The 72,089-nt window shown below is 36.6% G+C and overlaps 2 protein-coding genes across 2 annotated transcripts; both read right to left on the bottom strand.

Annotated features, from left to right (window-relative positions):
* Window positions 1–43,740: 43,740 nt before the first annotated feature.
* On the bottom strand, window positions 43,741–45,426 carry LOC127812478 (expansin-like B1). Its single transcript, XM_052352876.1, has 4 exons — window positions 45,198–45,426; window positions 44,966–45,072; window positions 44,304–44,615; window positions 43,741–44,162 (listed from the first exon to the last, which is right to left on the bottom strand). The coding sequence occupies exons 1-4, from the start codon at window positions 45,331–45,333 to the stop codon at window positions 43,965–43,967; spliced, it is 753 nt and encodes a 250-aa protein (XP_052208836.1). The 5' UTR covers window positions 45,334–45,426; the 3' UTR covers window positions 43,741–43,964.
* A 5,076-nt stretch (window positions 45,427–50,502) lies between these two features.
* Window positions 50,503–67,559, bottom strand: LOC127813559 (ATP-dependent Clp protease proteolytic subunit-related protein 4, chloroplastic). The gene is made up of 7 exons (XM_052354579.1): window positions 67,177–67,559; window positions 61,703–61,906; window positions 53,851–53,906; window positions 52,954–53,080; window positions 52,706–52,783; window positions 50,743–50,856; window positions 50,503–50,659 (listed from the first exon to the last, which is right to left on the bottom strand). The coding sequence occupies exons 1-7, from the start codon at window positions 67,426–67,428 to the stop codon at window positions 50,588–50,590; spliced, it is 903 nt and encodes a 300-aa protein (XP_052210539.1). The 5' UTR covers window positions 67,429–67,559; the 3' UTR covers window positions 50,503–50,587.
* Between the last annotated feature and the right edge of the window lie 4,530 nt (window positions 67,560–72,089).

The following is a 72,089-nucleotide window of genomic DNA, read 5'->3' as shown; positions in this document are numbered from 1 at the left end:
CAAGCATATATATAACGTATGGAGAGATGGGATCAAGGGCATGGATAACCAAAATAGAGTAAAGAATGACTCCATAAAAATGTATAAGTAGGACACAACTCATAAGTTTCCATTCACAACCCTTTCCATGCTGTGATCATCATACATGCCATGTTCATTTCCATCCTCATGCACATTAATTAATAGTAATGAATTCCACATTCTCCACATGGCTCCCAAGGCCACCACATCCATGCACGTATACATACATCATGTAAATAAATCAACAAGAAACTGTAATTTGAGCCTCGCCTACCGAGCTTATGGCCACCTCAATCGGCGTCAGGCGCTTATAGGATATCATTTTTCTCACCTGCGGACATAGCCGCCACGCAAAATAATAGGTGCGCAAAGATAATAATCATATTATGCTTTACACATGAAATCCCATGATCATGCCAACCATGTACGTATCATGACAATTTCCTAACATGATTATCATGCATACTTACTTGACTCAAGTGCATGCTATCTCATGAATTCCATATTCTAGGCAAAGATTGGCAGGGCAGCTATGACCTCAAAACATAACCAAATGATCCAAATTTTATATCAAAATGAAGCTTCTTGAGTCTAGTTTACAAAAAAAAAAAAAAAGAACGGATCTCGAATCGGATATAACCACATAAAGTTATACCTAAAAGAGTACAATATGTGCAGTCTGAAATGGAAAGTCGACTCTCGACATGAAAAGTCAACTCTTGGAGTTGGAAAGTCAACTTTTGGAGGAAAAAATTGACTTCTACATCAACTTAATCGATCCAGCCAAGAGCTTGACATACAGAGTCTAATGTCACTCAAAATAGTCGACTCTTGAGACCCAGAAATGAAAATTGATGAATAGAATGTAATGCAAATCAACAATGTTTGCATCGTTCTAATCTAACCAATAAAAATGCCATTTCTTGAAGGATTTTTGGAGTGAATCAAGCCCCAAATGAACAACTCAACAAGACCCATTAATATTCAAGAAATTTTACAAAATGTTTACAATAAAAAAGAAAGACACATTTTATCAAAAGAAATGATATTATAGCAATGGAGGAGAGCAAAGTGTGCTCAAAATGAAGAGAAATAATCAAGAAGAACTTGCACATAAATAGAGAAGAGAAAAGAACTTTCCTTTTTGATGGTGAGAGACCAAAAAGAAGAGAGAATAAACTTTCTCTCAAATTTGAAAATCCACCATTAAAGCTCTAAGCCAAGAGATGAAGAAGAATATGATGGAGAAGAAGAGGAAGGAGAGACCCTCGGGAGCAAGAAATTGAAAAGAAGAAAAAGAATTAAGCAAGAAGAAAAGAGAAGCATGGGAGAGGAGTGGGCTGCACGTCCAACTCCAACCACCCCCTTACTATTTGACCATCTTGCCCCTCTACACATGTAAGGCCCCCATCCAAGTCCCCAAAGAACCAGAGCGGGTGCCCTACTAAAATAAAGACAATCTGATCAAGAAGAACCTATCATGCATGTCACAGATAAATACCAAGAGAAAATCGATAAAGGAAACTTGCCATACTAGCATGTATATCAAAACCTCAAACCGCTATACATCAACTAATCTCCAGGCTTACATAGCCCAGGTATGCATAACATGAATCTCTGGCACACCGGCCACAAATAAACATAAACCATATAGACCCAAATAAACTAAAGAAAATACAGTCCGGAAGAGACAAAATGCACAAAAAGAAACCTCCAGATTGACAACTGCTAGGTCTGCATAGCCCTGTACACCACCTAACCAAGTAGTCGAGAACTACCAGACTCACCCACAACTGGGTCCTTGCCTTTACTTGGAATGAAGAGAAAACAAGGTGAGTCCAAATGACTCAGCAAGCTCATAAATAAAGGAAAGACGGATAGAGTAGGTATTAAGAGTAAACATGCATCTCAAGTGCATAACAAACCGAAACTCATGCATAATATGCCATGCAATCTCATAAAATGACACAGGTACCAACTGCATAAGTAACAATGCACATATACAGGATCTTGGGGCCCAAATAAGGAATGCACTAGCACCCAAATCCTTATCACAAACCTACTACTGCCTTGAAGGTATATTGTACCTGTACTACGAGCCGAAGCTCGCTCGGGTGGGAGCTACCACACCCGCTAGCACGCATAAGCGTCCAAGATAAAACTGGGCACGCCGAGGCGTCCCTTAATAACTCGGTTCGGAAAACCCGACACCATACAACTGTATCTCAAAACTGGCGCCATGACTCGTACAGATGCAACAAATAAGAGGTGACATAGTAGACTAAACAGGATATAAAACCCCCATAAGCCAAGTATCCTGCTAAGCCTCGCTCAACTAGTAAAACACACGTCAAATGCAAATGCTCGTGTCTACCAGCTACAGATAAATATATCATGATTGTGTAACAAGCACTCAAGTGTAAATGAACCACACAAAATGCATAAACCCGACTTGAGTGTACGTTTAGCACTTGGACAGGTCGTATGAGTTTAACTGGTTGGAATAGGGAAAGTAGTGTTATAAACCTATGCCCACTCCCTAAGGACATTGGCTAGCATCTAACCCGAATATACCTATCTTCATTCCAATTAGGAGAGAGAGAGTGAACAAGCTCTCTAGAAACTCAACCAAAATATGCTGAATACACTTACCGTAACCCCTATTATCTTATGAAATTATACTTTTATATTATAATAACTCATTAACTTAACACCTATAATACATATCTATAAATAAAGCATTATTCATAATTAAATATAAATTTAACAAATTCTAATATATAATACCAGTATTATTTACTAGTATTATAACATATAATAATAACTATGAATTAACAAATATATAGATATAGTTACTAGTATTAATTACTAGAATTGCTTACTTACTTTTACACAATATTATATATATATATATATATTTATGTAACCCCTTTAAGCATCCAATGAAGCCTGCCACTTCCGTCTTCCCACAACCATTACAATGATATGTATAAATATATATATATATATAGATCAAGTCCCTTCTCCAACGAGTAGTAACCAGGATTCTAGACTCGAGTAAACTATTATATACTATTAAAGAACACCAATAGGCATCATATATACATATAAAAGCTGTCCATTTGCAATATACATATAAACATGAGCGTGCAACACATTTTACAGCGTATATATATACACATAGCCGAGTGTTTATATAATAAGTATATATATATATATCAATCCAATCTCTCCCCTAGTGATCACACCCAGTGAACACACCCATTAATTATCTTAAACATTCCCCAGTGAACACACACATAGCGAGCTCACTTAGCTCACAGCGAACTCACCCATGGACTGCACACACACAGCGAGCTACACTCTCATAGCCACTTACACACACAGCGAGCTCACACCGCCATCACGTTGCTGCTCCAACACATACATACTTATATATATATATATGTTAGATATAAATATCACATTATATATATTAAATCCACATATCATATAAAACATTGATATCTACAAGAAGAAGAATACCTCTCAGCTCCATAACAGCGATGAAGAATCTTGTTTGCAATGGCCAACACAAATGCACTGCACCAAACTAGATCTTCCTCTTCTTCTCTACTATTATGCCTTAGCCTTTTCTCAATGGGAAGAAAATGGTGTAATAGATTGATTAGAGAGAAGAGGGGACCTAGCCATATATATATAGAGCCAATAGGGTTTTACCCATCACAAAACCCTATTAGGCCTACACTTATTTTACAAATCACATATATATACAAATAGGCCTAAGCCCATTAAGGTGCACCAAGCCTAATGTTCAATTATGATCACATATAATCTATTTGGGCCTCCAGGCATTGTTAAGCTATAGCCCAACTGGCTTTTTCTCTTAAAACAAGATCCAATTAATATTGCACACATAATGAAAAAATTCTAACATTCTCCCACTTGTGCAATACTAGTTGATGGCAATATTATTTATTTTTTTTTTTAAATTGACTCTCCAGTTGGACAACAAGTATTTGAAAACTTGAGTGGCCACTATTTTGAAAGCATAGCTTAACAGATAATCACCTTTAAACATGTTCCGTTCAACCTAATTACCAAAATTAGATCATAGCCATCAAAATGTATTTATTTCCATAAATTCGCACTATGGTCATAACTTTGGCAATTAAATTAACATGAACACAATATGATTTGAAAGTGTAGTACAGACAACAACATATACCTTATATGATCTTCATGCCAAGTCTATATTAGTCCTTTAACTATCATTATCCATGAAAGCTGAATTTGAATGCCTTCAATAGTAATAAAAGAAACAAGCATAATAGCTCCAAAACATACAGTGATATCACCAATCTAATATCATGAAAAGATACATCAGCATGCATATGACTTTAAAATTTAACATGGATCCATGGAACAAAATAATCGAGCTCATTACATAACAGTGATTGGGAGTAACAATTCAATAAAATAACAACTCCCACTAATCAAGCACATCAAAAGACTCTAAAATCCCCATATTAACAACTTGCCTTTTAAAATCAATAGATCGAAGCCCTTTGGTTAATGGATCAGCAACCATAACCTGAGTATTTATGTGTTCCACAATAATATCACCTCTCTTGATCATGTCTCTAACTGAAAGATACTTGATCTCTATGTGTTTGGAACCACTAGAACTTTTATTGTTTTTAGTGAAGAAAACTGCAGCACTATTGTCACAATAAATTTTGATTGGCCTTGAGATGGAATCAACAATCAAAAGCCCAGAAATGAAGTTCTTCAACCACATAGCCTGTGATCCCCCTCCATAACATGCTACAAACTCTGCTTGCATAGTAGATGAAGCTACAAGTGTTTGTTTTGCACTTTTCCATGAAATTGCCCCACTAGCTAACATGAAAACATATCCAGAAGTGGATTTTCTTTCATCAGGACACCCTGCAAAATCTGCATCTGTGTACCCAACCACCTCAAGGTGATCAACTTTTCTATACCCTAGCATAAAATCCTTTGTTCTTCGCAAGGATCTCATAACTTTCTTTGCCAACACCCAATGCTCAGGCCTAGGATTAGAAGAAAATCTCCCCAACACACTAACTGCAAAAGCAATATCGGGCCTAGTACAAACTTGAGCATACATCAAGCTTCCAACAGCACTAGCATAAGGCACATTTTCCATCTGTTGTTGTTTTATTATATTTTTGGGATAATTTTTCTTACTAGGAAATTCTCCCTTAGCTATAGGCACTTCCCCAGCTCTACAGTTTTGCATATTAAAGCGATTGAGAACACGATCTATATATGATCTCTGAGAGAGTCCCAACAAGCCTCGAGTCCTGTCCCTGTTAATTTCAATACCAAGAACAAATGATGCTTCACCTAGATCTTTCATGTTAAAAGTCTTGGAAAGCATTTGCTTAGTATCATGAAGCAGGCTTAAATCATTACTCGCAAGGAGAATATCATCAACATATAGCACAAGAAGAACAAATCTGCTCCCACTGATCTTGAGATATATACATTGGTCTATCTTATTTTCAGTAAATCCAAATGAAGTAATTACCTCATCAAACTTCAAATACCATTGCCGAGAGGCTTGTTTTAAACCATAAATGGATTTCTTTAACCTGCATACCAAATGTTCTTTGCCATTTTCTTTGAAGCCTTCAGGTTATTGCATATATACTTCTTCATGCAAGTGTCCATTTAAGAATGTTGTTTTAACATCCATCTGATGAAGTTCAAGATCAAAGTGTGCCACTAGTGCCATAATGATTCTGAAAGTATCTTTTGAGGAAACAAGGGAAAATGTTTCATTATAATCAACTCCTTCTTTCTGAGTAAAGCCCTTAGCCACTAATCTCGCCTTGTACCTTTCAATATTACCTTTTGAGTCTTTCTTAGGTTTGAACACCCATTTGCAACTTGTAGGCTTAACTCGTTTAGGCTGTTCAACTAGTTCCCACACATCGTTGTGTGCCATAGATTTCATTTCATCCTCCATTTCTTCCAACCATTTATCAGAACAAGTACTTGAAACAGCTTGGTTATATGAGATCGGATCTATAACATGACTAACATCGTAGTCATTTTCACTAAGGTATACCACATAATCATCTGATATAGCAGATCTTCTTTCTCTCTGAGGGCGCCTATCAGGAATTTTAGGATGTGAAATGTGTACTGGAACATCTTCCTGTTGGGATACTTCTTCTGTTTGATCTGGTTCAAACACCATCCTTTCATGTACAACTGGTACTGGCATTATCATAATTTTCTCTTCCACATCAACATCCCTTACACGAGAACAAGAGCATTCACTTGAATCATTCTCCAAAAATTTTGTAGTGATAGAATCCACAATCTTTGTGCCTCGACTAGGGCAATAAAATCTGTATCCCTTAGAATGGTCAGGATAGCTAACAAAGAAACAACGTGTAGTCTTAGGATCCAATTTACTCTTAGAAGGATTGTAGATTCTTACCTCAGCAGGACAACCCCAAACTCAAAAATGATGTAGGCTCGGCTTACGACCAACCCAAAGTTCAAAAGGAGTCAGAGGCACAAATTTACTGGGAACTCTATTTAAGATATACATTGCAGTCTTTATGGCTTCACCCCAAAGAGACATGGGTAGATTACACCTACTCATCATCGTCCTCATCATATCTTTTAGTGTGCGATTTCTCCTTTCAACTACTCTATTTTGATCTGGTGTGCCAGGCATGGTATATTGAGCAACTATCCCACAATCTTGTAGATACATGGCAAACGGACCCATACATTGTCCGCTAGGTCCATGTCTGCCATAGTATTCTCCACTTTTATCAGATCTCACAACCTTTATACTTTTCTCTTGCTGCTTCTCAACCTCAGTTTTGAAAATCTTAAACTTTTCGAGTGCTTGAGATTTATCTACAATAAGATATACATATCCATAGCGAGAAAAGTCATCAATAAAGGTGAGAAAATATTTGTTCCCACGTAATGTAGAGACATAAGGTCCACTTATATCAGTGTGGATAATTTCCAGAAGCTCATTACTACGAGTTGCACCTCTTTTCTTGGTTTTGGTGAGCTTTCCCTTAATACAATCAACACAAGTCCCAAAATCATTGAAGTCAACAGTAGGCAAAATACCACTTTTAACAAGTCTCTCCATCCTTTCTTTGGAAATATGACCCAACCGTTTATGCCATAAGGTTGAAGAGTTTTCTTTAATCAACGTTCTTTTAACACCAACATTCTCAACATTCAAAGAAGTAGCCATGGAAGAAAAATTTAACTTATATAACCCATCACATAAGAGTGCAGTGCCAACAATAACTGAATTAAAAATCAAATTTAAAATTCCATTACCAATACCAAAATGATATCCCTCACAATCCATCTTAGAAATGGAGATCAAATTTCGCCTAAAAGACGGTACAAAAGCGACATCATTCAAAACAAGGGTATATCCAGTTTCTAATCTAAACTCTACTGCTCCCATATCTTCAACTTGTACTCGAATGCCATTTCCAACCACCAGTGTTCTCTCATGATCATTTGGCTTTCGCTTGCTCTTGAACCCCTACAAGGTATTGGCCACATGAATGGTTGCCCCAGAATCAAACCACCAAGTATTCAATGGAACATCTATTAAATTGGATTCAAAACAAACAAAAGCAAGTGGTTTACCTCCACTTTTGTTCTTTGCCAACTAGTTCTTATACTTGTGACAGTCAAATTTCTTATGACCCTTTTTCTTACAGAACCAGCAATTGATCTCTTTCTTGATAGTAGGTTTGGGGCCATTGCTCTTCTGGTTTTTGATCTTGTTGCCACCTTTGTTATTTTTGCGATAATTGTGGCTTGAGGAATGCCCTTTCATGTTTGGCTGACTCACAAAATTCACACTACCACCAGAACCCCTAAGGATCCTCTTTTCTTCTTGGTCACAAATATAGATTAGCTCATTGGTATTCCACTTATCCTTCTGAGTGTTATAAGAAGTCTTCAATTGGTTAAATTGTGAAGGCAAGGAATTAAGAGCATGATGAACAAGGAATGACTCAGTAATGGGGATCTCAAGCTCGGTCAGTCTAGTAGTTATATCAAAAATCTTCATAATATATTCTCTAACACCACCCACCCCATCATACTTCATTCCTGTCAACTTATCCATAAGTTCTCTAGCATCTGCTTTTTCAGACGATTTGTATTTTTTAGCTATATCATCAAAGAATTTCTTAGCATTTTCTGTCTTAGATATGGCACCAATGAGAGTATGGGAAATAGACCTTTTCATTATCATCAAACTTAAACGATTCGCCCTTCCCCATTTTTCATACCTAGCTTTCTCTTCAATGGAACTCCTCACAGTTGGCTTAGGAGGCTCATTCTCATGTAAGGCTATGTCGAGATCCATTAAATCCAATTGAATTTCAATATCTTCTTTTCATCTCTTAAAATTGGTTCCAGTTAGAGTCTCAACGGTCAAAGTCTGATTACCGACATTGAAAGCGCAAGGGGCTGTATATAAAAAAAAATATCGCAAGTGAATATAGGCAAAAGATAAACAAGAATAAGCCTGAAACTTTTATGGCATTATTCTCACAAGAACTTAAGATGCATATTATAAAATCACCTTTGGGCAGAAAATATAATATACAAGTTAAATTCTCAAGTAAGTAAATCAAGGGCAAAGGATAAACAAGAATAAGCCTTAAACATTTATGGCATTATTCTCACAAGAATTTAAAATGCATGTTATAAAATCACCTTTGGGCATAAAATATAATACACAAGTTAAATTCCCAAATATGAAAAGCAAGTAACTCAGAAACAATCTCCTTTGGGATAAAAGTTTCAAGTCACAATGCATTTTCACATTTACATCGTGTCATCTAAATTAAAATACACAATTAACACCTTTGGGCAGAAAATTATGCACCTCAATTCAAACAACAAATATCCCAAAATAATTAAGTGAAATCAATCAACTTAAATTTCCCTTCTTTTTTTTTTTTTTTGAGTAATGGATTTATCATTTAATTATTAATTTTTAGGCTCAAAATAAAATTTTAATTTCTGACCCAAAAATATAGTTTAAATAATTAAATGAATAAAGCCCATAACAAATATATATATATATATATATCCCAATAAACATATGGGCTAAGTTAATAAAAACAGGCCCAAATAATCAAATTAAAACCCATAACAAAATAGACCCATGAATTGAAATTAGCCCACTTGATAAAAGGATTGCCCAAGCCCAATAAAAACAAACTTTGGATCTGCTGGAACAGATCTACTTATAGATCTCAACAAATCGGGTCAGACGGCCCAAATTCGACCCAAAATTTGGCCCAGCTCCTTATAAACCCCATCTTCTTCCTTCTAGGGTTTCTTCTCAAACCCACCGCCGCCTCCACAGTCTCTCCCTTCATCTCTGTGCGTCGCCGCCGCCATCGCTTCTTTCTCTTTGCTTCGCCGGCTGCCTCGCCTTCTTCTTCTCCATTCAAGGCCGCGACCGGCGATGCGGGCCATCGGCGACGACTAACGACGCCATGGCCGACGCTACTACAGCCCCTTTTCTTCTTCTTTCACTAGCGACTTCATCGTTGCTCACCGCCAGCTGCGCTTCATCCTTAATCGACCCACAGAAAAAACCAACGCCATGGCCGAGAAAAGCAGCTCAACTGATCAGCCATGGCATGAATCGACCGACGGCGAGAGGGCGAGCAAGGCAGGCAGAAACAGTGGGTGCTTCCATGGCTGCCCTCAACATGTGCCAATGATCCGACGGCTGCATCTCTCTCTCAGATCGGTAAATCAGTTTGTGAAAATATATATGTATGTATATGTTTTTGTTTAGTCACAGAGAGCTTAGAGAAGAAAGGGAATGGCAGATATATAATATATATCTTGTATGTATATATGTATTTAGTTGTAGAGAGATTGGAGAAATAGGGCAATGGAAGATATATATATATATGTGTGTATATTATATATATATATAAGTAAATGTTCATGGCAGAGGTGGAGCAGTTTGTAATACATGGAGATTGCACAGTAAAAATTCACAATATGTGTATTGAAACTCACAGTACGTATAACCAGGTCCTATATGAATATGTGTTTTCTCTGATACCACATGTTAGATATAAATATCACAGTATATATATTAAATCCACATATTATATAAAACACTGATATCTACAAGAAGAAGAATACCTCTCAGCTCCATAACAGCGATGAAGAATCTTGTTTGCAATGGCCAGCACAAATGCACTGCACCAAACTAGATCTTCCTCTTCTTCTCTACTATTATGCCTTAGCCTTTTCTCAATGGGAAGAAAATGGTGTAATAGATTGATTAGAGAGAAGAGGGGACCTAGCCATATATATATAGAGCCAATAGGGTTTTACCCATCACAAAACCCTATTGGGCCTACACTTATTTTACAAATCACATATATATACAAATAGGCCTAAGCCCATTAAGGTGCACCAAACCCAATGTCCAATTATGATCACATATAATCCATTTGGGCCTCCAGGCATTGTTAAGCTATAGCCCAACTGGCTTTTTTTCTTAAAACAAGATCCAATTAATATTGCACACATAATGAAAAAATTCTAACAATATATACTTCATGCTTCCATCTTCTTCTTCTAGAAACTAAACTCACGCACCCGCATGTATATATACGTACAGTAACAATGATAGAAAATCACCGTTCACCCACTCGCCAATAATTAACAAGGACTTGAGAGGGGAAATGGAAAAGATGAGCTTGCAAATACTCGGCCGACCCTGCTCACATACATTTATACATATATATCTATCTGCAGCGAACTACACAGTTGCACAGGGACACCCACACACTGCTAGATTGATTACGATAAATCAAGGAGAAGAGAACAGGGAAGGGAGGCTTGCCTGTGACGCCTAAAGACAACAAAACCCAAAAGCTTCACTGTTCACCTTCTTCTTCCTCTCGTCCCTTGCAACTTCCTTTGTTTTCTTTCATTGCTTCTAAAACTTCTTTGCTTTCCTCTTCTTCCACACACTTAGCGAAGCACTCAAACCTCACTCTCCTTCCACTCAAATCCTTAGCCGAACACGTGGCCACACTCCCTTAAAATCCACTACAACCCAACCGCCTCAATCGGTTGCATAAAATGTCTTAGGAACTTGGAGCAAATGGAGATGGGCAACGAAAGCTGCTGGGAACACCTTTCAACTACTACTACTACTAATAATAATATTATCAATATTAACAATAATAGTAATAAATAAATTTGGGTCATTACCACACAACACACACCCCACTTTAAAACATACCCTTTTTGGACATTTCTCCCATTCCCTTTTTTTTCTTTTTTTTTTTCATTAAATTTAATACAATATTTGCTCATGGGCTCAAGCCTACTCAATAAACTAACCCGTACTATTTAGGCCAAGTGGATTTACTTTTCAAGTTGTCCCAATCCATTTTATTTAATTTTCAACCTCTACTTTTATTGTGCCTTTCAATACTTGGCTCAATCCATTTATTTCCATTTCTCAACATTAGAAACTTCAACATTTGAACTCTAATTTACACACACATATACTTTAAATATTCAACCCACAATATCTCATAAATTTACTTTAGGAATTACACCTAAATCAATTTCTAATCACCTAGACTTTTAAACATAATATTCCTTTTCATTACTTTTGACTCATGGGCCACATAAATTATTTCCACCCATTAATTTTTAAATAATGCCCAAATATATAATACACTAAAATAAAATAAAATATTAATAAACACATAGACCCAATAACGGGGTCGTTACATATTATGTGGATCTAAGATATTTTTAAGCTTTCCAAAGGGTTGTGCAAAATTGATGATTGTCATACGTACTAACCCTTAAGGACCCAAGAAAATGGGTATCCACGAGTCCTTGTATGCTTTCAAGTGCAGAATCAAAGAAGGACTAGGTTCAAGGATAATTCTCTTGAAAATCCTCCAGCCTCAGTTAATCTAAAGACTGCTGATCAAAACTAGAGAATGCTCAAATGAAAGATTCTTGTCATCTAGCAAAATGTTTTGCTGAAGTGTCCTACAAAGGTGGAGTATGCCTAAGGTATATCTCTTACTCAAAAGTCTTTGGCATTGTTTATTTGGAATGTTAATTGACTGTGCAAAATTCTATAATCTCATCATTTATGTCATTAACATATTTTTCAAATCTATTTTCTCAAGATCTTCGATAATATCTTCAAGTGATAAATGAGAAATCAAATAGTTATAGCCCCAAGCTATATAGTTGATGTCATTCTTTAAAGGGCAATTCTGCTTGTATAGTATCTACTTTTCCTAATTATAGATTATAATTCTATTTATAATTAGGTTAAGTTTTAGAATTATAATTCTAGCACTTAAATTTGTAAGTTTAATTTTTGCCTGCTTTCTGCTTTACATTCTAAATTTAGGCTCATTTAAATTTACTGTTATTTATCCATTTTTTATTGATCTTGCATTTAAATTCTGCATTTAATATATAGGTGTTGAATTAGCACTTAAATTAATATATGATTATCTAAATTATTGTTAATGTCTATTTTAAATTTCTTCTGTATTTATGCTTGTTTTTAAGGTATTAGCTTCTTAAAGGAATGTATACTTGCTAGTCTTAAATTCAGATTCCAGAAAATTATGAAGAGTAATATTTATTACTCAAAAGTGTTTCGAATGAGTGTTTGTTGAATGATATCTATAAGCATCCATAAATCACTCAACTATAGTTAAAGTTGAGTAGATAATAGGTTCTCTTTCAAAATAAATGACTTGATTATTCAAATATATTCATCATATCCTATAAATAATTAGACCATTATAGGAGATTCTATATCTCACTCATATGGATTTTTAGACCTTAGAAGATCAAGATGAGTACACGCTAGGTTCTGTAAATCAGTTTAGAATAATTGTTCTAGAAGTCAATATCTTTTAGGGATTAATTTTAGGTTAATATTAAAACCCCCTAACCTCTTAGGAAATCAGTGTAATCAAGTTGTTTAGTAAAATCTACTTCAACCCAAAAATACCTAGGTTAGAAACTCATAGGGCATTGTCAATATTTAGGAATTATGTAGTAAGAATTCTAGAGTAGATCGAACACAAGTAAAGGGTAACAAAATTTGTAAAAGAGGAAATAATTAATCTTTGCAACATAGCTAATCTTGTGGGGACCCTCTCTCGAAGGAATGTGAGAGAAAATTCCAAAAAGATTGGTATAGATTGTAATACCCCATATTTGTATAAAGTTGCCACGTAATTTTAATGAGTTTAGAATACTGAAAAATTGGCTTGATAGCAATTATAAGTACCGAATCAACTACAGGGAATGTCTCGGAGTGAAATTGTCTAAAGAAAATAATATGGTTTCGATAAGCATTCCGAGATAGGATTTATGGTATCGAAAGAAATCGAATCGAGAACAGTTTTCGGTACAGCTAAAATATAGCTGTCATTTAGGCTGAAAAACTGAATCATTGTAAGAGCCTCCTGAAAAATCAACGGAACCCTAAGGGGGCTCTGGTTTTGCGTAATGAGCAACCCTTCAGTGGTTTCGGGATGAAACGACAGCTCAGTAAGGACACTGGGGCGAAATCGTCCTTTTTAACTAGGCTTCAAGTTATTAATTTTGTGTTTTCAGTATCGTAATGTCAATTAATTCAATGTTTGAGGATATTATTGTAATTAGATAATTATTCTAATGAATTTAAGATAAAAATTGGGATTTAATGCATAATTTTATCAATGAAATATATGATATATAAGTATATATATAGGCATGTGGGAGTTAAGCTTCTGTGAAGCATTAAATGGCAGGATTTGGTGAAATTGTCAGCAAGCAATCGCCAGCGAGATTTGAGGAAATGGCAGCCTCTGTGAGATCTTCATTGCCAAAGAATTTCCTACAATTTAGCTGCATCCGAGATTTGCGCAAGATTGAATATAATGGCAGTAAGAATGTGGTCAGTATTGAGATTGCGTGTAAATTATACATTCATATATACATATATATATGTATTCAAATGGAGTAGTGGCCAAGGTAGGGAAGTCTATAAATAGGATGCATTCGGCCGATTGAGAGCAAGCAAGTGGGAGATTGAGAGAGAAAGAGATTGAGAGAGTTGCAGAGGGAGGAAGCAATGGTTGATTCAGCCATGGCAGTGAGTGGCCAAGAGCTGCCAAAACTGCCAAGAGAGTGAGGGTATGGAGAAAGGCCATGAGAGCTTGGCCGAGTGAAGATAGTAGCCGAGGGAAGCCGATACGGAAGCTTGCAAGAGCTGCGAGCAACAAGTGGGAGCAAGCAAGGCAGCCATGGCTGCACACTGCAAGCAGGTTGCGGGCGGAGCTGGGCTGCACGAGCAAGCAGCGGTGGCCGGAGAAGCGGCCAAGGGCGATGGTCCGTCGCGACTGAGGGTGGCGGCAGCAAGGCTGGGATCGCGGCGGGCAGCAGCGGGTGAAGGCTGGTTCGCACAGCAGTTGTAGGGAAGGAAGGAATAAGAATGAGAGGAAGAAGAAAGGAGATGAAGAATAAGAGAAGGAAGAAGAAAAGAAAGAAAAAAAGAATAATAATAATAAAGGAAGGAAGAAGTGGTTGTTCGTGGGTTACAGAAGAAGCAGGGAAAGGAGAAGATGAATAGGAAGAAGGAAGAAAAAAGAAAAGAAAAGAAGAAAAAGGAAGAAAATAAAAGAAATAGAGAAAAAATAGGAAATAAATAGAAAAAATTCTAGAAAAATTCCAGAGAATAGGAAATTATATTTCGGTAATATTCCAAAAATTTTAACAAGGAAAACAGTTTGGGCACGCATTTCGAGAATATGGCACGCATATCGAGAAAGTCAGAGATGCTAAGTTAAGGTGAGTAAAATTTCTTAGAAAATTTTAAAAATTCAAGAATATTATTTTATGAATTTTCGTAATGAAATATTTGAGAAAATATTTTAGAAATATTTAGTTTGGATTTATGGAGGAAAATTAGGAAGAAATAGAAAGAAAATTAAAGAAAAAGCTAGAAATTATGGAAAAATAGGTTTTAATATTTATTTAAATAATTATGGTGATTAGGATACTTGGAGGCTGAAGTTGAAGAGATTCGTGCAAATTTTGAGGTTGACACGCAAATCGAGGCAAGACACAGATATCGAGGTAACCCGATAAGCTTGAGAAGGTAAGTGATACTCCCCAATTAAAGTTAGTTTTATGGAAAATGCTTGGTTAGTAAGTGGTTTATGTTCCTCGAAAATATTTCCATCATATTGACATGCCCTGATATGAATCCATCACGTAGACTGCATACATGACATGACTATGAAATGCATAAATACACATTGATATCATTGATCACTCGCATTTGAGGCCGTAAGGAGTACGAACTGGCATCGCTACTTTACCAAGGGTGCACTCATATATCTTGGCTTCGAAAGAGGAGGCCGCAAAAATGGTAGGTAGCTTAAGGGGTGCAGTTGACATCTACGATGAAAGACATTGCATTCATGCACGAAATATGTTTTCTGTACCCTTACTTAGATGATTCATCATCTAACTTGGACTTTGCCCCTGGAATATTCAAACGTTCCAGGTAGAGACTGTAGCAGATACGAGGATAATGAAGCATGAAATGGCACTTAGCAGAATGCATGAGAAATGAAATGTATGTAACATAGCCCCTGTATTTAAGTTCTGCTACTTTAGATTTTGAACGTTTTAAGGAATGTTGAAGATATAACAATTTATTTATGATTAATGTTAAAATATCAGGTTTCGATTATTGTTTTCACATTTGATGTGTAAGTAATTCTCTTTGAAGATTAATGTATGGGAATTCTGGGACGGATTCGAGGTATGATGTGATTTAAAATTAAGTTTGAAAAGAAAAATTTTATTGTCCCGGAATTGTCCCAATTTATAACTCGCCCGAGAAAGCGGGGCGTTATATAGATAAAATTCAAGTAAATAAATTCTCAATTTTTTTTAAATAGTGGAAGAGAAATAAATTTTAAAACCGTAAGTTCGTTTAATACAAACAATAGGGGCTTTCTCATCCATAACTCTCAAAAGGTTCAACTAAGTTCAATATAACAAAATATGATAATTTTGCCTCTGCACTCGAAATACTCTCAAAGACCTTTACGATTGGGATTGCTTTGTACACAAGTCTATCTTATGAGAATCAAGCTTCACTAGGCTCGCCCTTGACCTTTACTTTCCCCTTACCTAGAGTGATTTAAAAGCAAGTATAAATTGCAAGACTCAGTAAGTATGATTTTAAAACGGACAAAATCAATAAGAATCGAAATAAGTGACAAAATTACTTATTTACATTAAACACATCCACGTTATGCTTCACAACATCATATAAAATTATATACATGCATAAATGTACACATATGGCCCTTAGGGCCCACACAAGTCATACCGGCACCCAAGGCCAAAAAATACGTGCATGACTTATGGTCATATACCTGCAAACATAAATATTAAATATTAAATATTAAATTATGAACTGAAGTTCTTCCTCGCGTCAGACTTACGTCTATCGAGCTTTCAGCATACACACACCAAAATAAGATCTGCTAGAACTGCACCTATCAAAATAGCTCAAGGACTGCTAGCCTCGCCCTATACTTAGCCTTGCTCTTACCTGGAATAAAGAGAAGCAAGAGTGAGTCACAAGACTTAGCAAACATATAAGAAATGAAAGGCTGATAAGAGTATGGAAACTAAAGAGTAATCCACACCCCCCCTCCCCCATGCTATAACCATACATCACATGTCTATGAATCACATGACAGATATACAAAAAGGCAGCATAATAAAATATGCACATACTGGTCCTTGGGGCCCACATAAGACACTCAGCACCCAAATCCCTATCACAAACTTGCTGCAGCCCTGAAAGGCAGCTGAACCTGTAACTCGAGCCAAAGCTTTCTCGAGTGGGAGCGACCAACACTAGTCTCTACAACTATAGCCAAAGCTGTAACTCGAGCTGAAGCTCGCTCGGCACGCTAGACATCCGAGAAACATCCACTCACACACACGGCGCCAGTAACCATGCAATGCACAAATATAATGCAGTGGCATAATGAGCATAAACGATGATATAAAGCCCCCATAAGCCATGCATCAAGCCTTGCTCACCTATATAGGAAATCATATACAATGTAGTGCTCGTGTATAATGCATGCAGAGGCATAATGAGCTTAAACAATGATACATAGCCCCCATAAGCCATGCATCAAACCCTGCTCGCCCTGAAGGGAAGACACATATAATGCAATATGACCGTGGCCAAGCACACAAGTCTTTTGGAAACCCCCAAATGCATATCCCATGCCCCGACAAGCATCAAAATTTAAATATAGTGTAAACCCAATAATCTCTAACGTGGGACCCACAAGCTAAAACCTACCCCATATGTAGCCTTAGTTTCATTCCACAAAGGAATAGGAGAGGAAACTAACTCTCCATTGAAACAAGAACAAGACCTAATTTACTATTCACAGCCAAGTTACTGCTCACGACCCGATTACTGTTCATCAAAACTTATCTCGACCGATCGTGGTTTTAATCGTACAAGAATAAGAAGAATTTAACATCATTTATTGAGGATTAAAATGAGTAAAATAAAAAATAAAATAATAACAGTGATAATAATAGTAGAATTAATAATAATAATAATAATAACAATAGTGGTAATATTAATATTACTATTCACAATAACAATAGTAGTGAGAATAATATTAGTTATTATTAAAATTCCCCCCCATAAATTCCCTACTTTATTTATCTCATATACATATACATTTTAGCTTAGCCTTTACCTAACAGTGAAGTTTAAATAATCTAAATAAACTACTAACCTATAAACCTTCAAGTGGAGAAGTTTGACTTATGTTCACTACTAGCATTCATTCACATGCCAATTCAACCACAATGAAAAGATCTAACAATTGCCTTCCTTTCCCATCTCTTAAAATATTAATATCTTATTTGCTAACATATGTTATACACACATAATAGGAACGCATAACACTTCACGAGGGAACTATTATGTCCACCATATTTCGTTTCTTCTTCTCGCTCCATTCATATAACCCACTGTAATATATATAGACACATGTAGATATATATAGAGAGAGAGAGATACATATAACTCCAACCCAGAGACTTGCGGAAAACAGAGACTGCACAACCTATAAACTATATGGCCGAATCAAAAGAAGAGAAAGAAGAGTGAGCTTGCCACATTCCTGCAAAACAACAACCAACTTATATACATATATATATCTACATATATATATATATAAGCGCATGCATGTATATAACAGAGGCCATGTCCCTATTTCCCAGCTCAAAGAACCCACTTTCTGGAAGGCTATCAAAAGTCAATGAAAGAAGGGAGAGAATGAGAGCTTGCAAACAGAGCACATCGTAGGCAGAAATTCCCACGGAAACCCACTGGAACTCCATGGAGGTTGAGAAGAAATCATAGGTAACAGTCTGCAAGGGAGAGGAAAGAAGCTTGCAAAGAAGAAGAGAAGCTTGCCTGATGGAAAAAGAAAATCTCCCTAGAAGCTGGCTGCCGAACGACTCCTTCTTCTTCTTCTTCTTCTTCTTCTTCTTCTGCTCACTGTCGAGCCTCTGCAAATAACCCAATTCTCTCAATATCTCTCTATTATATAGCTGGGAGAAAAAGATTAATGGGCTTAGACGCATGCCCGACCACATCAAAAGCCTCTGCCACAACTCTAAAGTCAAGAAAATGGCTTTGAAACTTGCTTCCAGAAAAACGCACACGTTGGATTTAAGAAGATACCCGGATGCCCGGCCCAGATCCGGATTTAAGAAGCTTTAATGAAAAATAGAGGGTTTCTAGACAGATTCAACATCCTTGCGAATTTCGGGCATAACTCCCTCGTCCGAGCTCCAATTGAGATGATTCAAGATAATATGGAAAGACAAGAAACATATCTACAACTTTCATGTTTTACGTTTTGAGTGAATCGGGCTGAATCAAGGTCTGAATTTAGTTGGAAAGTATAAACAAAATGCAAGAGCGCATGGTTTACGAGATTCTGGGCAGCTCCTACACATCTTAGTAATTTGGCCATAATTCTCTTATATGAGTTCCAATTGGGGTGATTCAAGATACTATGGAAATATGAGAAAAATAACTTTTATGTTTTGGGTTTTTTAGAGATTCAGGTTGTATTAGGGTTAAAATAGAGTTGAAATACAAAAATTGCACACTGAAAATATGGGCAATCCAAATCACATACACCCAATTTGAATTACTCTCTCCCAATTCGGATCAATCACTCTCAATTCGGATGACACTCACAAAACTTACAAAATTTCATTCAATTTAGATTTAATTCGAATCACTTACTATCCTATTCAAATACCAATTAAATTCATTCGGATACTTCAAACATATACGCAATACTTAATTAATAATCACTAAAAATAATATTTTAAACATCAAGGCTAATCAATTCAACCTCAAGACATGACACAACATTAATTATCTAAATTCGGGTCATTGAAGCATGTCTTCTGAAAGTGCTATATTCAACTATTTCATTAATTAAGACAAGACAGCCAAACAATTTTTGCTCCAAATTAACCCTGGTGTTTATCTTCTGTAAGTGTTATAACTAAGTCATTAATTACGTTAAAATAGACAAATAAAGTGTGCTCCGAATTAACCGACTCTTCTTAAAGTCGTTTTTGAAGTTTCCTTTAAGAAGAGATTATTCCTAATCCATGCTGAAAGGGCAGGCCAAAACTTTTGGTGCAGATGATTAAGTGCATGATTACCATTCTGTGATAATAATTATCACAAATGCAAGAATAACATCCGCAAAGCTAGAAAAAAATCCAATAGCATAATGATGAAGAGGACAAAGATTCTATCCACATGACATCATAAATTGCAAATGCTTTTGTCTCATAACCTAACTTTTCACCTCCTAGGAAAAGTGCAGAATATATCAAATCAAGATGTGTATTAATAGACTCTCCAGGTAAATATTAAAGGCAGTAAGATGAAGTTTGTCTAGCAAATAAAAGAAATGCTCCGAAAAGACATACAATGGCATAGTTTTATCATCTCTTGCTATTTGCTTTTGGTGCAGCAAATTTCAAGCATAATTTTTGGTTTCCTCCAGAATTTATGCATGAGAATGTCACGGTTGTAACCACATTAGACTTCTCATCAGAGTAATGATTGAAAGAATTTGTATATTGAATCAAACTGTGTATTACAAATGCAAGGTATGGTTGAATATATATACAGAAAATGATTCCTAAAAAAGATAGGAACTAAATGAGAAACAAACATTCGAAAGAAATAAACAAACACTTGAATTTAAACTATTCCTAGATAAGTGCTAGATATTAACAGAATTGGACTCTAAAGGCATGTCGTGGCAAGGGCTTAGTGAGGGAGTCTGCCAACTAGTATGCAGAGTGGACAAGAGATAGAGCAAGTTGTTGACTGGCCACTTGATCACGCACAAAATGAAAGTCAATGGCAATTTGTTTCATTCTTGAATGAAATACGGGATTCACACTGAGATAAGTTGCACCAACATTGTCACAGAAAATAGTAGGCGTGTTGACCGTGCCATGTAATTCATGAAGTAGATTTCGTAACCAATTAATCTCAGCTGTTGTGGAGGGTACAGCCCTATACTCAGCCTTAGTGGATGAGCTAGCCACTGATCTTTGCTTTTTGGAGCTCCAACTATAGGTGTAGCACCCAGAAAAATGACATGCCGACGTAGATAGGTGATCGTTAGGATCCCCAGCCCAATCTGCATCAGAGAAAGTATGCAAGGATAGAGTGGAGGAGTTATGAATTGAGATGCCAAATGATATAGTACCTTTAAGGTATCGCAAAACACGTTTAACTGCTACCCATTGTTTGACGGAAGGCCTGTGCATGAACTGAGAAAGTCTGTTAACAGGAAGGCAATGTCCGGTCGAGTTAGAGACAAGTACTGTAGAGCACCAATGATTTTCCTATATTCAGTGGCATCAGCTAGAGGACCACCATCTGCAAGGGGTAGCGTTTCAGAAGCACTCATGGGAGTGGCAACTTCTTTAGAGTCCAGCATGTTGCTCCGAGATAATAAATCCCTTATGTATTTTTGCTGAGATAAAAATAAGCCAGTTGATGTGAATTGACCTTCCATACCAAGAAATTCGTGGATTGGACCTAGGTCTTTGAGGGAGAATCTTTGGGACAGAAGCACAATGAACTTATTGATATGAGAAGAAATTACCTATATGATGATAATATCATCAATGTACACTAAGAAATACAAAATAAAATGATCAGCCTTGTAGACAAATAATGAACTGCTTGAGTGGGAATTAAGAAACCCATGAAGCTGAAGAAAACTTTTCAGTTTGGAGCTCGTGGTGCCTGCCTTAAGCCATAAAGGGCTTTGTGAAGTTTGCAGACATAAGAAGGATGTCGTTTGTCAATGAAACCTTGTGTCTGCCTAATATAAACATCATCAGTAAGAGTGCCCTGAAGAAACGCATTATTAACATCCAGTTGACGCAGTGGCCAGTGATTATTAATAGAAATGGTGAGAACTGTCCGGATTGTTGCTGGTTTGACAACAGGACTGAAGATTTCTTTGAAATCAACACCTAGTCGTTGTTAGAAACCATGATCAACAAGTCTGTCTTTGTAACGAGCAACACTACCATCTGTGTGATTTTATACACCCACTTACACGTGACAACATTCTGAGTGGGATGAGGAGGAACCAAGGACCAAGTGTTGTTCTAAATTAGAGCCTGGTATTCATCAGACATGGCAGCACGCCATTTAGCAGACTGCTGAGCATGTGGGAAGGAGTTGGGTTCAACATGTAGTAGTGGTGAGAACATATATATTTTGGATTTGGTTTATAGATCTGGTTCTTTGACCAAGTCTGCATAGGATGGCTAGAAGCAAGAGGTGTTCCTTCTTGACAAAAGGGATGGTCGGAGGGGAAATTGCAACAGTGGGAGACGACCCCCTGCAATTGATCCGACAGGAGATGGCTGGCACCTGCAAGTACTCTGATGCTCAAGTGAGTAAAAGAGGGTAGAAAGTCGCAGATCAGTGAGTCAACAAGTATAACATACCTTGTCTTTGAAGAAAGCGAGTTCATATAGGAGGAGAATGAGTCCTTCTACATGCATGCGTCGTGCGCCAATGTTGTGTTGGGAAGGTCTCAACTGTGCTGACATCGGTTGTCCCTACTGCACAGTCCCTTGCTATGGTCGCTGCCACCACAACTCTAGGCTCTAGCTCTAGGGAGCCTACCATTTCCGAGGAGCTAGCCCAGCATGAAGCATCAAAAGGGCCCCGATGGGGAGATTCGGTCACCCAGCAATCGATAAGGCCTGGGAGCTCGCAAAGTAGCGGGTCGAGGCACAATTAAGAGCCGAATCAGGCGACTTTCTCGGGCGGAGCGTGTCGCCCGAGGTAGATACTATGTAGGCAAATTCTAGTCTTTTGAGAGTGGTCGGCTAAAAGGATGAGACTCGTCAGAGATTGGGCGAGCTAAGCAAAAGGATTAAGGAGTTGGACGTCGAACGAGATGCCTTTCGTCAAGAAGTTGCTCGCCTAGAGGCCTGTGAGAGGAAGGAAGCCCTTATGCAATATCTTGAGGGCTTCAACGCAACGTTGGCACAAGCTCGATTACTCCGTCATGAGGCAGATCTCACCAGTTGTGACCTTTCCAAGGAGATGGTGAATGGTCGGCTTATGGACCTTGGTTCGGAGGATCTGGTTGTTGAAGGCGAAGCCTTGGAGGGGGCACATAAGGCATTTAGTTATCCAGGAAAAGGCGACAAGTAACCTGATGAGGCCCTAATTCTACCCAGGCGGATCAAGAATGACCCTTACTTCTTTTGCTTTTCATGTAATGTAAATGATTGGCCTCGTGCCCCTATTATTTATTTAATGAAAGAGGATTTCTTGGTTATGGTTTGGTTTTGTGTTTCTTTCTTTTGTCTTGTTTCTCCTTGTCGATGTTTCATCAAGGTTGGGACAGGTCCAGGGTTAAGGGCGCCAAGGTTGATCGGCACCAACGGGTCAATGAGGTGTGAGGTGGTTGTACTCTGTTCTCAACGTTCCCTAGGAGTGGCCCTAGGATGCCATGATGCGGCGGTTTGGGTGCTGTGTTATGAGGGCACATGTGACACAAAGTCTAAAGTGCATGGTTATGAAAGTGAAACGAACAGCATGCCATTTCGAATGTGAGGGGACGTTTTCCCACGTGAGATGCGCCGCTTCCCTAGGGAAGAGTATTAACTGCTTGGGTACATAGCCCTATTTCAACGGTGGCTTTTTGGCTACCAACTACGAGGCATTAATATCAGGATAGGTGGAGTTATCACAGGCGAGGGCGGATGATGCTAGATGTTCCCCGTTATGCCTATAAAAGGGTTTCCTCCTTTCTTTTCGTGTATCTTTCAGTTGGTGCTTGGGTGTCTTCCTTTTCTACAAGAAATCCTAGGGTTTGAGGGTCGATAATGTCCAATCGAGTCAAGGTTTTGCTTGTCCATGGTAGCGCCTCGGGCGGCGATGTTGTTAATTTAGGTGATGCACCGACGACCGAAGTTAGTCGTGATTAGTGGTTTTGGGTGAGTGCAATACAAAGGTTGGTGGTTTTAGGTGGGTGCGATATGAGGGTTGGCCTATTCCTTAGGCTTGAGAAGTTTACCCTCTATCGTCCTTACTCTTCTTCCTTCCCTGGAATTCCAGGTTCCTTGGGATTTGTGATCATCACGCTGGTGTTGTCACCTTTCTTAGACCTCAGTCTAGAGTTCTTGCTCATATGCCCCCCCCCCCCCCGACGTGGATTTGCATCACTAAGACGTGGTTTGCGGGGGTGTCGTTTAGCCGGGGGCATAGTTGTAATGCCCCACTTTCCTGAAGCGTGAATTAACTCGAAATTTTGGGGATATATTTTTTTTTTCAACAATCATTCAACATAAATCAAATCCCGATAATTTCGATCTATTATCTCAACATATTAACTTAAAAGAATAAGTTAAAACTAGTAATATCATCACATCAGCGAAAGCAGAATCGAAACCTTGAAAATACATAATCGAATTCACGTTATTCATAACATAGGAATCATTTGACAAGACATTTCAAAACAAAATACATCGAGTCTTATCTCTCAACGACAACTACTAATATCTCAAGCATAAACTAAATATATGCTAACGGTTACCAACGAAATAAATGGCTACATCTCAAGAACCTCCTTTCCTTTTGCGTCGCTACTTTCACCTAGAATGTTTGAATATTCCAGAGACATGGTCCAAATTAGATGATGAATCATCTAAGCGAGAGTTCAAAAACATTTTCATGAATATATGCAGACCATGAAATAAAACTGAGATACATGTCCCAACCCAAAAGAATCCCACACAACACTTAATCCTAACTGAGAAAAATGCAATCTCTCTAAAAGCCACACAACCACATCGACATATTGGCACAATGCAATCCTCCTTAAGAGGGATAACCTCAACACATGAACCCGAGTATCACCCCTATATCATCTCTAGGCATTACGCTCACACTCAAAAGCATTTGGATCTCAACACAACCCTGGCCACAAGATGATCAATACTATCCTCAAGATGAACGTCCACCTAGGCAATAATGCTATTTCTCAAAGGCACTTGGTGTGGTGTCAACTTTCAACCCCTACCACTTGAGCCAACAACTGGGGTGGTGTTCACTCTCAGCCCCACCACTTGAGTCTCGTAGGGTGAAGTCCATCTCTGCCTCGTCCCAAGTGGGTCACATAGCATTAATCCTTGGCACGCATCTCGAGTGCTATCACTCAAGTGCCACACACAAGTTGACAACCCACATCTCACATGGACAACACATAAACATGTCAATGCCACAACACAAATCATGCATCATATAAACTCAACCTTTCATGCACAAAATTAAATGCACGTGCATAAAACATTTCGGGACGAACCCATATGAAACCAACCATCACAAGTTAAAACCATCCAAAACCTTTGTAAGAAATCAAATCTAGTTTAAGTAGAATGAAACCATTTGCATGAACAAGCCAAGTTTCGGTAGTAAATAACTCACTTTTGACAAATTTCATAACGCCTTGATTAACGTGCACTGCCTCAATTTTCATGTTAACCTAAAAAATTGCACAAATCACTTCACCTTAAGCCTTAAAGCACCCTAATCATCATATTTATTTAAATAAGCATCAAAACCTATTTTTCCTCATAATTTCCTCAATTTTCTCTATTTTTCTTCCATTTTTCCTCACTAATATTCTAAAATAAATATTTCCTCAAACATTTTTTCAAATATTTTTACACTAAAATTTTAAAAATAATTTTCTAGAAATTATACAAAAAACAAATCACGCGCCTCCACGCGCTAGGGCGAGTGGGCTTTGCATGAAAGCCGCGAGTGAGCTTCACGCTCCAGCCTTGTTCCTCGGCTCTGGCATACCAGAGATGCGGGGTTTCCTTCCCACCTTGCTCTACTCGCCTAGTCGATCGCCATGGAGCATCTGGATGCTCAAAATGATGATCAAAAGGCCTCTGATTTGCCGGCCAAAGTCTCAACCTCACTGCCCGTCTCCCATCTCTAGCCAGCTTCAAAACCCTCTTAAACCATCACGAAAATGCACAAAATTCTCCAAAACTCACCACCCTCAGACCATGGAGAACAAAATCCCTATGGTTTGAAGCCCTAAATCATTCACTAACACCCTCGATTTTGAGCTTCAAACTTGCAAAACCCTACGCTAAACTCTCAGCTATTTATAGCCAAAATTAAACCTCCAATCGATCATGGATGCTCGACCCAAGGTCTCAAGCATCTCAAACTCTCCTTGGATGAAGCACCAACAATCAGCCTCGAATGGCCGATTACAAGCCGCGACATTGTCGACCAAACCTATGGTTTGATTTCTTGAAATTCTAGCCACCTTGCTGCTCGTTGTTGGCCTTTGCTTGATCCTCGAGCTTCCCCGACCACCTCCCTCGAGATCCCCTTGGTCGAAAGTGTTAATCAACAGTCCTGCGAGCTACTGGTCGGCCATGGCAGCTTCTTTCTTCCAAAATTACACTTTTACCCCCCACTTTGACTTCTTAAATTTTGACCCTTTTTCATCAAGCCCTTGATCTTTCTATCATTTCCAATGAGACCCTCAAGTCTTAAACTTCCCATTTCATCCCCAAAGATTCCAAAAAATTGTCATTTCGACCTCCCTCGAGCAAATTTAAGAAATTACACTTAGACCTGAATTTTCATTTTTGCTGTAAACCCTTTTGTTTCTTCTTGAAACCACTAAAGGGTTACTCCATATACCACTGGAATCCCCCTGTAATTATTCAATTTTTTAGCCTAAATCATAGCTGTATTTTTGCTATACCAAAAATCATTTTTGATCCAATTTCTTTTGATGCTAAAAATTATGTCTCGAGACACGGGTTGATACTATACCATTTCCCTTTGATATCTAAGTTTTGGGGCACTCCCTTTGATTGATTCGGTGACTTATTTTTACTATCAAATCAATTTTTGATATTTTAAACTCATCTAAATTACGTGGCAACCTTATGCCGAAACGGGGTATTACAACAGCTGAGCATCGTTTTGAGCCCATTTGTTTTTGAGATCATGTTGGTTCTACCTATAAAGGGGGCTCTATGGATGGTTGTGGATGGTGCACGTTCTACAGCTGCGTAGGCCTTGTTATGCTAAGACTTCATTAGTTGTGTTGGTCTTGTTGTGCTAAGACTTGATTATGGTGAAGTATAGAGCTAGCTCGGTTGCATTTTTGTATTATTGTAAATTGATCACCAAAAGTGTAATAAAAGATTTTGTATTTTTTATATGTTCTATAACGAAATAGAGTAGTGAAATGAAAAATTTTCTGAGTACGAATACCTTGTATTTTCTGCTTGAGTTTCCCTTAGCGCTTGACAATTCAATTGTCATGAGCACCAAGCAAACTAGGGTTGCTGGACTTGTCTCCTGTTTCCTGTTACCTTTTTGTTCTGCAGTGCAAGTGTTGGGCGAGCCGAGGTAACTCGAGGTCCGCCAACCTGTTTGATACAAGGTGTAGTTTGAACAAGGGAACTCCCCGATGTAATACCCTATGTTCGTACGAGGTTGCCATGTAATTTCGGTAAGTTTAGAATACCGAAAAAGTGGTTTGACAGTGGTTATAAGTACTGAATCGACTGCAGGGAGTGTCTCCGAGTGAAATTGTCTAAGGAAAATAATATGGTCTCAATGAGCGTTTTGAGATAGGATTTATTGAATCGAAAGAAATCATAACCGAGACAATTTTTGGTACAGCTAAAATGCAGCTGCCATTTAAGCCGCAAAATCGAATCATTGTAGAAGGCTCCTGAAAAATCAATGGAACCCTAGGGGGGCTCCAATTTTACGTAAGGATCAACCCTTCAGTAGTTTCGGGATCAATCGATGGCCCGGTGAGGACACTGGGGCAAAATCGTCCTTTTTAACTAAGCTTCAAGTTATTAATTTTGTGTTTTCAATATCATAATGTCAATTAATTCAGTGTTTGAGGATATTATTACAATTAGAGAATTATTCCAGTGAAATTAAGAAGAAAATTGGGATTTATGTGTAATTTTCTTTAGTTAAATGTGTAATAAAGTAGTATAATATATAATTATATATATATATCAATGCGTGCTTAGGCACGCAATGGTCTACAACTCCACGCCTCTGCAAATCTCCATACCCTGCATCTCCCAACCTCCAAGCTCTGCAAACGTGTGGCGGTAAATTGAGTGTGCTATACGCAAAGAGGGATGGCCCGATAGCAAGGAGAGTTCGTGTATTGGCTATAAATAGGGAGAGAAATGAAGGGAAAAAAGCAAGAATAGAGATGAATGAGGGAGCTCGATCTTTGGCCGAGAGAGAGGCAGAGAGGGCTCGGGGGATTATGAGAGAATGAGAGATAGATCGCGAGAGAGAGCAATCGGCCGAGGAGTAGCCGTTTCTAGCAGCCGAAAGCAACCATGGCCGCGAAGCAGAAGCTTCGATGCTCGGCCATGGCAGATGAGGAAGAAAGAGCAGCAAGGGGGCGATCGGCAACAACCAAGGTGATGTCCAGCGAGGTCGACGGGGTGGTTGGAGGCTCGGGAGGCAGCCAAGGGAAGCTGTCGCGGCCATGGTAGCCATGGCCGTAACCAGTTGTAGCAAGGCTGCAACCAACCGCGGCCATCGGCGGCCACGAATGGCTGTCAGCGGCAGCGTGGTGGCCACAGCATCGGCTAGGGAGGCTAGTCGCAGGTGACAAGGGCGGCAATAGGCCAGAAGCCGGGCGAGCGGCGGTGGGCGGAAGCTAGTTTGTGCGCAGGTCGTGAAGCTAGAGATGCTAAGTTAAGGGAAGTAAAATTTTCTAAAAATTTTCAGAAATTCAAGAATATTATTTTATGAATTTTCATAGCGAAATATTTGAGAAAATATTTTAGAAATATTTAGTTTGAATTTATTGAGGAAAAATAGGAAGAAATAGAGAAACAAATAAAGAAAATGCAAGAAATTATGAAAAAATAGGTTTTAATGCTTATTTAAATAAATATGGTGATTAGGATGCTTTGAGGCTTGAATTGAGGTGGCTAGTGCGAATTTTGAGGTTAGCACGCAAATTGAGGTGATGCACAAATTTCGAGATAGGAGTGAATATCGAGGTAGCTTGATAAGCTTGAAAAGGTAAGTGGTACTTCCCAACTGGATTTAGTTTTATGGAAAATGATTAGTGTTAGATGATTTATGTTTTAAACCCCGTTCCTCGAAAATGCTTACATCATATTGACATGCCCTTATATGTATCCATCACATAGACTGCATACATAACATAACTATGAAATGCATATGTACACGATGATATCATTGATCACACGCATTGAGGCCGTAAGGAGTATAAACTGGCATCGCTACTTTACCAATGGTACCCCCAGACACCCCGGCTTCGAAAGAGGTGGCCGTAAGAATAGTAGATAGCATGAGGGGTGCAGTTGACACCTACGATGAGTAAGACATTGCATACACACATGATATAACATTATGTACCCTTACTTAGATGGCTCATCATCTAACTTAGGCTTTGCCCCTAGAATATTCAAACGTTCCAGATGGAGATTGTAGCAGATACGAGGATGAATGAGGCATAAAATGGCACTTAGCAGAGTGCACGAGGAATAAAATGTATGTTATGTAGCCCATGTATTTAAGTTCTGCTATTTTGAATTCTGAATGTTTTGAGGAATGTTAATGCATATCCTTATGGTTAATGAAGATGTAAGAATTGATTTATGATCAATGTAAGATATTAGGTTTCGATCATTGCTTCTGCATTTGATGTGTATAATGAGCCATGTGCAGATGGTTGATGGATAGCTTGCGATAAGGTACGAGAAGCCCGTCGATCGAAGCATCATAGCAGACTACCTAGGAGACGATCAAATGCTGAAGATCTGGGACAACCCAGTAGTGTAACGCCCCGCTTTCCCGAGTGCGTTATAACTTGGGACAATTCCGGGACAATAATTTTTTTTTTTCTTTCAAACACTAAAGCTAAACCACATCATTCATCAAATTCGTCCCAGAATTTCCATACATTTTATCTCGAAAGATAATCATTATACACATCAAATGCAGAAGCAAAGATCGAAACGTGATATCTTAACATTGATCATAAATCAATTCTTACATCTTCATTAACCACAATGATATACATCAACATTTCTCAAAACATTCAGAATTCAAAGTAGCATAACTTAAATACATGGGCTACATAACATACATTTCACTCTTCATGCACTCTGCTAAGTGCCATTTCATGCCTCATTTATCCTTGTATCTGCTACAACCTCCACCTGGAACGTTTGAATATTCCAGGGGCAAAGCCCAAGTTAGATGATGAATCATCTAAGTAAGGGTATATAATGCTATATCATGTGTGTATGCAATGTCTTACCTCATAGGTGTCAACTACACCCTTCATGCTACCTACCATTTTTGCGGCCCCCTCTTTCGAAGTCGAGGTATATAGGTGCACCCTTGGTAAAGTAGCGGTGCCAGTTCGTACTCCATACGGTCTCAAATGCGAGTGATCAATGATATCAACGTGTATTTATACATTTCATAGTCATGTCATGTATGCAGTCTACGTGATGGATACATATCAGGGCATGTCAATATGATGAAAACATTTTCGAGGAACATAAATCACTTACAACCCAACCATTTTTCATAAAACTAACTTTAATTGGGGAGTACCACTTACCTTCTCAAGCTTATCGGGCTACCTCGATATCCGTGCATCGCCTCGATTTACATGCCAACCTCAAAATTTATACAAATCTCTTCAAATTAAATCATCAGGCATCCTAATCACCATATTTATTTAAATAAGTATTAAAACCTATTTTTTCATAATTTCTGGCATTTTCTTTAATTTTCTCTCTATTTCTTCTTATTTTTCCTCAATAAATCCAAACTAAATATTTCTAAAATATTTTCTCAAATATTTCACTATGAAAATTCATAAAATAATATTTCATGAATTTATGAAATTTTCTAGAGAATTTCCTTACCTTGACTTAGCCTCTTTGGCTTCCTCGATATGCGTGCCATATTCCCGAAATGCGTGCCCGAACTATTTTCTAGTCCAAAATCTCTGAAATATTAGTAAATATCCAAATCTTATTTTCTATAATTTTCTAGGATTTTTTTGACATTTTTCTCTATTTTTTCTCCATTTCTTTTTTTTTCGTTCTTTTTCTTTTCTTTTTCTTTTTCTTTTTCTTTCTTCTTCCTATTCATCTTCTCCTTCCTTTGCTCCTTCTGCAACCCACGAGCAGCACTTTTCCTCTCCCTTTATTTTTTTTTTTCTTTTTCTTTTTTTTCTTTTCTTTTTTCTTTTTTTCCTTCTTCTTCTTCTTATTCTTCTTCTTTTCTTCTTCTTCTTCCCCTGCATCTCCCACCTCTGCTTCTTCTTCTTCGTGCGACTGTCGTCGCTGCTAGCGCCACCGCGCGCCTCCATCCGCCCCTCCGCCAGCCGCCTTGGCCTCGCCGCACCGCCGCACCAACCCCCACAATCGCCGCGAGCCACCGCGACCAGCCCTCGCTGCGCACTGCAGTGGGCTGCCATGGCCGTCGCTGCTGTGCGACCGACTTTGGCCGCCTTCGACCACTCCGAATCGATGCTCCAGCCTTCAACGAGCTCTTTCGACACCATCAAACCTTGATGGAAGCTCATCCGCGTTGCCGTCGCGTCACCCAGCTGCTGGAGCTCGCGGCCGTGCTGCCATAGCTACCATCGCCAACCTTCAGCGCATCCAGCAGCTTCGTTGTGGCTGCCTTCGGCCATCGTCGTGAGCTCCCAACTCTCCCTCGCCTCTCGGCCATTGCTCACCCATGATTGCTCTCCATCTTGCCTTCCATCTTGCTACTATTTATAGGCAACTTACTGCCCCAAATTAACCTTGGACGCTACTCTTGGCGTGTAAAACTTTCCAATTGTTGCAGGGTATGGGTTCCAGGGAATGGGTGAAAGTTGCAAAGGGTATGGGGGTTGCGTGAAAATCATTGGTGATTTGCAGGGCGTGGCCACCACTTACAGGGTATGGAATTAATTAGAGAGGATGGGTGCCAAGGTTGCAAGGCATGGTGAGTTGTAGACGCATGCCTACATTCATATATATATATATATATATATATACACACACACTATATATTACATTAGTAAATTATATATTTAAACTAAAAACATTTGCATATAAACCCTAATTTTCTTCTTAATTTCACTCGAGCAATTTCTTTATTGCAACAATGTCCTTAAACATCAGATAAATTTGCATCTTAATACCGAAAATGTAAAATTATTAACTTGAAGCTTAGTTAGAAATGACAATTTCGCCCCAGTGTCCTCACCGGGCCATCGTTTCATCTCAAAACCACTGAAGGGTTGATTCTTATGCAAAATCGAAGCCCCCCTAGGGTTCCATTGATTTTTCGAAAGTCTCCTATGACGATTCGATTTTACAGCCTAAATAACAGTTGTATTTTAACTGTATCGAAAACTGTTCCCAATCCGATTTCTTTCGATACCATAAATCCTATCTCGATACGCTCGTCGAGACCATATAATTTTTCTTAGATAATTTTACTCCGAGGCATTCCCTGCAGTCGATTCGGTACTTATAACTGCTATCAAGTCAATTTTTCGGTATTCTAAACTCATTGAAATTACATGGAAAGCTCATACAAACATGGGGTATTACAAGTAGGGTCTGTACCTTGTATGAGTCTAAGTCCCAATGGTCTAGAAGCGAGGTGTACCACTAGTTGTGATTAATCGAGACCGAAGAATCGACCCGAAATGAAATGGATTGAATATGGACTGAGCATCCTATTTTAAGAATTGTATCAGGGTTCGTGATCATCTTGGGAGTGGGTGACACAACGAACAGTGTGAGGCTGAAGGAGTAGAATACCGTGATATTTAGTAGGGCAATGGGATCATGAGATGGTAGCCTCAGTTCAAAATAGAGTTTGGGTACCGAAAAATGAAAGAGTTGCTTGATAGGTCATATCGACCCTAAATGAATGATAAGGAGACCTAGTCAACAGAGGTTATGACTACGATTCAGTGTGCCAAATAGACCTGCGGAATCAGGTAAAGTTGTCGGTGGTCCACCCGACGAGGAGAACTCGAAAATGCCATGATAAATGGTAGATTGAGAGCAATAATTGCAAGGAAATAGAAGATAATTGGAACCAAACATCGTGATCTAATTCAAGATTTTCAATTTTGGAGAATGGAACTCGTATGGCTAGATAGTTAGTCTAGGTAGCCTGGTGGGCAAATTGAGAGATGTATCGCTGAGTGATGTCAGTAAGTTATGAAAATAAGGAACTTGATAAGATATGGTATAGGCCCTTGCGGTCAGTGAAAAGTCGTAAGAAAAATGGGAAATACTAGGATATATTTTCGAAAGATTTATCGGGATTATTTCTTAATTGCCAATAATAGCTTGAGGTTACTAGATGCTTAGTTATAAGTTGCCTGATTGAGGACGTAAATTATCGGGCTTTATAAGAGGTGATAATTAAGAGTCGATATATTTACCTCGAACTTGATGAATTATTAAACAGCTACAAGAGACTATGATATTTCCTAGGATTGATGCGCGATCGAGGAGTAAACTAAACCCTTATAATATTAAGATTACGTGTAACGCTTCTCATTATGATACTTGAGGGTAAATGGTTCCGAGATTTTGATTGGATGATAATGATGTCATAGACTAAGAGGTTGAGATATTTCTATGATCGATGTGCTATCGAGGTTAAGATAAGGGAATGAGGCATTCCAAAAATTGGCAATAGAATCATGATTTGATGATTTGACCAAAGTACCATCTGCATTGAAGACGCTTTGGTGATTGTGTTTATCAAGGATATATTGGTGTACCCCTCGGATAGGGAGACGCATGAGAAACATTGAAGATAATGTTAGGGAACATCACTATAGATGTTGAGACCAAGATTGGCTTGCTAGGTCGTGAGCAAATCGAGACAGAAATGATGAGAGCGTGAGGCTCCGTGTCGGGAATGTGAAATCAAGGTCGATTGTCATAAACACCATGAGGATTGGAAGTTCCAAAAAGTCAGATATCCAAATAGGTTCCAGGAGACAAGCCAAATGTTTTTAGTAGAGGTTGGTTCAAGCAAAGGTCGGTAACCTGAGTAAGTTGCTCCGAAAAGGATCAAGCATATTTAGAGTCAATTGATATGAAATGTTATCACTCGAGGATTAATTCAAGAAGTTAGAGGATCAAATGGTTAATTTGATGATATAAAATGTTATTTGAGGATCACTTTGAAGAATGCGAGGACTTATTTGAATTATGGGTATGGATGAATAGATATTAGTATTGCTAGATTTGGAAGACAACGTTAGAATTCGATTGATATTAAAAGTTAAGTTACGGAGGGAAGATTTGGAGACAAATATAATCTATTAGTAAGTTATAAAGATTTCTTAAGGAAATAGTTATATAACATAATTAGAAGAAGATTGTGGTCAATAGAAGGAAACTCGAGGTTATATTGGGCGATGAATACCTACAAGAATTAGATTGGATGATTTAGTAAAAGCAAATTGAGAATTGATGTTATGGATATGAGAGCCGCGAGCTCATTATAATGACGTGGGTACCGGCTTGGATGGGAGTTCGGGTTAAGACTCGTGGCCCAAGGACCGAGTTATGCAATTATGATTCGAAAGGTATGCATGGTTAACAAGTGTACTTGTTGATGAGCAGGGTCATTCCAAGGGTTCGAATTTTGATATGCGCATTGTTATTCACAAGTTTCGAGTAGGGTCTTCTCTAGTTATTTGATCAGTCAGGTGTTAATTTCGGGGATGAAATTGAGATTTTAGGACATGTGGCAAATTTCGAGAACAAAATTTTTGTAAGGAGGGGAGAATGTAATACCCCATGTTCGTATGAGGTTGCCACGTAATTTTGATAAATTTAGAATACCGAAAAAGTGGTTTGACAGTGGTTATAAGTACCGAATCGACTGTAGGGAGTGCCTCGGAGTGAAATTGTCTAAGGAAAATGATATGGTCTCGATGAGCATTTTGAGATAGGATTTATGGAATCGAAAGAAATCAGAACCGAGACAGTTTTCGGTATAACTAAAATGCAGCTGCCATTTAGGCTGCAAAACTGAATCATTGTAGGAGGCTCTCGAAAAATCAATGGAACCCTAGGGAGGCTCCAGTTTTACGTAAGGATCAACCCTTCAGTAGTTTCGGGATCAATCGATGGCCCGGTGAGGACACTGAGGCAAAATCGTCCTTTTTAACTAAGCTTCAAGTTATTAATTTTGTGTTTTCAGTATCATAATGTCAATTAATTCATTGTTTGAGGATATTATTGCAATTAGAGAATTATTCTAGTGAAATTAAGAAGAAAATTTGGATTTATGTGTAATTTTCTTTAGTTAAATGTGTAATAAAGTAGTGTAATATATAATTATATATATATCAATGCGTGCTCAGGCACGCAACGGTCAGCAACTCCACGCCTCTGCAAATCTCCATACCCTGCATCTCCCAACCTCCAAGCTCTGCAAACGTGTGGCGGTAAATTGAGTGTGTTATGGGCAAAGAGGGATGGCCCGGTAGCAAGGAGAGTGTTAGTATAGGTGCTCTAGACTCAATCAAATTGAGCATGTTATACACTGACAATTATAATCATGTTATTATTTGAATAAGGAGTTGTTCAAATTCACAATAAGTCATTCTATTAGTTTCTTGTTATTATTGTAATAACCGAATGAAACTAGATAGAAGTCCATATGATGTATACTATGATTAATCTATAAAGATGTGAGATGATGCATCACAGTTTCTGGACATCATTAAACGTCCCAAGTCGTAGCGATGTCAAGAATGGACATTGACAATTGCGGTAAGACTTGTATGTGCTATGTTTTTGCTATGTCATAGCAATGGGGGTCTCACACCCATAGGCATGGGGATGCCTAGACAAGTACATAGGTGACCAATGTTGGAGAACGTGTCACTGGACATGACTCGCCATGAGAATCCATTTTGGTTATATGTTGATGGAATTCTCATACGAGATGGGTGTAACTAATCCTTGGACCTGAGGTTGTCATGGTCATCTCATAAGAAGACCGGTATGCTTTGACATCGTTTCGATGGGCCCAGACAAAGGCTACATGTGGGCGATCGTTGGGTATATCGTGAGGCTTATGGAAATAGGTGTATAACCAAGATGGGACTCGTCTATCCCTTGATAGAGGATGATGTATCTAAGGCACCTTCGGTGGATATTCACTTTAAATCCATGGCCATGGTGAAGGAGATCAATAAGGAGTTATTGATTTATTTTCTAATTAAGTGAAGATATCCAGAAGACCGAAGAAAACTCATGTGATCGTTATCAAGCAACACATCGCCATTCTTGAGATCACATAAGATACATTGACGAGAGGATCGAATTACACGGTAACCATACTCGTGAAAGGTTATTTGCGGATTATGAATCCTTCTGAATAATTGGGTAGGCATGATACCTTGCTAGAGGCCAATCTTGTCTTATGTGTTCGTACCGACACATTGCCAACATATTCGGAAGCCTAATGAGTCATACACAATAGGCACAGTCCCTAGCTTAAATCAGGAGAGTGGACGTATGGTTAAGTGGGACACTTCGGCAAGAAGTTTTGTCGTCGTAGGTTCTCACGGAAAAAGAACAAATAGACATAATGACGTCGATATGACGAGGAGTCGTCATAATGGAAAGAGTTTCCTAAAATGGCAATTAATTAAATTAGGAAGGAGTTTCTAATTTAATAATTTTCTATTTGTTAGAGTGGCAAATAGGAAATAAAATATATTTGGACTTAAGTTAATATTTGGACTAAATTAGATTTGGGTCAAATATTAAATTAAATATTATATTTGGACTAAATTAGATTTAGGCCAAATATTAAAATAAATATCATATTTGGACTAAATTAGATTTGGGCTAAATATTAAATATTAAATATTATATTTGGACCAAATTAGATTTGGGCCAAATATTAAATAAAATATATTTGGGCTTGAATTAGATTTGGGCCATAATATTTTATTTAACCTATAAAATGATTGGGCCATTTAATTATATTTTTAGTTGGACTAGAATAAGCCCACTTAATATTCTAATTAAATTAGAATTAATGGGCTAGCCCAATCCATTAGGGTTTTAGAAACCCTAGGATATTTCCTTATAAATATCCCTTTATGGGTTGCCCAAAATAAGTGTGTTTTTTTGGTGTCGTTTTTCAATAGTTGAAAAACGCATTGCCGTTCACTCTTCCCCGTTTCTTTTTGCATCGATTTGAAACGTGGGTATTCTTTTACCGTCCATACACAAGCCGCGCAAAGGAGAATGAGCTAGCACTCCTATTCCCCTCTCCTTGCCAACGGACGCGTGCCGAGTATCACGAATTAAAGGCCGGACGCTTGGACGGCTCGAATCCGCGAACGACTCGATAATCTAAAGGTTAGATTTATTTATTTGTTTGTGAATGATTTAATTTCGACGTTGATCCAATCATCGGGATCAGGGTAAGTTCAAAATTTTGAACTACGCTGTTTATCCCGTAGCGATCTTGTTTTAACTTTCAGAGAGTTTGCGGATTGGCTATAAATAGGGAGAGAAATGAAGGAAAAGAAACAAGAATAGAGATGAATGAGGGAGCTCGAGCTTCGATCGAGAGAGAGGCAAAGAGGGCTCGGGGGATTGTGAGAGAATGAGAGATAGATCGCAAGAGAGAGCAATCGGACGAGGAGTATATGCACATGAACTTTGATGAAGTATCCCATAATCTCAAAGATATTCATTCAGTTCACGGGAGAAATACTCTCTACCATTATCTATTAGAAGAATATGGATAGACGATTAGAAGACATTTGTGATAAGTTTATGGAATTGTTTAAAAATGGTAGTCACTTCAAATTTTTCTCTCATCAAGTAAACCTAACAGACCCAAGTATGGTCATCAGAAAGGTAACAAGCCATCATTCCCCGATTAGATTTAACACTCGTGATAGTCCCCACACATCACTATGAACTAAATAGAATGGAGTAGAAGGTTTGTATGTGTGAGGTGGATAAAATGCACGTGATTGTTTAGCAAGAGCACAATGATCACATCGGAATGATGAAAGATATTTATTAACGAATAGATAAGGGTACATATGTTTTAGATAAGAGAAACTGGGGTGACTTAATCTATGATGCCACAACAAAACATTGGAATTAGAAAATAAGGAAAAAATAGTAGGTAACTTTGGTATTAAAGGAGAACCAACACTTGATAGGTAATAGAGACCATTTCTCTCCTCAGCATTCCCAATCGTTCTCTCTGGTGACAAATGCTGAAATTTACAACAAGAAGAAAGAAACGTTATTGAACAGTTCAAATCCTTGGTTAATTTACTCATTGAAAGTAGATTGCACTGCAAATTTGGAACATGGAGAACTGAGTTCAATTTCAACCCATTAAGTTCCATATCTCCTCTCCCTGCTGCTGTGCACATAAACTTGTAACATCTCACATCAAGCGATAAGGACCTGATCAACTTACCCTAATGGATCTACGTGAATCTTCCAGGGGTCATCCATCCTTGAGCTACCCTAGCTCAAGCACGTTTAACCTGCGAGTTCCTTATCCACATTCATCCCAAAAGGTATCCAACTGGTGTTGTTTCCTTCCTTACTATCCTCATACTAGCTTATCTATACTCCCTTATTAGATATAACCTTGGTCTCTCGGGGTATTACAAAACCCATCTGCAATAGTAATACTAACATTTTCCTTACATGGTTGATAGTTACTGAATCTAGTCTTGGAGCTTGTCATATGGTCCGAAGCACCTGTGTCCACTGTCCAAGTATCATGTGAGTCTTTATATGACAATAAAGAAATGATACCTTTATGTGATGTAAGTGTTGCAGGGCTAGTAGAAATTGATGGGGCAGTTATGGAGACATCTGTCACTGATGAGGAAGTCATCAGTTTTCAAACAATTTCCATACGTTCTATTGGTTGAAAGGCTATACCAGTTATACTCTATGCCACATAAACATTCTTTTTTCTCTAACTTTGTGGTTTCCAATATGGGGGTTTTCCATGAATATCTCAACACATGTCTTTAGTATGATTGGGTTTTTACAATGTTCACACCACATTCGCTTATCCTTCCCAAGACTTCTTTTTTTATTATACCCTTCATTTCGTTTAGTTGCTAAAGCAAATCCCTAGACTGTTGTTTCGATGGATGAGCTTTGTACTAGAGAGGACATCACTTTTCTCCTAGTTTCTTCACGTTTAACTTCAGCAAACACCTCTTTCAGGTTGGGCAAAGGCTTCCTGCTAAGTATACGTTCTCGAACGTCATCAAATACTTGATTCAGCCCTTGCAAGAAATCAAACATTCAAGCTTTTTCTACCATCTTATTATATAAGAATCCATCATCAGTACACTTCCATTCAATATTGTGAAACAAATCGATTTGTTGCCACAGTTCTAAGAGTGTATTAAAATACTCGATGACAAATAGTGTACCTTGTCAAGTGTTTTGAATCTTAGAGCGAACCTTAAAACTTTGTGATATATTCTCAAGGTCTGAGTATATTTCTTATACTGCATCCCATACTTCTTTTGTTGTTTGGTAGAATAGATACAGATGCTCAATCTTTTGCTCCATCAAGTTTATCAACCATGCCATTACAATTGAGTTTTTTTGCTTCCCATACACTATAGGTGACAAAATCTGATAGAGGTGTTGTGGTTGCTCTTGTCAAATAGCCCATTTTTCCTCTTCCCTTAATCACAAGCAATACTGACTGATGTCACTCTCTAAAATTGTTCCCATTCAATTTATGAGACGTGATTTGTATTGTGGGATTTTCAGAATGACTGGGAACAAAGGATAATTAGGGGTTGGAGATAGTCGAGATACTAGTCGATTCTATTATAGATGTACTGGAGTTGGTCATTTTTTGGTAATGGTGGTTGCTGGTATGAATTCAGAGGGACGTTGCACACTAGATCTAAGATTGTGAAAATCAAATTTAAGATAAATGTCTCTCATGAAGGGATGAAGAAGAGGACTGAATTAGGAAGAGAATGGAGCAGCGGTAGAAATTTTCTAGTGGAACTGACAAAGTTGGACAGCGACGAGCGGTGGACAGCAGTGGCAACGGCGGCAAATGGTGGCTAGCGACAATGATCGACGGTGGTTGAAACCACTAGGATCTAAATTGGCTGAGTGAGACGAGTCCAACGGTGGTAACGATGTTGCGATTGGGGCACCAAAGAGAGAGATCGAAGCAAAAAAATCTATCTATGTATAGAGTCAATGGTCAGTGTGTGGTGACGAGTGGAAGCTCACTGACGGATGGGCTCCGGGGGTTTGGTTGATCTGATGCTGATGACCATGATGGTGGTGGTAGCGTGACTGGTAGATCTTTGAGGAGGTTGGGCTGTTGCTAAAGGTTTGGCCGGTGATGATGGGCAAGTAACGACAATGGTTAATGGAAGGAAATGGCTATGGAAATTAGACCTTCGCTCTTAGAGCTTGATGGCAGCGGCAAGTTCGTCTGCTAGAACAATGGCAGATCAATAGTGGTTGTGGGTGGCGCTGCTGAAGGTGACACTCGGTGGTGCCGTTGCCAATGGACGCGAAAGGCCATTTTCCGGCGATGTTGGTGATGCTGGTGCCGGTGAAGGCCCTTTCCCTACTCTACTCCCAACGTTTGAAGACAATGACGGACTTTACTAACTCCAGCGACAGATCGGAGGCAACAGCTGCAACTCTCATCTGGTATGGTTGGAAGCACATGTCTCGTATGGCTCTGATACCATATGTTGAAACTGATGAGAAGCTGAAATCACTCACATAGTTTTTATTAAATCCACCGAAGCTTAAATAAAAAAGATTTGTAACTAAATTAGCTGCTAATCTTGAAAACCTGCTACAAATTCTCCCATAATCAGCTATAGTCTCTCAACATAAAGATAAATTTATGCAACTAAACTTGACTTGATAAGTACTGTTGAGCCAACTTGCTCATATTAATTAAGTTTTGATGATTAACAAAAATATTTTTATGATATAAATATTTTCTCTTACACATATAAAAAGTAAATTTATTTTGAATTAAAAGAGAATTATTTTTAGACATGTTTTTTTGTTTTAATTATTTATGTCTCAAAATCTTATATTTGAATTTTCAAATTTTGAATTAAAAGAGAATTATTTTTAGACATGTTTTCTTGTTTTAATCATTTATGTCTCAAAAGCTTATATTTGAATTTTCAAATCTTAATTTCTCATGCAAAAAGTAAATTTATTTTGAATTAAAAGTGAGACATGTTTTCTTATTGTTTGAGAAAGTTTAAACATTTTTTGAATTTCAAATTTCATATTAATCATTTCTTTAGTGGCTAAAATACTTATAAATATCCCCCCAAACTCATTTTTTATGTATCCAAATACTTCCATTGCATATCCAAAGAAACCGAAAGTTCTCAAACGCTCTCAAGCAAAGCATCCAAGCAATCTAAGACTCCCAAAATATTATTGCACATCCACCGAAGAGCCACAAGACAAGAGGAGAAAAGTTCTTCAAGTCTTCTACGACAAATCCGAACTTCTCCATTTGAGATTACAAATTTATTTATTTATTTAAATATTATTGTCTTGTATAATTTATTCTTAATTGCTTATTTGTATCCAAGTGTGGACAAATTTTTTGTAACATTTAAATTATTATTGTGAATTGTATAGGTTTCCTAGAACTGTTAAAATCTAAGTGAATCTAGTTGTTTCTAAGATAAGTTAGGGAGAAAACTTTGGTGTAGTGGTTGCCTAGAACCCATTGTAATCTAGGTGTATATTTAGTTTCCAATGTGAGTTAGTGTGGAAACTTTGGTGATTTTGACTTAGTAGAACCCCAAAAGTGGTTAGATCTTGAGAAAGTGGATTAGGTGTGTGTGGAAACACCGAACCACTATAAATTGTGTTGTGTCTCATATTATTTATTCTTGTTATATTTTGTGGCTTGCATTAATTCTTAATCTCAAATATAATTTATTATATTTATCAAATATATATTCTTAAATAATTATTAATCAAAAATATTCATTAAAAGAAAAAAAAAATTTAAACACTCAATTCATCCCCTCTTGAGTGGGCATACCTTAAGGGACCAATAAGCACGTAACAAACTCCTAAAAAATCTGCAACAAAAGAAAAAGTAACAACCTCCTAAACTCATAGATGACTAAGCAACTAAAGAATAATTATCAACACCATATAATCTTACAAAATATATAATATCTTCACTTACCTTCTAAACAATCTTCAACACATTATATACAAATTTACGCACACATCCCAATCCCACTAAGAGAGACAAAGCATCTAGAAAATATGGTTACATGATCCCTCAATTTGGGGGATCCCATAAAGCAAGGATGCTTTGCCTCCATTTCCTACAAGCTCTAATGCCAGATGCTCAATTCAGCGGGGGTTGTAACAAAGGACAATTGATAAAACTGCTTAAAGATGAATTCTATCGAACATGTGATATGCAGAAAAATGGGCTGATGAAACTCTAATTCTTTATTTGCTGAACCAGCCTCTAAATAGGCATGAACAAAAACAAATTTGCAGAAAAATAAGGACCCAATTAATACCCACTAATCATATCTTATCAGACTTCCTAAATATTAGCAACAATTCAACTTGCTTTGACTGGAACAATTCAGCAGTAAATAAAAAAGGAACAGCAATGAAAAAATAATCTAAAAGTATTTCTACATTATCTTTAACATATACAGGTTTCCATAGGCATGTAGCTTGAATGGGAATTTTGGTGTGTTACCCTTAGGAAACTAAATTGATTTGCAGAGAGAGTTCTTCTTTAATTTTTACTTGTAGCTCTTTTTAGTTTTTATATGTTTCTCCTTTGCACCCTTTCTCTTTCTTCAGGCCTAAGTATGCCTAAATATTAACAGGTAGATTCACATGAAAAATGTCTTTTATCTTATTCTTTTGATGTTACTATTATCTGACCTTTATTCATGAGAATGATTAGTTAAAAAATAGTGCATTATTTGGCACTGGCCTTACTTTCAACCCCAATTGCTTACACTGCCGATAAAAAAGCATGAAATAATGTAAAAATAGCGACAGAATATGATATTGCAATATTCTTTAATTTTATGCATTATCATGTTAACCAACTTCAGGGGATCAAGGTTTTCGTGGGGTTTGTGTGGTTACTTTCGCAATTAGTCTTGATTTTGAGTTGACTAACGGAACTTTTCAGTTGGAAGACTCGCTAACGGTCAACTCTTGGTGTTCTAACCATAAATGAATTTAGCGTCAAGTTTGTGCAAGGAGATAATAATGTCTCAAGACCCTCTGAAGTCCTAAATAGTTTGACAACCATGAGCAGAGGCTGCACTCAAAGCAAAGGCTCAGATTTCCAGGCATCTGCAGTGTTTTAGGAGAATAAAGAACCAAGTTCAGCCAATGCAACATAGAGGTTGTCACAGATTCTGCATATGCCATGGGGACTTTGTGGCTGTCAATGATAGAATATTTAAAATAATTTCTATATATCTTCAAGATTTTGTTGTGAGATATATATATATATATATATTTGCTTTGGTTAACCTTTCTATATTTGTTAGTTACCTAATTGGATAGAAAAGTCTTGTATATATTCCCCTAGACATACGTTAGTGTGAATATGGAATATAGAGTATACATTTCTGTCTTTCAATTCCTATTTTCTATTCCTCTACTATATTTTATTCTCCTGTGGCATTGTAGTTCAAAAAGGGCCGAACATTTCATTACTTGCATGAGTATCATTTGAACTGATTTCCCGATATTAAGATTAAGTTGATCTTTGGCTGTCATCAAAATCCTACAATTTTTGTTTCCCCTTTAAGCTATCTTGCAATCTCATACAACCATTGATTTAGAGATTTGATAAGCAAACTTTTATCCTTCAACATAGTACAAACCAACCCATTGTTGAGAAAGCTGCAGAATACTAGCTCTAGTCTAGAGACCAAACACACAAACTACTAGGAATTAATACCTAATATGCAACTAGCAGCTTGTCTACAACATTTTGATAATTATTCTATATATAAGGATAGGGAGTTTGCAGAGTAGGGGTTTGTTTAAGATAGCTGAATGGCTGTGTCATACACAACCCCAGCCTTCCATTCACTAGGAACAACATTAGTCATCTGCACCCATTTTGTGCCTCCGCTGCCACTCACTTGGGCCCTGAATGTAAGTGGACCTGATGGTGGGTCGGACAGGTCCCATACTGTACCGAAGGCCCTCCTCATGCACCTCCATTGTTGGCAATCCGCCTGCAACAAAATCAACAAGAAAATAACATTGATCAACTAGCCAACCAACCTAGTTCAAATTGATATCGATTACAAAAACTTTATTAATTTGCTTATTATATCCATTAAACTACATACTAAATTTTGTTTATATGACTATACCTGCCACACATCCACAGCAGTGATATCATATATGCCAGCTTGGTACAATACAACCACAGCCAGGTACACCGAGAACTTGCTGTTCTCGTGAACCTTGACCTTGAGGTTGTAACCTGGGTACTGGCATGGAATTCTTTGGTATTCAATGTCAACGACACCATAAGAAAACAACTCCAAGGCTGCGTTTGGAACAGCCAATCTTGCATAGGCACGAGTGCTGAGGATGAAGTCTGTCTTATCTCCTTCGCCATAATCTGTGGCCACTACCTTCACTCCATCATCACAGCAAAGTTTGGGTATCTTGCATCTAACCTGTAGTAGGTAAAGTTTTCAATATTACATATTATTTTACACTTATGCGACTGGAAACAACTGCTTGGAAGAATGGCTTTTTATAGGCTACCTGTTTCTTGTGTTGTCATGAGCCCCACAATCACTACCGACTTGTTCCTTTTTTTTCTTTTTTTTTCTTTTTTTTTTAATTTAGTTAACCTGGTACTCCAAGACGTACTAGGTTAAAGTCAAGTCTTATTGCAAATGTAGATCTCCCTGTTGTGTGCTTTATTTGTGTGTAAATTAATGCACCTTAGCTTAGTTTGTCCTACTCCATCCATATAATTGCATAGATTTTTTGGACAAGTGATGACTTAGCATTGAATTACCTGATAGCATGCACCACAGCCAGATCCATTCCTATATAGCCTGGAAACCCCTGCCACGTTAGCATCATTTACTCTTCGTCCAAATTCACCATACCCGCAAGCCCCACCTAAGTCGATATCATCAAACGCATATTAGTTTTTGTAACAAAATTATCAATCTAAATAAATGTACAGTATGCACACATGCACAAAGTATCATGAGCTTATGGTAATAGATTAGTGTAATACATACTTGGAGTTCCTAAGCAATCAGGACTGCCATAATAGGTTGCTCTAGAGGACACATAACCATCCTGGGAGTAACAGATTGTGGTCAAAAGAACCGACATGCAAAGAAGTGAGCAATAGCTCTTAGCTGCAAAACCCATTGTTGTCTAGATCAAAAAACCACAGTGCAAAGAGAGCTATTGTCTCATAAGAAAATGAATAAAGAGAGAGTTTTGGGATGGGAAGCTCACGTATGAAACCCAATATTTATAGTTGAAGATATAAGGGGGCCTTGAAGGATGATGATTGAATTGCCACGTCTTTCTCTTCCACTAAAGGAGTTGGGAGCCCAAGTGGGGGTTAGGGACTGCGTTGGAGAGGAAAACAATAAGACCTTTTTGGCGCTAAAGACCACTTAGGATATTTATTTTACTTGATAATTTGTATCTTAGCAGTACCAATGAGCTTGGCCCAACTTCCATCTCACCTTGCTGTATGCATTTTTTGGGTAGATCATAGGATATGTTTGCTTTCATTACTGTACTTCAGTACTATTTATGATTCTAAGTTGAAGTGCTTCTATCTATAGGGCCAATTGCTTCCATCATCATCAATTTCATCCTATCCTAATTAGAGGTCCGCAGCCTGGTGTTCATAATGTTAATTTCTTCCAACCCAGAAAAACAATACCCTGATTTCCTATTCAACTTCAGGGGCCTGTTACCATATCTCTTTTTATGAAGTGAATTACAGTTAGAGCACGGATCCCCTAATGAAATTGGTACGTAGTGCACCAGCATATGGATGTGTATTTGTGTGTGATTTGACCTTCCTCCTTCATTTCTAGGTCACACATAATGGAGCTCCAGACTAACATGTTCTGAAAATGGCGTGAAGGCCAATTACAGAAGCTTTCTTTGCTTATATCTAGATAATGATTATCCATGTCTTGTCTAGTTTTGGACCGAGGTCCTGTCATGAAAAGTAGGTTGAGACTTCAAAGCAGCCAGAGTTTAGTACTAACAAAAACACATTTTATTTGTTAATCATGAGATGCATTTAACAATACAAGACAATGAAGCCATTCTAATCCAATATGCGAATCATTGTCCATTAACTAGGCGTCGGCAGGTAGTGTTCAAATGCATTTCTTCCATGAATATGCAAATGTCACGAGCTGCATGTGGGCTTGCTTGCTTTGATTAATATGTATAATAATCTAGGCGGGTCAGATTTGCTTACTGCGCACTATGTGCGTCCTAATGCTAATGCTAATGCTAGTCAAAGCAAATCAGGTTCAAGACTTCTGCCTAAAAAGTCGCTTAAAATTAGGGGGGAAAGCACTTGCAGTTTGTGATAAAAGTATCTTCTCAAGAGGAAGGTACATACATATGTATATTAACTATATACTAATAATTTTTATATCAGGGATGCTAATCAAGTTATGAGAGTGATATGTTTATAATTGTCATCAATGAGTTAGATTATTTATTTATGGGTGAAGAGTGAGCTTGTGTTGTGTCACATTGGGGGTTAGGTGATGTGTGATCGTGGCCATCCATTTGGATCACAGATTCAATTGTTGAACCTATACATTACAATTCAGTGGGCGGGTAGTTGATGAGATGATGCTGATCACCAAAGTACTAGAGACCCCGTGCGGGCCTCAAGATATAGGCCGCTAAGGTCAAAAGCTGCCCCCTGGTTGATGGGATGATGCTCATTACCGAAGTACTAGAGACCCCGTGCGACCTGAAGATGTAGGCCACGAAGGTCTATACGCCCCTCCCTCCCGGTTGATGAGACGATGCTCATTACCAAAGTACTAGAGATCCCGTACGACCTCAAGATATAAGCCACGAAGGTCTATACACCCCCCCCCCCCCCCCCGGCGGATATAGGCCACGAAGGTCTACAAGGCCCCCCCACCCAAAGGATAAGGTCCCAAAAAATGAGAAGAATATGAGGCAAGGAAAAATTGCTTTAATTTGATAGAAATTATATTAAATAGTATATTTCTTGTATTGGTAGAAAATAGATTAAATAGTGTATTTTTCACATTAATTTAGTAACATAAAAGACGCCTTACTTAATCTAGAGCAATATAAAAATTGAAAATGAGATTGAATAGACATGATCATTAGTGGTGTAAATAATCTAAATTAATAAATAAATATGAAGTTATAATTAGACAAATTACTATTATGTTATATTTATAAGTTAAATTTGTTATAATATTTTTTTTTCCTAAAGACCACATGAGATAAGATATCTAGTTTTCAATAAATTTTAATTTATATATTTCATCTGTCAAATGACATTTAATTTAACTTCTGGTATAAATAAATCTAATCTATATCTATTGTTCATGTAACGCTCAATTCAATTAAAGTGTTTTCATAATTTGAAGAAAAATTTTAAATCTTAAAAAATTAAAATATGACATGTTCTCTATGTTAATGATCCAAATTTATTTTAGAATTAAAAGTTTTGAAACCATAAAAATAAAAACACCACTTGCGATGTTAAATTTTATAAAAAAAAAAAAAGGTAAAAAAAATTCAAATACATTGATAGCTTATAAAATATTATTAATCATTCTTATTATTGTAGATTCAACAGAAAAAAGTTTTTCAAAATTAAAATTAATAAAATATTATTCACATCCAACTATGTGACAAAAAAAATTAAGTAATTTAGCTATATTATCAATTAAAAAATATTTACTTTCTAAACTTGAATGTAAAAATTTAATTAATAATTTTGAATATCAAGAAGTAAAAAAAATAAATTTTTAATAATTTTTATTATTTATTTATATTAGTAAAAGACTACTAAAATAATTGTGTGCCACCTAGTCTTAAGCCGACACTGTAGAGACCATTACTCAAATTTTCTATTCAACGAGGTTCGGTTATAAGCATTATTTACATTTTTTTTTTCACTCAATTGATGATAATTTATAATTACTATTTTTTTATTTTTGAGTGTGCATTAGATAATAAATTCACTAAATTCATTCAATAATATACAAAATACGCATTAGATAAATATAAAAAAATCTTATTTGTACATGAAATATCCTGATATTTCAAAAGTTAAAACGATATTTAAGAGAACATTATTAGAATAGATTATATTGCATTATTTTAACTCCAAGCATATGTTAATTTATTATTAATTTTTATATGTTTATTTTTTTATACTTTTTAGAAAAACTTAAACGGATTATTTTATATTGCCTGACTCGTTTACAGACAGGCTTACTGAATGGGGTCAAAAAGACCCAACTGCCCTCGCTCAACATTCGCCTCTCTCCTCTCTCCCTTTTCCCATGGCCCCGCGACCCCCGACCACCGCACCTCGCCGCCAACATCATCGTCTCGCCACACCTAGCCTCATTGCCTTGTCAATCATCGCTGCATCCAGCGATGATCAGCAAGGCAATGAGGTGAGGTGCGGCGAGGCGACGATGCTGGCGATGCAACGGTCGACAATTGCACAGTCATGGGAGAAAAGAGAGATGAGGGAGACGAAGACTGGGCGTGGGGCCATGAGAGAAAGGAGAGAAGCGAGGGTTGAGCTGTACTATAGCATCCTTGCAAATTTGTATTGTGGACGAGGGTATTTTAATTTTTTTAACCCTATACTATAAGCCTCTCTATGATGCTTTCTAGCCCTGTAGTACAACTCAAACTTAACATACCTTTACTTTTCAAAATCTTGAACATTTTTTACAATTTTTATTTTTATTTTATTGTGTCATCCGTTGTCATAAAGCCTATAATTATAGAGGAATGAAAAATGTTACTAGGTTCAATAAAATCACAGGATTCTATCAAACCCACCAAGCAAGCAAGCAAGGGTTGAAATCCATGTGCATCATCCCAGTGGAGGATGTCATTTGCAAACATTAGGAGGGAAACGTTAAATATAATATAATTGACTATTAAATACATATTAAGTGATTTATACATGTCTTTTGTTTTTTTTTTTTTATATATTTATTCTTTAGCACCTTTCATCAGTGTTGACAACCATTGTGAACATGATTCTCAAAAAATTTTAGAAATCATGCCAACTTAATATTGTCATGACTTTGGTCAACTCATGCTGATTGGTCAAAGGAGTCATTAGTAATCTTCCATGATCTAGGTCTCCAATGACGAAAAAAATAAAAAAGGTTAAGATGAGCAGCTACATAAATGAAAAAAGTCAAATGTAAAATTAAAACTAAATTGTAATTGTTGATCATAATAATATTGAATTCTGTAAATGAAAACAAAAAATAATGACTGAAGAAAGAAGAACAAGACCGGCCTTAATAATTAAGGCCAACAAAATCTTAGGTGTCCGAAATTGAGGTAGTTGGAATTGTTTAAGTGACGAGCCATTCTAAGCCATGTCTTGGAAAAGAAACAGGCAAAGTAACAAAAAGGAAAGCCGCTTCAGAAGACAGCTAGTTTATCTTCAAACAGGTGTTGCTGTCTGTCTGAAGACGCTGCTACCAACCAACCAACAGGGGCCTCTCCTCTCATTCACTCACGAATCTCAATTTCAAACCAGCAACTGCACCATATAGCATTAGAAAGCAGTACCAGGTGTAAAGCAATTTCCAAAATGGAAAGAGAAAGGGGAAGGTGATGGGATGGGCCTAATGAAAAGAACAAGCAATTACTTCTCCAGAATCCACAAATGCACTCACTACAAAGAGCAAAGGCAAAGTGTAATCATGATTGCCTATAACGGTGAGTTCCCAATTACAATAGAGATGACATCTGGCCAAAAAAAGGTTCAGTTCCATTATGGAAATAAATGTTGCTTTCATCATCTCAACTATCCCTATAAGAACAGGATGTTTCCAGGCTTTCACCTCAAATCTAATCCAACCCCAAAATTCAGAAAGAGATGAAGAAGTGGGGAAGCTCTCTTCCAAATCATATGGTTTTAGCATTTTAACCATCTAACATGAGCTTCTCCTGGTACCCAAGGGTACAGGCATCTTGGAAGTGCGGTGCAATATGAAAAGGGGATGGGGGTTGTGGTGCAAAAGCAAGAGGGTCGGTACTGGCACCCCTTACCCAGAACTCTCCCTATCAAAAACAAAAGCTGCATTATAGCAGGGGCATGAGTTCGGAACAATTTCGTGGTCCCAAGCTGCCTTCATTATTGAAAGTACAACTGTAATGAATTGCCTAAAGACCATTAGACATTAGTGGAATGGAACAACTAACAATGAGCACCAGAAAAAGAGTTGTCGGTAAAAGCGGGCAACTAATCCCACTGGATGAGCTACTAGAAAGGACCAGTTTTTGTAATGTATGAACGTGTTATTAAATTTCAAACTATTCATGAGATAACGACAATCGAGAGAACAGGAATATTATTACAATCATGATCCAGTTTCAAATACAATTAAATAAGTTGTGCTTTTTTCAGATCAGAGACAACACCTCTATCTTCACTGCTCCTCTCATTATAAATAACCTGCATAGGCATAGTGAGAACAATGAAATTAAATAACACTTGGAAGTCTCACAAAAATAAATTTATCCTCTGACCAGAGGTACCTTATCAATAATGCCATATTCAACTGCTTCACTTGGACTAAAGTACTTGGGACGCCTTATGTCTGCTTCAATTTGCTCTGGTGATTTTCCCATATGTTTTGAATAGAGCTTAACCTTCAATGCAAATAACAAACAGTGAGTTTTTTTACCTAAGCGTCTCTCCGGCATCATAAACTCCAGATCACTGCAAAGTCGGTTAAGCAGAAGCGCTAATATTGCAGCACCATTTCAAAATATGCAACATGCATTATTTATTTATTTATTTATTGGGTTCAGTGAAATGCATGTAGTCCTGGGGATGAGGGAACAGGGTTCAAACAATAGTAGATGAGCCTAGGGAATAACGCACTCCATCCTAAGGCTCCACTGACGAGCATTACTAACAGTGTCTTTAAGTTCTTTTCTGACAAGCATTACTAACAGTGTCTTTAAGTTCTAAAAGCAATTATTTATTGGGTCCAGTGAAATGCATGCAGGCCTGGGGTTGAGGGAACATTCAAACCCTAGTAGATGAGCCTAGGGAATAACGCACTCCATCCTAAGGCTCCACTGACAAGCATAACTAACAGTGTATAAGTTCTAATTTTCCCTTCTCTACTTTTTTTGTTATTTTTTTCCTATACAAGTAAAAGGAAATTACTGCAAAGCCCCCACTAGGGGGGAGTCCCAGTACCATCAAATTATATTATCATCCTTCCATTTCACCTAAAGTACTTGTAGAAAGAGAAGAGAACATCACATACACACAACCCCCCCCCCCCCCCCCCCCCCTCTCTCTCTCTCTCTCTCTCTCTCTCTCTTCACCCAGAAGGAAAAAAAAGGTAATAACTAGATAAAAAAAACACAAGATCTACAATAGAATAGAAAGAAAATAGAAAAATCTTTACAGAAATACAAATGTAGTCCAACGAGTCTGCATCTCAAATTTTGCAGAAAATGCCTTAGACCTCAAGCCAGCCCAACTCATATATCTAGTGATTTCACAATGCAAGAACAAATGGTCAATAGACCACTTGCACATCACACAAGCACTTCCATGTTTTTCTAGCTTCTCTTAGACTATCCTCAGTCAAGGTGGTGTTCTTGAAGCAGCCAAAAGTATAAGCCACCTCCAGCAGGTCATACTTTCACCAATTCATTCCTAGGAAGAAGAAAGGAAACTAGAATTATATGTTGACCCCATGGAGAACCAGCCAATTTTCAGTTATCTTCAGCCTCCCAAGTCATAAAAATCTTCTACATCCCCCGTGAATACAGCACAATGAAATATCTCCAAGGATTCTGCTGGTTCCATATACTAAAATTTCTGCCAATATGTTAAACCAACATACACAACTCCACTACCTCTATCCAAGAAGCTCGCGTAAGCACACATAAGCCTCGGGAACCTCAATTTAAATGTTTGTGATGAACTTTGTATCAGATATTTGATCCTCTGCCATTCCCCAGCACATCAGATGCTTCCAAGAAAACTCCCATTTAATCATAAAAGTAACCATTCCATCATAAGAGCACTCATAAAACCAAATTTCATTTGGGAGATTAGTATAAAGAAAATTGGGAGTTGAACAAAGTAAACTGTAGCCTCCTATGCCCTCAAATCCTTATAGCTATAAAATGAGGCTCTTAAGTATGGGGTTTTTTACTTATTTCTATTAAATAGCACTTTATCAGGGTAACTGATAGCTATTTTGTCCATACATGGTGATGCAATCAACTCATGTACATAATATGGAAATCAAAGCCCTGCTCTCCCTTTGCCCCCCGCGCCCCCCACCCCCCCCCCCCCCCCCCCCCCTCCCCCAACACAACAAAGAAAAAAAACTCTCCCTTTTGCTACTGCCCTCTTGAAGGCACAGTGCAAATCAAAGCACATAATATAGCACTTGTAATCCCAAGGATCTGCAGCATGAATGGAAAGAAGAGAGCAGAAGATGCAGAAATAAGAGGTCATTAAAATTACCAACTCTGCTTTCACATTCTTTACTTCCTTCCTTGCAAGGTCCACATCCGTAGCTTGGCCTTGAAACCTTGCAATGGGCTGCAGATACACAAGGAAAGGAATGATTTTAACTTGTAATAAAATCAAAGTCTTCAGACAATTAAAATTGCGTATTGTAACAGTATCCCTGGCATAAACAAGAAATTGAACAACAGATCAAAGGATTTATGTATGCATACTATAAGAGAAGTAAAGGTTGATAACTACACCTGCTTTATCATAATTGTTGATGAGGGCAAGGCCGAACGGTTTCCTTTTGAACCAGCAGCCAAAAGCAATGCTGCTTCACCCCAAGCATTGCCAACACAGAGTGTAAAAATAGGTGGTTTGACATACCTAAGTTGAAAAAAAATGGTAAATAAATAATTGTAGAAGATTTTTATTCAAATAAATAAAGAAATAATTGTGGAAGACTGTTTTATGAAATTAACTGAAAGAAAATGAAGGAAATTCATTGACCAATAATGCCCACATAGCCTCTCTCACTAGCAAGATATAGTTCTGATAACAAAAATATATGACAAACAGGCAAATGAAATTTGATTATGTTTACAAAGCAAAAATAAAAAATTATTACGTTTCATTAGAAAGGAACAAATTATTTTCAAATAAGCATGTGGAAGAGGCTTTAACACTATTTTCACATAAAATAAAAGCATGGAAGAGGGTATAACCAATTGATTCCAAATGTTTCAGGTGTTGCAATACATTTCAGAAAAGAAAGGAAAAACAAGATGCATATCTTCTGGAAGTGCTATATTCAACTATTTCATTAATTAAGTCAAAACAGCCAAACAAATTTTGCTCCAAATTAACCATGGTGTGTATCTTCCGTAAGTGTTATATTCAACTAAGTCATTAATTACATTAAAACAGACAAATAAAGTATGCTCCGAATTAACCGACTTTAAAGCTGTTTTGAAGTTTCCTTTAAGAAGAGATTATTCCTAATCCATACTGAAAGGGCAGGCCAAAACTTTTTGGTGCAGATGATTAAGTACATGATTACCATTCTGTGATAATAATTATCACAAATGCATGAATAACATACACAAAGCTAGAAAAAATTCCAATAGCATAATGATGAAGAGGACAAAGATTCTAACCTCATGACATCATAAATTGCAAATGCTTCTGTCTCATAACCTAACTTTTCACCTCCCTAGGAAAAGTGCAGAATATATCAAATCAAGATGTGTATTAATAGAGACTCTCCAGGTAAATATTAAAGGCAGTAAGAAGAGATTTGTCTAGTAAATAAAAGAAATGCTCTGACAAGATATACAATGGCATAGTTTTATCATCTCTTGCTATTTGCTTTTGGTGCAGCAAATTACAAGCATAATTTTTGGTTTCCCCCAGAATTTATGCATAAGAATGTCACGGTTGTAACCACATTAGACATCTCATCAGAGTAATGATAACCAATGTGCATGAATCCGACATGACATGGCACACCAACACCATGATTTCAGAAAATGCAGTCTTGCACAATGGTGACACAATATATAAAAAATTCGATAGACGTGAGTACCTAAATTTAAAGATAATATAAGATGCAAACAACAGTACCAAAAATTAAAAGAAGAAGAAGAGGAAGAACAGTGACAACAAAAAGTGCATGTGATAGCTAGTCAGCTATCAGATTCTCCAAACTTGAAAAAGAAATTGAACAAAAGGTCTACTTTCATAAGGATCCTTCTTTGAACAAGATGTATGTTTTGTGTTTAAGAAAAATAAACCCATATTACTCTTTTATTATTATTAGATCTCAAGTTACTACTTTCAAACTGGCAATGTGTTATTATGTAAGTCTGAGAAATGTGTACACAATGTTGCACCAAATGTCTGATCTAAACAAATTAAAAGAGCATGCTTAGACATGCACCATACTTGTTGGAAAATGTCTAACAAATGTCGTGTTCATAGGTGTCCAATGCAAATACAACATGACACCTCCAACTCCTCCAAGAATTCTCCATACTCATAACTAAATCCAACACTCCCTGGTACAAAAGGTTTTCTATCTATGGCCTAGAAAATGGAGGTAAACTAAGTTAGCCTTACAAGACATTTAGAGGCCATTTGGCTAGTCATTTTAGAAAGAGCTTTAACTAGTCTTTAGCTTGAAGTCCTCTAAAGCTTTAAGTTATATAGTGTTTTAAGTCAATTAAGTGTTATAAAATGTACTTTAAACTATTAGTTAAGAAGTTATGTGTTTGTAAAAGAAAAGCTTATAAGTTGTGAGAAGTTATAAAATGACTAAAAAGAACATGTCATTTTCATTTGTATAAATAAATTCATTAAAAAGTAATTACAACGAAAAAAAGAAAAAATAATTATACTTTGTAACAAATTTATAACATATATTATGATTTTAATTAATAAATTTTTATATATCAAACAATATATTTATATAGTTTATACTTATATAAAGAAACAATATAATGTGTGTGTGCGCGCGCGCGTGTAGAAAAATGGGTACAAGAAATATAGACAGTTAGGTAGTTAGGCAAAATATAGAGACTGTTTTCTATTCATTATACAATTATTTATTTCCTAAGTAATAGTTTTTTCTGTGTGTAACTGCCTCCATATGAGCAGTTACCATTTGTTATAAATGTGTCCAATTCGAATAATGAAGTGAGAAGTTTTAAGGAGTTTAAAAGTCCGAACTTTTTCACGGTATCAGAGCATTTTTTATTAGAAAATGCCTCCATTGTCCCAATGGTGTCCTTCGCCACAACAGTCTCTATTTCTTCCTCTCAAGTTCCATATGTTTCTAGTTCTAATGGACATTCGGTTGTGATGTTCATAAGCTGCAAAGGAAAAGATGACTATCTTAATGGTAAAGCCCCTAAACTGAATTCAACATATTCAAAGTACAAGACATGAAAGGCAAAACACAACATGGTAATGTCATGGCTTGTCATTCCATGACTAATGAAGTCGAAGAACATCTCATCCTCCATGAGATAGACACAAGAAATCTGAGATGCTAAAAAGCAGACATATTCTGACATTAAAGACACAACATAGGTGTTGTCAAGTAGACCTCTCTATCACTCAATATTTTAGTCGTCTAACTAGTTATTAACAGCAACTCAACATTTCAATGTTTAAAAAGGCGGCCGCCTAGGCGCCGTCGAGGCGTTAGGTGGCCCATGGTCGCCGCATATACATGTAAATTGGTTGTTGGAATTTTAGAGACATTGGTAGCTATGAAGTTAACAAACAAAAGCAAAAAAAAAAACATAAATGTGAAAGGCTGTAACCTCATTATTTTTATTCATATCATCATACCTTTAAATAGGCAATACATGTCAACTAAATAACAAAAAAATAAGATTTATTGCTGGACTTAAATTTAAAAAAACGAAATTATCTCTACCCACTAAATCAGCAAACAGAATTTTGACCCAATCAACCCACTAAATTAGCAACTTTGAATTAATATTCAACATTGGCACCCCTAGGCGCCAGGCCCGATTAATCAAGCCCAATCGATGCCTAGCAGCATGGGTCCCCCAGATGTGCATTATTTCCCCTTTCCCTTTTAGATCCTCTCATAAGTGACCATTTTTTGGGTTCGTTTCTCGTGGATTCGTTGCTTTCTCTCTCTCGTCATTGCCGCCGTCGCCAATCGTCTCTTCAATTTTCAGATTATGGATCCAGGACCTATCTCCCTACCAATTCTCGTTATTCTTCCTCCGGTACATATCGCCATCATCTGGGTTTGCAGCTCTTCTTTCTCTGGTACATATAACTCTTGAATTCCGCCGTGAATGCTAGTTGTTGGATATGTGCACAATTGAACTTGCAATTAGATTCTGTTGGGTGTAAATAATTGAGCATTGTTTGAGATTCTTAAAGGTTTATTCGGGAAGTAGGATTTTGGAGGAAAAGTGAGGTAGGAACAGAATACTCTAAAGACTTAAAAGAAAGTCAAATGATGTCGAATGGGACTGGGAGTACGAGAGCATTGTCTGAGGCCTTCTCAATTCTTAAAAGGAAGTCAAATGATGTCGGATAGGAGTATGGAATGTTAATTGATCCGACGAATATAGATAAAGTTAAATGCAAGTTGTGTCGTAAAGTTATGTCTGGAAGAGTTTACAGAGTAAAAGAACACATCGGCCACATTTTTGGAAATGTTTCTACATGTCCAAAATCTTCTCCGGATGATTAAGCCAAATGCAAGAATGTTATTGCCGAGCCAAAGAGTAAGAAAAAGAATAAGAAGAAAGAGGAAGATTTGATGAGATCCTCTATTAATATTTCTAAAAGGGGGGGAGGGGATGATGAAGATGAATTGCAACAGTTGGGGAGTAGAAAAGAGCCCTGTACTCTTGGCCCTATGGATAAGTTTGCAAGCTCAATCAGGTCTAAAACTTGTTTGAGTGTGGGAATTATGCAAAGGCAGCAAAATATCAGTGAAACACTCTTTAAAGAGATAACACAATCTATTCGTGAATACTATGCTAGATGGGTGAACGAAGCTGGTATACCTTTCAATGTTATTAATTATGATAGCTTTAAATTGTTTGTTGAGGCGGTTGGTCAATTTGAACTGGGCTTCAAACCTCCCAATCAATACCAGTTGAGGGAACCCTTATTAAAGGGAGAAGTTGACATAACGAAAGAGTTATTGAAGAAGCATGAAGAAGAATGGGCACGAAATGGGTGCTCCATTATGACATATGCTTGGACAGATGGAAAAATGAAGAGCATCATGAACCTGTGTGTTAATTCTAACGTGGGTACTGCTTTTCTTTCTTCCAAAGTCTTTAGATGAAGCACATACAAGCGAACTCATCTTTGAGTATGTGGACAAGTGCATTGAACAAGTTGGGCCACAAAATGTCATCCAAGTAGTAACCAACAATGTTGCCAACAATATGGGAGCAACAAAATTGTTGAAAGTGAAGAGGCCAAATATCGTTTGGACCTCATGTGCTACTCACACCATCAATTTGATGCTTGAAAGTATTGAAAAATTGTTGAGGTATAAGAAAGTCATTAATCAGGCCAAGAGTTTAACAATCTTCATTTATGCACACCATAAGACCTTGTCCTTAATGTGGTAATTTAAGAAGAAGAGGGATATAATGAGACCGAGAGTCACTAGATTTGCTTCTTCTTTCCTTATTCTACAAAGTTTGATGGAGAAAAAAGACCAAATAAGGACAATGTTTACCAGCTCTAAATGGAAGGAGTGCAAATGGTCGACAACTATTAAAGGGAAAGCAGCCTATGCTACTTTGATGAGCATTGCTTTTTGGAATGGTGTGACTATATGCCTTAAGATTTTTGCACATTTGGTGAAGGTGCTTCGAATTGTTGATGTAGATAAAAAGCCATCTATGGGCTTTTCATGTGGAGAGATTAAGCAAGCAAAGGAAGATATTAAGAAGGCCCTAAATAATCCTGAGAATAACTATCAGCCTGTTATGGAGATTATTGAAGCAAGGGTGAATTGCAAGTCATGTTATAAGTGCTGAGTTGCCAAAGTATACTCATAAAGAGGGAGCTTTTGGAAAACCATGGGCAGCTCAAGGGTGTGCAAAAAAATGATGGCAATTATAATCTAGGTATAAAATTTCTTTAATCCTTTCTTAGTTTTAATCAATTTTAATTCCTTTAATCCTTTCTTAGTTTCTATGTGTATTAGTGTATAAATTTTGTTTACTTTATACTTGTTTGACCTATGTAATTACATGGTGGATAACTTATGAAAATCAAACTCCAAACTTGCAACGAATGGCAAGAAGGATCCTCTCGTTAACCACTAGTTCATCCGATTGTGAAAAAAATTAGAACACTTTTGAAGGGGTTAGTGTATATTTTAAAATGTTTTTAACATTTTAATGTCATTATCTCTATGAATTATATTTCTTTAATATCAATTAGTAATCCTTATCCACTTATCATTTATATTGATATTGCTTTTATTTTATTTATATAGATACATACGAAGAAAAGAAATAGACTGAACATGAATCGATTGAACAATCTATTCTATGTCCAATTTAATGCAAAATTGATGAACATGCAAAAAAGGGAGAAGGAAATGAATGTTGATGTGCTACTTGCTAGTGATGCTAGTAATGCACAAGGATGGATCATTAATGGAAGAGATGATGAAGAAGTTGAGTCTGGTATGGGGAAGTGGTTGGTAAAGCATCTTAAGCAAACGAGATGCTTCAACCTCAAAGAAGTTCTAGGGTGAGAGAGCTTCATGAAGATGATTTTCAATCAAGAGAAGAAGATGAGCAAGAAATTAATGAATTTGATTTTGAGTCCGATGAAGATCGTGTTGTGTAAGAATATGGAGAGGAAGAAGTCCAATTAGATAATTAGATTCTTCATATATGCTTTATGTTGCATTATAGCTGCTTCTATCTTCTTGAACCCAGAACTAATCTACAACAGTTTGTTTTCTCAGGCTTAATTCTATTATTTCACTTGTCTTTCCAACTTTGATTTTCTTAAAAATAACATCAAATTACATTAATAAGTTAAAAGAAAAAAAAAACAATAGTTTTCGTAGGCCCCAGTCTGGCACCAAACTAGCGCCTAGCGCATTTTAGAATACTGCAACATTTTCAAAGTGACCTAAATAGACAGACACTTCATAAAAAGAAAAATTGAATGTGAATTTCCTACATACCAAGAATCTACCAGAGACTACCAATCGAAAACTCAATTTGAAGATATAAAAATCCAAGTTAGGCTTCCTTAATATTTACAACCTAGCTTGAGGGGGCATGTAGAAAAATGTGTACAAATATAGACAATTTAAGCAAAATATAAAGACAGTTTTCCATTCATTCTACAATTATTTATTTCTTAAGTGACAATTTTTTCCGTATAATTGTCTTTATATGAGCAGTTATCATTTGTCTATAAATGTGTTCAATCCGAATAATAAAGTGAGAAGTTTTAAGGAGTTTAAAAGTCCAAACTTTTTCAATATATAAATAACTAAATAAAAACCCTAAAGCCCATGTTGATTAGGATCTATCCCACTGGTGGCGGACAAGCCAACGGAATCCATTGGCAATGGGTTCTGCTAGCAACTAGGAAAGCATCCCAATTGCCAACAGAACCCATAGCCAATGGACTTTGAACCTAGAGAGGAGAGAGAAGGGAGGTGGGGAGAGAGAGACGGGAATGGCAACAGGCTGTTGCTTCTACTTCTACTTCTGGAGACTAGGATAGATCTACACGACTATGGTAATAGCAACAACAATGGTGATAGGTAACGATGCGAAAGGCGATGGCAACGACAACAACAATGGTGACAAGTGATGATGGTGAAGAAGAACACTGGCAAGGAAGACAAGGACATTTGTTAGAATTTTTCAATTTGTTTTAGGGTATATTTGTCTTCCTCTTGGTCAACTTCAACCTTTTATGTGTAGCTTTAAGCTTTAGAAATAAAAATTTGGCCCCCCATAGCTTTTTGTAAAATGTTGGTGTGAAGGCTTGTAAGTTAGGTAGCGTTTTGGCTATTTAACCCTAGCCAAATAGGGTAACATTACTCAAAAAGTTGATTCACAGCTTTAAAGCTAGTGCTGATCACCTTTTAAGCCTAGCCAAACACCCTCTTAGTTCATGTTAGTCAAAGATCTTAAAATGGTAAGCATTGGTATCCAATGTAAATGTGCATCCAAGCACTTAACCTTCTAACACCTTACAGTAGGATCCCAATTCATGTAAGTTATTAACTCCCTCAGTGATACCCTTGGGTCAAGACTTGAGGTTTCAAGTTTGCATGTGATACCTAGTGGTTTCTTGGGAAGTCAGCTGGGGCTTAAGGGCAAGGGAGCTAATGACCCTACCTTGGATGGCTCATGGCAGGGATTTTCATGTATGTCATGGATGGCCAAGGTGTTAACCCCCATCAGCTTAAAAGACAATATGTTGTATCCCTAGTCACTCAAGTTTTCCCCTTTTACCAAGCCCAAAAAAAAAACCAACAGGTTCAAGTACCAGGGCAACTTTCATATTTAAATGTTATGTACTTCATATTATCTTGATATTCGATGCCATGATTTAAGAATGGAATTGTAATAAAATAAAATTATGAAAAAGATGGGTCATCCATGAAACTAGAAAAATTTCTTGTTGTCAAGATTGGTCTTCTTTTCTCTTATTCTTCTTCAAATATTATTAAAAATAGTGAATCCAAATATCCAATTTGGTTAAGTCAAATGCACATCTCACATTTTTACCACATCAAGTGGACATACAAGGGAGAATAGACAGGTCTAAATAACACATCATAAGAAATCATAAGAAGAACTACACCTATACTATGCTGTCAACAAATGACTAAAGAATTAACACTATTGTGTTATGCTAATTGTTGATCTTTCAAAAATTCCCATATAACTAGTAAGAAATGAGTAAATTGTTTAAGTTAAAACAAACTTTTGAGGCAAAAAGATGAAATGGACCAATAGGCACACCAATGAGGTGAGTAGATAAAATGGAAAAAGTTCGAAGCAAAAGAGACAGAGAGGGAGGCCAAAGAATACTTGATAGGAAACCCTTAAACATGCATCTAATATAATGGCCTTGCAGAGATATGACCGTGAATAGAGATAGCTAAAGGCCTAGAATTCATATAGCCAACAGCATCTAGTGGGATTAGGGCTTGCAATTGTTGTAGTAAATACCTATAAACAAAATCCCTTGAAGCATTTGAATTATCACAAAGTTTGTTTTACAGGTAATCCTTCAATTTTTCAATATGTGGGACTTACAGTAAGAACAGAACCAATGACATGCCTTTATTGTATTTTCTAATGTTTTATAATGCTATCAACTCTTTGGGATGGGGATTTTAAGTTCTGATTGGCATGTTACTTGAAATCAATTTTGATGTCCACATTCCATTGGAGATCTATAAAGGAAATTTCTGAACAATCTGGATAAAACAAAAATGATTACCTTTGTTGTCCCAGTGGAATTTATGTAAAGGTAAATTGGTTTCTCTTCATCCTCATATTGAAGGTAAAGAAATTCTGCAAGTATCAACTCAGTGACAGATGGAACTAGAGACATGCCCAAGTAAACAATACGATTCTTATACAAGTAAGAAGCCAAGTCTGGAGGAGGCTGTTCCCATGCACTTCCTCTTGAAAAGGGTATTACCTGTTAAAATAAGTAGCAATGATTCTAAGACAGTTGATGAGTAAAACATATGTCAAGGAAAAACTTTTTTATGTAAATGGAACATGAATACAATAACCAATAATGATACTGGCCTAATAGGAAAACAATTCAGAATGAACACTCTGAAATTTCTCATATTCAAAATGGATGAAAGATAAATTGGCATCACCAACGCTAGCTAGAACTGCAAATGCAACAATTTTTCTTGGTATAGAAACATACAAAATAAGATTATTTGTTAAAAAATTATATGCATCATTCTTGTCAAGATAGTGAGATTATAAGCCAGAACCAAACATTTACAGACATCCAATTAAAATGATATTATTCTAAAGAAAGGGATTCACATCAATTTGCGATATACACAAAAGGAATAAGATTATTATGAAAGGTCCACATATATAATCATGCATGTGACCACAATTAAAATGATATTATCCTAAAGATTTCCTTTTGAAATTAAAATTTCGTCCTAAGTAAGGATATATTTCAAATATTGTTGCTTTGCCATTCTTTACATAGTTCTTTTATACAATTTTTGGCAACTTCAATTTACTTTACAGTTTACAGTTTACCATATCAATTTGAGTGAAATAAAATGTGAATAGTTTAACTGACCTGTAACACATACCCTCACAAATACTTCAATCCTTCCACAATTTGGTGAATCAAGGATAAAGATAAACCCATAAAGCTCTAAGCCTCATCTATATGGGTTAGAAACCAAATAGAGCTGAGCTACACAGTGGCCAAGGCTTAGCCAATTAAGACCACGTAGAATAGGATTAAATTACATTTGAATTAGATAACGACATGACCTTGCTCTCCTAGTCAAACTAGCATCTTTAACACCTGGCACTTGTTTGTGCTTGCATCAAGGCAGACATTTATCTTAAGCCATCCAAGTGCAAGACCTCAAGATTCTCGTGGTGTAAATTTTGAACAACTTCAATACCCCCTAACATGATCTCCAGGGGCTAGGTTGTTTTACAACTTGTTTGGCTTGCTTGACCTGTTTCTTTTGTTCCATGGCCAAACCATTTGAACATGGAGGTTATCAAGTGTTAATGCATTCAGTGGCCAGATGTCTACATTTCATCATAATTTCAGGTCCCTATTCAAGTTAGATGCACCAACAATAGTCAAGGAAAATAAGGGGAAATATCCCTGCAGGACCACCAAATTGAATACCCCAAGAATAAGGTAGAAGCAAAAAGAAAAGAGAGGAACTTTCTCATTATTATATTATAATGTCAAGTGACTGAACCTTAATATCCAGCAGTCAAAGCCACAGTCCTTTATTCTTTCTCTGCAAACTTCTTTCAAGACCAAGCTCAATTGTTGGCAAGTTCATGTGAGAACTTGACCTTTTCTCCAATTTTATTTTGTTGTTTGAATCTGGCTTCCTGTTTTGATCTTTTCCAATTATTTTAACTTAGCCCAACTCTTCAGGGGCCTATTCAGTTGTGAGAAAACACTTTTTTGTTTTCTATGAAAAAAAATTCATAGAAGAAAAAAACAGAAAATCATGTTCGAATGAGAAAATATATCAAATGGAAAATAGAAGATTTTGTTTTCCAACTTTTTCAGATTTATACGACTATGAAAAACATTCTTTAACATGCTTTCTACTGTTTTTTCCCATAAAAATGGGTATTTTTCTGTGCTTTTCAATTACATGAGTTTCTCAGTCAGTATTAGTTGTACTTGTATTTAATTATTAATATTATTCGCAGTAAAAATATTAATAACAACAATATTAATATTATAAAATATATTAATTGTGGAAAGAAATTCAAATACCAATATCATTAATGATTATCATTAATATTATAATATAAGCAAGATCTATTGGATCTTTGATCCAACGTTGGGCTTATATGTGAATAATTATGCATTGCGGACTGTCAAATAATGTTAAGGCCAATTAAAAGTGATCTATTAAGTTTTGGGCTATTTAGGCTTTAATGTATCTAATAGGGTGTGGGCCTTTAATGTGTAGAGACCTAAAGGGTAATTTCTATTTTCTTGATGGGCTGAAATAGAAATACCAAAAGATAACATGAAAGTTATCTATATATAAATAGCAATTATGGTCTCCGGATCATAGGAATGATTCTACTGTTTCTGTATCCCATCATACAAGTTGCAAAGAGAAAGCTAAAGGGTTCTCTCAGAAATCGTATTGATCTAGAAGGCTAACTGCACGGCTCTAGAGAGAATAATCTTTATGGATTGAAGTACCCTTTCGCCTATTGTTTTATTTATTCTTGGTGGTTTGACATAAATGTTCTTGGGATTTGGGTGATAGTTTTCACAAAGGTTTATTTCTCTACAACAAGATCATCAATATTCTGTTGGCAGTATAATTTTTAATAACAGAACTACTAATATTTCAATATTACAAAAATATTATTAACAATATGACACTATATTATATAAAAACTGAACACAAGTTTTTTATAATTATTTTGAACACATTTTTCAGTTTTCAAGATAAAAAATAGTTTCCTGTATTCAACAATTAAATGTGTACTCTAAATTTCTAAAAGAAAAGATAATATAGGGATGAAATATTGGAAAACATTGTCTATTACTAAAGAAGCCCTTAGGCCCTGTTTACTTGTGGAAAACTAGAGTAGTTTTCCAGAAAATATCCCTATAGAGATAGAAAATTGGAAACTCTGTTCAAAATTGTTTTTTCCCTAAATTGGAGACTAGAAAACAAACTTTTTGTTTTATGAAATTGTACTAGACTTTAGAAAACATTTTAAAAATGTTCTTTACTCTTTTCCTTTATAAAATTTTCATTGTTTTTCACTTATTTCCTAAGGAAAACATGTGTTTTTCTAATTTGACCCCGCTTCAAATCCTATCACAGCATTTTCTTGTTCTTTTTAAGGACCAGCAGACACCCCCACCGCTCACTGATTCTTCTGCACCTGCTCCTAAATCTAGGGTTTCTACTTCTAGAGCATCAACCACCACTGCCACAGGTTTCCTTGCCACTATCAACCACTCCTTGTTCCTCTGCCACTGCTGACCACCTCAGACGACCATCGACTACCTTGGTCACCGCCTCTTGGTTTCTCAGCCACCACTAACCACAGACTGCCTTGGACCACCAAGGTTTTAAGCTTTTGTTCAAGTAGAAAATAACATGATTTTGAACACATTCTCTCATTTTCTGAAGTCTAAAACTGGTTTCATATTTGACAAAAATGAACACATTTTCCATTTTTCTTTGATTTTCTGTAGAAATGAAAACATGGAAATAGAGATGAAAACTGGAGATGGAAAACAGAAAACATTCTCCGTGTAAACAGGGCCTTAGTGTTTCCATTTTTCCCTCTTATGTTTCCAGTGCTTGTGATGTGGAGGATACTAGGTTGTTCAATGTGCAAAGTACAAAGGAAAAATGCCTTTTGCTGAGATCATCCTTCAATAGTTTGCGTTCTTGAACTTACAGAGTCTGAGATGGCTGCAGATAGGATTCTGCAAATTAGCCACTGCTCCTTCCTCAATCTAAGAACTTTTGACAATGGGTTATTCAACACCCTAGGGTGGAAGATTAGGTTACTTAGGTTACATAATGCATTTTGGAGAAGAAAAATAGATCCATCCTCAAACATAACACATTCATTGTAATAGAATCAGAAACAACATTCTGTGACACTGTTAGTTCATGATTCATCAACCAAACCAATGCTCTCATCGGTTCAACCGTTGCTATCTGTTTAGATATATATTATTAATCTATAAAGCGTACTGGTGTTCTATAATTTTGTGGCAATAATTATGAAAAAAGAAATTAGGTGGAACCAATAGCACATGCTTGAGCCTTAGCAGGTGCACGCAATTGTTTGCTTCAAACATGTACTTTGTTGGGAGAAACATTTGAACTTCTACCGGCTGTTGGGCACTGAAGTCAACCAATTTTGGGGGCATTGAACCATCCAGCTCAATCCTAGCTTGTTAATTGTGAAGCTCCAAACGGTGTCGTTTCTCTATGCTGACTGGAAGGCCACGTGCAGCAACCGCGTGCTGCCATTTGGCAGCCGCTGGATGGCTGCACGTGGCAACCATCAGCTGCCCCTCAGCTGGCGCCTGATTATGCTCCCTCAACCATTGCCCGATCATCTCCTGCTCTCCTGCTCCTCTGCCGCTTTCTGTTGGGATTATAATCGTGCTTGCACGATTTGATCTGGTCCATTCATCCACACTTTTTGAGACTCAATCCTAGCCGCTCTTGATCGCTTTTAATTGCTGCCTCGAGATGTGATCGAAGAGAGAGGCAGAAAAAAGACGAAAGAAAAATCAGAAAGGGGTTTTCTATCGGGTTTGGTTCTTGCGGGTTGAAGGCTCTCGCCTTTGGCTAGGGTTCTCTCTGGTTTGTCCCCTAATTCTTTTCTGTACATGTCTGTATAGCTTTTGTGGTTCGATAGGTTTGCCTTTAATCTGTATTAAGTGATTGATCGGCAGTTTTGTGTTCTCGAACCATTGATTGTTAGAGGGCTTTGTTTTGTGAGGGTTTATGAGCGTGTAATCCGATTTTCATCTCATAGTGCAGTGAGCTCTTCTCTCTCAAGCTCAACGTGGATGTAGCCTCAGTTTGAGGTGAACCACGGTAAAAACTCTTGTGTCTCTGTTCTTATTTTTGTTTCTCTGCGTTTATATTTTTTATTCCAGCACTGTGAATGTTTGTTTCCATTCAGACCATCAAATATTTTGTGATTGCTTAAGCAAAACCCTAAGTTTTCTGTCGAGTCTCAACATAGCTCAACCGGTTAAACCAGTCAATCTAATCTGGTTCTGACAACACTTCTACATAGTCATCAGTTATGCATCGCATCATTTATTAACCATGTTGGAACAAAATTTAAAACTAAAATTCCATTCAACTGATGCCTATGACTATAAGAATTTATCTCATCGACAGCTCATCCTTTTTTTTTCCCTTCTAATGTATGATTTGCAGGGAAATAAGTGCTGAGATAACCCTTTCCCGATTGTGTCGCAAACTACACATTAGTATACTTGGTCTTAAACAATTCAAAGCCCCTTTCAGTGTCAATCTACAACAGTATCCTTATCTCATTATTTTCCTAATAACATTTTCAGATAAGCATAAGATCATATAAATGTATCAATTCGCATGACCAACTGCAAATACTAACAAAACAAACAAAGAAAGAACAGTGCGCACTACAATAAAAATTAAGAGGGGGTAAGGATTTGGAAGAGAGTACCATGGTAACGACGCCGCGTTTGGGTCGAGAACCGGACGGAGAGGGCGCATAGGGGTTGAGATTTGGGGGCCGGATCTTCTGGCCGGAGAAATCGCTGGCGACGCTGCCGCCGGCTAAGGGAGAGAGGAGATTTGTGTGGAGAGAGGCTCTGGGAAAAGTTAGGGTTCTTGAGTGCCGCGAGCTGTTGGGCGAGGCTAACATGCGCGTGGTAGTGGGAAGTAAGTGCGACGCAGCCATGGTGGTCACCTCCATAGCCGCTGGTTCACTTGGACTCAGAGAGAGAGAGAGAGTGCGTGTCTGTTTTCTTTCTTCAATCGGATAAATGGTCGGACTCCCTCGCCGGCGGATTGAATTTGGGCCACCCACAGTTTCGGGAACTTTGATTTTCACAAAACTATTATTTTTAAACCAAAGCAAGGGTATTTTTGCCTTTTTATGCAATAAGTATCACATTTTGGTGAAATGATTAGGCTACCTCCAACAAGTTGTCAATTTACTAGCCAAGCCATATCCATAGCAAGCTAACCGATTTTGGAGACCTCCAACACTGCTTGCTATCGCCAAATCCATTCATCAAAGTTTTAGTAAAGTCCAAAATTGTCGCTAGAGTTGGTGATCGATTTCACCCAAGCTTGTCTCACTATCTTTCTCCCACAATGTCAAGAGAGGACAACTAGACATGGTAGAGGAGGAAATTGGTCGGAGACAACTAGTTGCAGACGCAGTAGAACTGTTGTAGACGTGGTAGCAACAAGCAGCATACCAAGCGAGCAACGACCACCAGATCCGGTGGTGATAGTGACTAGCAAAAATGACAACAAGGACGAGCAAGTTGTTCGGCGATGGGCACAAATATGGTTTGTGATTTTTGTGTATTAGATGAATTATATTATATATTTATGTATTTGATTATTGATTTTGTATATATGTATCTGATTATTTTATAGGAAAATGGAAGATAGATATTGGTGTGCGTTCTAGTTAGATATGTACAAAGATGTCTCGGTGTCAAAGATCCATAAGTGTAGTTTGAGGGCATGACTAGAGGGTTTTATTTTGTAATTAAAGTCTTGATACCCTTTAATTTTGAAAATGTATGGGTGGTAAGTCCTAAATAATGATGTAATGAATGTGTGTAATACTTCTTTTGACTCCTATTATTAGATAGCAAATTTGAAAAAACAATTTCTTTTGAGAATTTTGAGTATCTGTATCAATTTTCAATTAACTTTCTCTCAGATTTTTTATACTAGCGGGAAAATTCGGGAGCGGGCCCTAACACTTGGCTTAGTCTATTTGACCAGGTCTAAATTTATTTTTTAAATAGCAAAGCTAAAATGTTTTGTATTGCAATTTTGATTTTAAGTTTTTGATATATAATTTAATAAGTCTACTATTTTAAAAATAAAAAAATTACAAAGAAAATGTCACAACACAATGACAAATGACAATCAATCATATGATTATTTAGATAATCTCAATGTATCAAGTTTGAAATCAAATGTTAAAATCATAATTAAATATAGTATAAAAAACCATAATCACCTTAAATAAATGCTAAGTGCATATTTTTTTGAATGAGGAACATTGGATAGTGCAATGTTGAACTTTTTATATTATTAAAAATTTATAAAATTTAATATAGTTTTAAAAATGTAATTAGATCATTAGAAACTAAACAGCGAAAATTGTTAAATGACAAAAATTTTAATATTCAAAGTCTTAACTTTTAACTATTAACTTCTAAATTTTTATTTTTAAAGTGGAAATTCACATTTTAAGAGCATTTTTATATCATATTCATTAAAAAAATAAATATAATCTTGAAAGTAAATTTAAAACTATATAAAAAACGGGTTGGCCCGATAGACTTCTCTTAGGCTCCCAACCCAACTTATGAGCCCAACAAGCTAGCTCGGCTTGCCCATCCTAGGCAGAGACGGCCTTAGGCTAGGGCTACCAGGGCTCATAGCTGAGGGGGCCCGATTTTTTTTTTAAAAAACTTATGTATATATGTGTATAAAAAATTAAAAAAAGAAGTTACCGCTTGTACCCTATCAAAAGAAGATTTCATTGTTATTTTTATTTTGTTGGCACATGTAATGATTGTTTTTGTTTCGATTAATTGTGGAGAATGAAAGTAGAGGTGCTAATGGTTCGAATTGATCCGATTCTATAAGAATCCAATAACCGAACTATTTTTAACGGTTCCGAAAAAATAAGAACCGTAATCAAATCATTACATATATAAAATCAAACCATGACCAATCCGTCACACCGAACCGATTTCAGTTCTATCCAATTAACATTTAACTTCTAAATATTTTCATAAAATATGAAATTACAAACAAATTTGTTAATTAAAATAAACCCATAACTTCATTAATCCTTCAAGTCTTGAAGTAAAAATAAAACAAAATAATTCATAGACTATCTCATCAAATGAGATTACATCGACCATTTAGTATAGTAATAGAGCAAAAAAGCCTAAAAATAAAAGAGTTAATGGATCTCGCTAGTTTCCTAAGAAGTGATACTATTTATGCATATGTATATAAATATATATATACCAAAAAAATTATAATATATATAAGTATAATATCGGTTTCAATTCGGTTCGAACCATAATTTGAAAAAAAAAAAAAACAATAACCAAACCAAATATATCAGTTCTTAATTTTTTAAAACCAAAACCTAACCATTGAACCATAGAACCAATCCAAAAAGCACGGTTCAGTCTGATTTGATCCGATTCCCCAATTTTTGGATATTTTTTGACAACCCTAGATGAAAGGAAGATTGATCAAATCAAGAAATGCTTACGGGGATTTGGGAGGAAGTATGTAGATTCAAATATGTAATTTTCGTTTTTTAATGCAATATTTACAATGCATGGTACTCTTTTTCCTTCATTTGAGATTTTGTCCCATTGGGTTTTCCCCTTTTCCCCAAACAAGGTTTTAATAAGACTCTAAATTATTCTTCTTTATCTTTTGTAAATTTTTATAATTTTAATAAAATTAATTAGTTGATAATTTTTATTTTTTTGATTTAATTTGTATAAAGGGGCACACTTAAAAAAATTTGCCCTGAACCTCAGAAAATCCAGAACCGGCTCTGATCCTAGGCAAGCTCACGGGCCAAGTAGGGTCCTATATTTTATTGATAAGTTGAGTTTAAGCTCGACTCGTCTTATGAATGAGTTAAACTAACTCAAATCGTCTTTTTAAAGCCAATAAACAACCTGCCCCGTTTGACATGCCTTAAAGAAAACTCCTATTAGTGCAACCATTGAACTTAAATCCATTCTCTAATTCTCTTCTTTTTGTCTTGATACAACCATCAAACTTAGATCTAGCTTGTTTAAGTTGAGAGATTTGTGGCCAACTGCGTGGGATTCTTCACTAGTAAGGGCAACCTAATGAATTGAACTTGTACTGGCGTGGGCCATTTTCTTCCTCCAATGATGCCTTCTTTTACCAAATCACACTATAAAAAAATTAATTTTCTACTATATATTTTTTGCAACGATTTTAAAAATTGTGACAAAATATGATATTTTGCATGCGATTTGTTTAACATTTTGTGGCCATTTTTTAAAATCGCGACAAAATTCATTAAAATATTTAATTTTACAATAGTTTTTAAAGAATCACTGCTAAATTAAGAAAAGTAATTAAACAATTAAAAAATTAAATTAAACTTCACGGCTAATTCTAAGAAATTGTTGCTAAATTCAAAATTAATTAAATAATTAAAATTAAAATAATATTTGCAATGATTTTAAAAAACTATGGCAAAATTCATTAAAAAATTGAATTTAACGGTGATTTTTGAGAAACCCCCTCTAAATTTAAAAAATAATTAAATAATTAAAATTAAATTAACATTTGGACTATTTTGAAAGACCGTCACTAAATTCAATTTTTTAAAAAATAATTAAATAATTTAAAATTAAAATTAAATTAATATTTGTGGCAATTTTTAAAAACTGTCACAAATTTCATTAAAAATTAAATTTTTTTTAAGAAAATAATTAAAAATTAAATTAATAAAAAGAAATATAAAATCTTAAAAAAATTAAAATTTAATTTAAATTAATCTCAAAATTCATTAAAAATTTAATTTAAAAAAATAAAAAGAAATTTAACAAAATTTTAATAATTTTTAAAAAATATATAAAATCTTCTTTTTTATTTTTTAATCAATTAATTTATTTTTAATTTATTCCTTTATTCTTTTAAAAATAATTAATTAATTAATATTTTTTAATTTATATTAAAAAATATAAAATATAATTCTAAAAAATAGTGGTTGGATTAATATATGATTTATATGCACGCATATATAACAAAAAGACTTCATAGATGAGATGGTTCGCGCGCGCACATACATAGGGAAGGTTACGAATTTGAAACTGGGGAGGGGAATGCTGGGAAGTTAATTTTCAACATCGCCACATGGCGCGCATGGGCTAGGCGCGCATGCGAGCGCAAGCAGGGCTAGGCTTTGGGAATCGGGTGCACAACCTGGCCACCCGAGCTTGCACGGGGTGGGTCAATTAAAAATTTAAATATTTTTTTAACTTTTGTGGCTATTTCGAAACCATCGCTAAATATTTTAAAAATTGTCGTTAAATTACTTATTTTGCGGCGGTTAAAAAATTGCCACAAAAAATATAATTAGTGACGATTACTCCAACAGTTGTTGAAATCGTCGGTAAATGTTTCGTAACTCCTGATTTAGCGATGATTTTGAAAATCACTATTAAATTTTTTTGCGATAGTTAAAATATTGCTAAATGCAAAAAAAAAAAAATCGTTACTAAATACTAATTTTTTCGCAACAGTTAAAATATTGCTAAATACAAAAAAAAAAATCGTTACTAAATACTAATTTTTTTTGTAGTGTCA

This window comes from Diospyros lotus, chromosome 11 (assembly GCF_014633365.1).
Source record: "Diospyros lotus cultivar Yz01 chromosome 11, ASM1463336v1, whole genome shotgun sequence".
In the NCBI taxonomy this organism is placed as follows: domain Eukaryota; kingdom Viridiplantae; phylum Streptophyta; class Magnoliopsida; order Ericales; family Ebenaceae; genus Diospyros; species Diospyros lotus.
Note: the sequence above shows the minus strand (reverse complement) of the source record. Positions and strands in the feature narration are given on the sequence as shown.

What these genes read in the sequence shown, in the direction of transcription:
- LOC127812478 (XM_052352876.1), bottom strand. Translation starts at nt 45,333, where the DNA reads ATGGGTTTTGCAGCTAAGAGCTATTGCTCACTTCTTTGCATGTCGGTT. An exon ending in TGATTGCTTAGGAACTCCAA is followed by an intron (nt 45,073 to 45,197) that starts GTATGTATTACA and finishes ATATCGACTTAG; the next exon opens with GTGGGGCTTGCGGGTATGGT. An exon ending in CTGCTGTGGATGTGTGGCAG is followed by an intron (nt 44,163 to 44,303) that starts GTATAGTCATAT and finishes ATTTTGTTGCAG; the next exon opens with GCGGATTGCCAACAATGGAG.
- LOC127813559 (XM_052354579.1), bottom strand. Translation starts at nt 67,428, where the DNA reads ATGGAGGTGACCACCATGGCTGCGTCGCACTTACTTCCCACTACCACG. An exon ending in CAACAATTATGATAAAGCAG is followed by an intron (nt 52,784 to 52,953) that starts GTGTAGTTATCA and finishes GTGTATCTGCAG; the next exon opens with CCCATTGCAAGGTTTCAAGG. An exon ending in AATATGGCATTATTGATAAG is followed by an intron (nt 50,660 to 50,742) that starts GTACCTCTGGTC and finishes ATGCCTATGCAG; the next exon opens with GTTATTTATAATGAGAGGAG.